This window comes from Ammospiza caudacuta, chromosome 1 (assembly GCF_027887145.1).
Source record: "Ammospiza caudacuta isolate bAmmCau1 chromosome 1, bAmmCau1.pri, whole genome shotgun sequence".
Taxonomy (NCBI): Eukaryota; Metazoa; Chordata; class Aves; order Passeriformes; family Passerellidae; genus Ammospiza; species Ammospiza caudacuta.
In genome coordinates, this window is record NC_080593.1 from 69,181,945 (window position 1) to 69,253,881 (window position 71,937).

The 71,937-nt window shown below is 42.3% G+C and overlaps 1 protein-coding gene across 1 annotated transcript; it reads right to left on the reverse strand.

Annotated features, from left to right (window-relative positions):
• Positions 1-8,477: 8,477 nt before the first annotated feature.
• On the reverse strand, positions 8,478-34,460 carry LY86 (lymphocyte antigen 86). The gene is made up of 5 exons (XM_058811368.1): positions 34,180-34,460; positions 20,417-20,503; positions 18,887-19,015; positions 12,004-12,056; positions 8,478-9,220 (listed from the first exon to the last, which is right to left on the reverse strand). Exons 1-5 carry the CDS (start codon positions 34,298-34,300, stop codon positions 9,125-9,127), a joined length of 486 nt encoding a protein of 161 aa, XP_058667351.1. The 5' UTR covers positions 34,301-34,460; the 3' UTR covers positions 8,478-9,124.
• Positions 34,461-71,937: the final 37,477 nt, after the last annotated feature.

Sequence of the window (71,937 nt, forward strand, 5' to 3'; positions counted from 1 at the left end):
ACCTCTTCCTCTCAGCCGGGCAGCCCTTTATGCCAGAGGGGAACAATCGTGAAATCACAAAGCCATCGTCTGCTTAACGAGCTTTTTTCTTTTTTAGCCGAGTCTTTGCTATGGTGTATCGCCATCCTCAAGGCAGGAAAACAGATTACTGGGGGGAGGTAGGAGTGGAGGAAAAAACCCGACAAAAATCCAGTGTAGTGGGAAGGCTCAGCAGTTTAAGAGTGCCACCTCCTGGCTGGCCCGGGCAGGGAGGGGTGTCCCACTTCCCACTGACGTGTCCCACACCTACTCGCTACCGGCGGCAGCCCTGGAGACCCACGCACGGATTTCTCGCCAAGCGATGGACGCTGAGGGCTGCAAAGGGGAAAATCATCTGCAGCTTTCGGCCTGGTCAGTGCAGTAGCCCAGAACGGACTTTGGTGTGCATAGGCTGGCCCAAACAGGATTTTTCCACTTCATGCAAGCACCTACACCTTTTGTTTGTTTGCTTGTTTGTTTGGAGGTTTTTTGTTGCATTGGATGAAAAGAAGCTCTGATCTCACCTCCTTCCCCAGGGATGGGGGACCTCAGAACATAAAATGTTTTGACTCACAGTGGGATGGGGATGACAGGAGAGATTCTCTTTGGTAAGGTCAGATCTATTGTCCAAATGCTGATATTTAAATTTCATGCTAATTAAAAAAAAAAAGAAGGTACTTTGAAATGAAATCACCTTTTCTATGGCACTCTGGTAAAGATTTCTCCTTAGAACAGAACCAGATTTTCCTGGTATAAGGGGGTAGCCATTGTCCCATCCTCTTGGCCTCTGATTAGCACAGGACCTGGGCCTGCTGCACAAGGCAGCAGGGATGTAGGCAGGCAGCCCTGCTGGGCCTGCACTGGGTTCTGCTGCAAATATCTCCTGAGCTAAGATGACATGAGGGTGACATCTTGGCTCCTCCTCGAGATGGGGAAGGGATCAGCTGGAGAGCTAGGACTTGCCTGGGACCGAGAAGCTGTAGCTTGGGATATTGTGGAAAAAGCTGCCCTTACGGATGCCAGTAGAACAGGGTCTCAGCTATGGAGGGCACCTTGGTTTCCCTAGAGGACTGGATTCACAAAATTATTTTTGCTGTTGTACTTGAGTTTCCACGAAGCTGAGTAGGATTCAGGACTGCCCCACATGTGAGCAGCAGTCCCACAGCAGTTTAACCATTTCTTAACCTCCCACCTTTTTTCCCCACTCGTGGCTACAGAACTTATGTGACCCTTGCAGAGCCAGTCCAAGAAGAAAGCCAAGGCAGAGGTGAGCAGCTTTCTGCTGGTGTAGTTTGTGAGCAGGTGTGCAGCAGAGCAGAATGAACCTCGTGTGGGGGGCAAGGGAAGGAAAGGGAGTGCACAGCTGAGGAGGCACGGGCATGAGCACAGCCCCAGGGACCTCACTGCTCTGCTCGCTGTGGATGCTGTTTGTGATGGCTCCCAGTGCAGCTGGGGCAGGCCTTCATCAGCAGTGTGCGCTTCCTGAGGCCCATCAGCTGCTTCAACGTGGTCTCAAGAGCACTTAGAGATGCACAGGACATTATAGGTACAGGCAGCTTTTCCCTCTCTAAGGAAACAATTTAGCTTTGCAGACATTCCACTAACAGCATGGGTGTTGGGTTTTTTTTTCTCTAGATGGTACAAAATGTAATCACTTATGCAATACGGCAGACTGGCTTTCTAATCTTCCCTCTGATGTACCACTTTGGAAAGTTCTTTGGATTTATATCTGATTTCACAGTGTTCCCCATCCTCTTCTCTTTCATCTCATTCTGTGGTGTTTCCTGTTGGTGTAGTAACTATTGAAGAAGGAGAGGAGGCAGGAACATCTTGAAATTGCTGTGGTAGTGTGATAGTGCCTCCTGAGCAGCACTGCAGTGGGGCAATGCAGAAGCCTGAGCAGTGGTTTGGATGTGAACAATGCTGTACCTTGGCACCTCAATCCTTTGGCCCAGCTGAAGGTTTTGTGGTATGATCCAGGCCAGAGAATTTTTTGAACCTAAAATAAGTAAATAAGACTACAGTGCAAGTCTAGTGTCTTGACACAAACAGGAATTCCTTCAGCCAATTTTGCTGCTGAAGTGCCCATATTGTAAAGGTACAACTTTATAGTTTTGGACTTTCTTTCAAATAGCTTGTGGTGAGTTTTTTTTGTACCAGTCCTCTCTGCTGTGTGGTCCCAGTCTGTGTCTGGAAGGTTCCTCCATTTAATCCATTCTTTAGCCACTGGTCTTTCCAGACAAAAGTACTTTGCTTGATCTGGCTGCGTCCCCTGACTTCAAGCAGAAAATCTTCAAAATTTAATACTTGTCTGTTAGCTCAGTCTCAGTCTCACCTGTGTTTGAGGTTTCATCTCAAGGGGAAAGTAAACCCCAGAAAATTAGCAGAGAAACTACCTCTCAATACTGAGGCTAATATCAGTTATATGAAGGTCTGCACAGACAGTTTATTTCAGTCAAGTCAACATAGAAAAATTTCCCTGAATTGTTATCACAGTTGGACTAAGACTGATCTTTAAAAATTTGTTTTCCCCCTATAGAATACTCTGATGTGGTTAAATCCAGAGATACCCAAGAGTCTACTTGAGTATTTTTCTTAGCTTGGCTGTACTTGAGGTTTTTGCTTATATTGTTCTTTGTTGTTGTTGTTGTTGGCCAGTGGGAGCAGTTTGCTATTGTAGACAGCACTATAGAAGAATTGCTGTAGACAGCCCTCACTTGTGTGAGCAAGCAGCAGTGACTTGGAGGTGAAAGAATCCTGCAGTATTATTTGCTTCCCACCTTCTGCAATTGCAGTACCAAAGCTCATTGCAGTAGTGGCTTTAGGCCTGTTTGTTTGTATTCATCATCCACAAGGTACCAATGTTCTTCTGAACTCTAATGCTTCTTGTTATCTGTTTACCCTTGGAGATGCTGACAAAAGACTTAGGAATGGAAAAATATTGTGTGTTCCTGATCTGGATTGGTCTGTAGTTCCCTAGGAATCCAGGGAGGCCTTGAATTTGATGTTGCTTTCCTGTTTTTAGGGAGCAGACCAAGCTATGAATAATAAATACAAGCTCTGGGGCAAAACCATTTTCCATTCATAAAATTCAACATTAAAGGCTGAACAGTAATTTCTTAGTCTGCTACAAAGCAATAGGAATTCCATGTTGGGACTAGAGAGCTGCTGACAGCTTCTTCAGCTTTTGTTGTGCCACAGTTTAATAAATTGGTTCATCTTTGATTTTTATATAGATAGAACAAAGGTATCTCCAGCTAAACTATGTGGATTAGTACAGTTTTCAATCTGAGCAGTTTGAATTTGGAAAAATAAAGGCAAAGCAGGTCCCTTTTTTCTGCTGGCTTCTCTGTTGGCTTTCAGAATGAGAAATAGCTGGGGCATAACTTGAATAAATCAAGAATGAGGAGATGAAAGTTACGGTATTCTGTTTGGGGCAAAACTTACTGCATAGACACTGAAGTTTCTGCTTCAGTGATGACGGTGTGAGAAATCAAATCATAGGATGCCAATAAGTTTCTGTGGTCTGGATCCTACATTTATTTGTACTTCAACATCTGAGGGGTCCTGTTGGAGCCCAGGCAGAACATTGCGGGGAGGGAGGGGAAAATCACTGTCAGTGGTGCAGTGATTGAGGAGGATCTCTGATTTGAGTGCTCTTATAAAGAGCATTCAGTAGGGAAATCTGATTGTGACTTGCTCTCCTCCCACCCTGGAGCAGGCTGTTGTTCTCCAAACTGATGGCTGTCAGGTAGTAGAAGGAGGTGAAGGTTTGCAAGGGGCAAGAGAGCATCCTGGATCAAAGTGTTTGTTTTTTCAAGGTAAAGCTGCATTAAATTGGGGAGAAGCAGACCAGCAACAGTGAAGAATATAATCTGTGCATTTTATCACTCTGCTAACCCCAGCTGTAAAATTTACCATAGGAAGGCTAATAAAGTGGGAGCCACACAAGCAAACAGGGCATGGGATTATCAGCAAACATTTATTTTGGCTCTGGAGCCACTCCCCTGATCAAAGTGGTTGGAGTTTGAACCTCCTTTTAAGTTGTTCCCTGCTTGGACTGGGAGTGCCCTGATCTTGCATTGAGGCGTCAGTATCGTCTGTGCAGCTGTATAGAAGAAAGTATCAGCAGGGAGAGAGAAATTCTGTGAGGCTGCTTTACTGCAGTGTGGGACAACAGTAGCTTATATTTTAGCTTTGCCAGCAACTGCCTGGTTTAGGAAAACAACCTGAGGCTTATTGTATAACTAGATGGTATAGGTACTATCACAGGGCCAACAGGGAATGCTTTACCATTTGCAGGCTCATGTCTGGCAGACTGAGTAGCTGTGTAATCCTTATCAACAAAATAGCCCGCTGGCAGAAATCACCTTGAGCCCCAGGCTCTTCCCTTCCAGAGCCTCTTCTCTGACTGATCTCTTTGGTCGGGGTTCCCCCTCTCTCCTCCAACAAGAGCTGCTTGAATCCCTCCTGGCAATGAGTCTCTTGGCTGAAACAAACATCTCCTCTCTGATCCTTTCAGGCTCCATGGCTGATGTCGGGTGGGGGGGGCTCACTTGCTGAATGTGGTGTTCTTGTTCAGTCTCACTGGCTGGGGAAATACTTGAAGAGTTTCTGGGAGGAGGTACATGGGTGAGAAACAGAGTATTCTCATGAGAGAAACAGAGGGAGGAGTAGGTTTTTAAGTCCTCAATGCTGGGATCTTTCTATGCAAACACCTTGCATCTCACTTTGTGCTAAGGGCAGAACAAAAGCAGCTTTACTTCTGACTTTCTTTCCAATTTTTTTTCTTTTTCTCCTTACCTGTTTTGTCCATTCTGTATTTCTTTTATTTATTTTGTACTCTGTTGGGGAGATTGCTGTAGGCATCTGTGTGCTTGAGTTCAGATTCATTTTAAGGCCAACTCATAATATGTTTGCACTAGAGAGGCAAGAGTGAAGATGGGCTTGCATGTAGCTCTCGTGGTATGAACAGCAATTCCTTCCTGGGTCAGGGCAGTGCTGAAGCACCAGAGAGAGTCTGCCTCCAAGGGGAGACTGGGCTGAGCAGCAAGGGAAGAGAGCAGGCAGCAGGAAGTTAATGCTGTGGGTGTTAGACTGCAGAGGATTGCTTCATAATATATATTTTTTACAATTTTATTTTTAAATGGCTCCACATTATCCAGCCAATGCTAGGCCAGAGTACTTGTTTTTGAGGCCTCCTGGCAGTGTGGGTGTTGAGGGGAAACGGAAGCAATCTGTAAGGCTGACAGAGCAATTCAAGCAAGACTTCCTCCTTGCCCTTCCAGGGTAAAATGTGTGACTTTCTGCCCTCATATCTGCCACAGTCTGCATTCTTGCACTGCATGAGGAAGGTCCTGCATCCGTATGTGAGGTCTGGGAGGGCTTTCCTGTTCTCAGCTGCTTGATCCCTGTAGCATATGCTCCATGCTACTGCTGCACAGAAATGAGGGTCTCAGCAGTTAGAGCCGCGTAAGGAGGCTGGGTGAGAGCTGGCTTTGTGGGTGGACCTTCACACTGAGCTGGGGATGTGCTGGGATGAAGGAGTGGGGGGAGATCTGTTAATGTCTGGCAGTTTGGGACTTTGCCTGCTGGGACACAGAAGTCCCTGTGACTGGAGTGTGCATTACTTGGTGGAAACATTGTAGTAACTGTTTTATTTCAGCTTTAGCTGATCAGTGAGTGTATTTGTAGCACACTGATCATTGTTTTTGCCTGAGCCCTGTAGGGGCTCCTGGGGAGCAGACTCCCATCCCATCTGTCTCACTGAAGCATTTGTCAGTCCTGGGAAGGGTACTTCAGAATGATCCATGAAAGAGATTGGAGTTTGTGCTCTAGGTGGATTTTTCGTCATGGTCCATTACATAAGAGCTGAGGCTAAAGATAAGATACTTTACCTTCCCTTGTGTCTTTTGGGACAAAAACTTTATTTCAGTTGCAATAGCATCATTTAGATGTTCCTGCTTCCCCTACTCTCTTTTCTCATGCTGCAGAACACCATCAAAATAACAAAATGCAGCCACACTGGGATTATTTTAGAGCTGCACTGGAGAGCATAGGAGATGGTATATGAGAAATTTAAGCAATGGATTTTTATGGAAAGAGTAACATGTTTCAACATAACAGAAGTAACAGCATAAAGACACTTCCAATTCAGGCAATCTTGCCAGCAAGAGCTGAGATTCTGGCCCTGAATTTGACTTCACTTGTGCCTCATACCCCTCACTTCAAGGAGATCTGTGTGGAAATGTGCAGATCTTTGTTTTAGCAAAACCCCACCACCTTCTTGCTCAGGCTGCACATCTGGAGAATATTGCTCTTACCTGTGCACAGCTGAGCTGTGTTCAGAGCCTGGTTCTTGCTACAGAGCCCTTATTAAGCTTTTTAAGGCTCCTTCAGAAAGATGACTGCAGTAGCTGCCAGATGTACTAGAATTCAGGTGTGCTAGCGTGAATATACCATAGATCTTCTGGGACAGCAAGGGATTCTTTTGCTGTGCTGGGATCAGTGAAGATGAACTCTGGTTTTGTTGCTTGGCTATGCCAAAATGGGGTCTGATTAGAAACAGGAATTCAAGGAAGAAACCAAGGCAATTCTTAGGCTGAAGGAGTAAAGGCCTTTTTTCATTCAGAGAACAGCAGAGATCTTGAGCTTCCAACCCCTGAAAGATCTTTAGACAACACATCTCCCCATCTCTGTGGTATGACAAACACACCTTTCTCCTGCTATGGAGAAACATTCCACCACTTAAACTGGAGTTGAGTTTAAGATGTAGTGTTGGTTTTTCAGTTTAATTCCCATAGAAATGGGCAGGCAGGTTTCTGATAGGAAGCCAAATGCTGTTCAGCTGGTGCTGGGAGCGAGGTTCTGCAATGTTCATGTATGAGGTGGGCAGTGAAGGGTCAGAAGATCTCAAGGGCCAGAAGTTTGTTGCTTTAGAGATTGAATTCCTATTTTTCAGTCAGCTGAGACCTCTTGCTGCAGATTCTGGTACAGATGCTCTGGGGGAGCCTCTGTACTGTGTGGAGGCAAAAGCTCACTTGTTTGCTGTTGTGGGCCTGCAGGCTCCTTCAGATGTGCCCAAGGCTATAAGGGCACATCTGAAGAATTTGTTGAATTTGGCTAAGAGGATCTTGGCTATTATGGGATCAGTTTCAAATGCAAGTGTTTGAACTAGCACTGTGTCTGTTTTTAATCTGCCGAATCTTTCGTCAGATAACAGACCAAGAAGCTTGGTGGCAGGAATTTGGGTTTTAGTCATGGTTTTGTTGTGTGATTGCAATGAAACTGAGCTGAGCAAGTGGACTCTTTCATGAATGCTGCTGCTGGATGGAATTTTGTTAGCTTCTCTTCAAGGTATGGCTCTTCTGATGTCTCATGGGAATCATGGGGGTTGGATGAACTTGAAGAGCTGCTGGCATGAGGAGAAAAAGAAGTTCCTGTGTCTGTATAGTAATACTATTTTATTGTTTATGTCACCTAAAAGGCAGCAATGATGATGTCTTAGATGAATTGTTTCCAAAACAGTATAATTTGAAACCTGCTTTGGGGAGTGGCAGTCAAAGCTGTGATGAACACCTTGGCCTTCTCTCTTTCCTTTTTTCTTTTTTCCCCTCTCCAAACCAGGGTGTAGTAGAAATGGGCTGAAAGAGCAGTGTATTTAATGTGCTCTTATCTCCTCTTGTGTGCTTGCTGGTTCACGTTCAGCTGGGGTAAACCTCCCTGTGTGAGCAGGTCTTCTCAGACTTGCTCTCTGTTGCTGGGATAGCAGGTGAGAGTTTTGCTGCACAAGAAGAAAACAAGAGACTCTCCCTTGCTGCTAGCTCTTGGCCTCTCTGAGGTGTTGGTCATCTGTGCACCAGGGATCCTTTGGCTGCTCAGGAATTTGTTTGAGCTGCAGAATGTGGGTGTGTAGGATGGAGGCCATATGTCAGAGCTTCTGGGTGGCCAGATGTGAGCCACAGCTGCCCCAGCTGTACATGCTGAACCTCTCCAACATGAGTAATGCAGTCCAATGCTTGTGACCAGCCTTTGTAAAGTTGTGCTCAGCTCCAGGAGCCTCTTGCGTCCCTTATTCCTGCCTATACCTTTTCAAATCATAACTCAACCCTGCTCCATGGCAGGATCCCAAACAGGTCTCTACACTCTCCAAGCCAAGATCCTAATCCCATGTGCTGCCCTGTGCTTGGTTATCTATCTACCCATCAGTTATGTCAGCCACAAAGGCTCCTGGAATGAGATGGTTTGGGGATGTGCTGCACTTGGAATATAATTTGTGTTACTTCTCATGGGGCTTCAAAGCAAGGAACGGTTTTTCCTCCGTGAATATAAAATATGTGTAAATATGACTGATACTTCATATTTAAAATGTGCTCTTTGAACTTGTTTCCCTCATCATCCTTTTCCCCCCTTAAAGTTTGGAGAGATCTGAGAATCATGATAAAAAATGAGAAAAAACAGCCTTTCATTATGAATTTATTGAGAAGCAAGAAGAGCACATAGCCTAAGTACAGAATGATTCACGCATCTCTTAAAAGACATTACAGAACAAAAAATTCCAGGTAGACTCCGTAAGACTAGAATGATATGAATCCAGTGACATGACATTGATCACTGGAAAAAAGGCATGCTCATCCTATTTCCTTTTGTTTTGTAGTTATAACAAAAGCTGTGCTAGTGGAATCTCCAGACAGGCTCCAGAGAAGATTTAAGATGTTGAGTTCTGTAACTGCATAATATGTGATATATGTGAAAGTCATCTTCTAGCCTGTGTTAGAAATGGATACCTCCATAACTTACTGCAAAAAGTGTTTAGGCTCTCGCCTGTTCTGCCTCATGCTATTTTCATCCTAAAATGAAAGTGTTGGTATTGGATACTTTCTTTTTACAGCTGTATATATTAGAAGAAAAAAGTAGGCTACAGTGTGCATTTAGAGATAAAATTACCACTAGAGGATCTAGTAACTTCTTGAAAATAGCAAATTTATAAAGGGGAACAGCATGAGAATCACCATGTGAGGATTATTTTCTTCAGAATCATTATAGCATGCAAGCAGCCTACTTGACTTGAATAGTAGTCTGTAGCTTTCATGAAATCGGTTTGTTGCTAATAATAGTCTAAATAATTTTTCACAGTAAAATCGGCACAAGCGACAATGACGTGGTCTTGATTAGTCAGCTTTGCTGAAATAGTGTAATCTCCCTGTATGAGAAAAATGCAAAGCAAGAGATTAGCCCATCAGTACTGTATAACTGCTTAAGTTTCTGACTTCTCTTTTTAGAAACAGAACAATTCTTTTCCCATCAAGTTTCTCCAAAACCTTCCTGCTCCAAATGTTTCAGAGGTGGTAAAGGATGTGCCCATATTTTCTGCCAAAATACTCTCCTCAGGGATATCAATGCTGACAGCACAAACTGAAAATTAAACAGTGCAAGGGGAATGAAATGTTTTGCTGCATTAAAAAATCTCTTCAAATCTATAAATTACGTAAATCTGTAAATTCTCATGATTCTTATAAGCAAGCACAATATGGCCTGTGCTGTTTAGTGACTGGAAAAAGAGGTAGTTGAAAGTACAAATTCAGGCTTTGGGGAGAACTTATATCATTACAAAAAAAAAAAAATATCTGAACCTTAAAGAAGCCATGGCTATCTGGTATAGGTCAAGATTGCTCTCTCCCGACACTTGGAGAAGCCCTGTACGGGGAGGTGACCAAGGTGTCTTTAACAGATTTGGAAGAAGATGTGAACTAGATTTATTCACTGGCATATTGGTATATTGCTGGCTCTGCAGTAATTATTTCTGGATTTTTTTCCTGGAGCACAGGGGGGAGCAAAATGTGGGGTAGGAGAGGTTGGCAGCAGTGACCTCCTCGCTTTGAACCACAGACTGCTCCTGTCCTGTTTAGAGCCTTTCTGGCTGTGGAGTAGGAGACATGGCTGAAATGAGTCAGGCTTCTTGGCATTTGCCTTTTATAATGGGATTTTTAAAGCAATACCTGGTCTGTGTCCTCATAGAGAGGTTCAAGAGTAAAACCTAAATTTAGAGAGAGGCCCAATGGCAACATGCTCCTGAGAATAGAACCTGGTTGTAATTCCTGTGTGGAGTGTGCAAACACCCCTCAGGCTTCTCGAATGAGGCTGTTCTTTGCAATGAGCAGAAGATGATTGCTGTATGGAATAATTCCTTTTTGTGGTGTTATTTGCCTGATTAATTAATTAACAAAAGAGGCTTCCTATTCCTTTTCTCACAAGTATATTAACTCTCTAAAAGCTTATAGTTTAATTCACGGAAGAGACTTCATAATAACTAATTTCCATTGCTTATTAGTGGTTAGAATTCTTTTTTCTCCTTCAGAATAATTTTTTGCTTGTGGTGAAAAATGTTATTAAAAGAGGCTTGTGATCAGTCTTGGAGTTTCTGGCTCCAGAAACTAGCTGAAAATTCAGCTAATTTGCCCAGAACTGGAGTTTTACTGGAATGTGTGCATGTTTCTATGGCTTCTGCTTGGTTTAAAGACCTATTCTTCAGTTTGTTTTGAGGCTTTACTACGAAAGTATGTTAGTAAAGCTGCTCCTGGAGCAGGATGATGATTGATGTGAGCTCAGACACTCCTGTGTGAGACATCAAAAGGCAATGCTCAACACAGCCTCTGTGGCTATAGCCTTTAGGGAAGCAGGCTGGTTAGGGTGGGATAACAGCCTGCATAATGGGGGTCCAGCTCCCTGTGTGAAAGCTTTGGGAAAATGAAGGCCCTGGTTGCTGCTATCACCAAAGGAAGATTGAGACATATGAGATGGTAGCACTTAAGGAGGCTCGATCTTCCTAGAAGCCAGCTATCCTTGTTATCACCTCTGCAGGTCTTGGCAAGCTCAGTTCTTTGGGACTCATGTCTTTGTTCTGTATCCCTGTTCTGATCCTGTTTTCTTTTCCTGCCTGGAGCAATCCAATACTGAGCAGATCCCAGACCTCATCTTTGAGCCTCTGACATATATTTTATGTCTGCTGCTGAAGAATTGAGAGCTCATGCTGTGCTTCTCCAAGTAAATCTAAGGGGTATTTGACTGACCACCTGAACTCTATGCTTTTTCAGTGGTGACTGTGATCCTTTCTTTGCTACATTCTCAACAAGATGCCTTGATAATCAAAGACTTTGCTTTCTTCCCTTCAATCCAGTCTCTTCGTTGTATGTCTCTAAAAATCCTGTGTTATGTACTGATCAAATATATCTTCATGCTGCGCCCAGTTAAGAGACTGTTGCATTCAGCATTTGAATCTATCTTTTTTTGCAGTGTGATTTGGTTGAGCTTCTAGAAGACTTAACTGTGTGTGGAGTAAAAACCATCTGTAATGGATGACCAGGAAATTCAGAGAAGTGTCTAGAGTACTGCCTGTTTTCTCACCTTCCTAAGAAATTATTTTCTTATTTTAAAGCTCCATAAATTCAGAGAAAGTATTCTTGGCCTAATAACTTGTACCTTCAGTTGCCACCTAGGAGACCTTGGTCTCTTTGCCTGACACCATGTACGTACAGTGGAACACTTTAAATTGCAGTAGTTATCTAAAATGCCTTTATAGCCAGACAGGATGAATGAGCTTCTCCAAATTGTTCAGTTCACTAAGGGCTGAGCAAAACTGCAGCCTTGGTCTCTTGGGAGTCCCCTGGAACTGCTTCTTTTCTTGCTATTTTAAGAGTAAGAGAGGGGGAGCCTACTAAAGAACTCTATGGCTGTCTGACTTAAAGCTGGTACAGACATCTGCTATCCTGAAAAAAAAATTGTTGCTGGATAGTAGTGCCTCTGTAACTCTTTATAAGCAAAGCCACTTAATTTCATGTTGAAGAGGATTATTCATATAAAACACTATCAGATCCAGTGTGCCAGCTGGGGAAGCCTGGAATGTGCTGGGGTGATTGCTGGTAGTCCTCTGACCATACCTCATCTGGGAAGCCCTTCTGCTTGGGAACACAGCTGCAACCAACTTACCTGAGGGATTTCTTTGATTCCCAGTGTGACTGGCCCCTCATAAGAGAGATGTTCTGGAAAGCAACAAAGGTGACGGATGGTTAGACATGCAGCATGGGAAGGAAAAAGTTAGCTGATCATAGATGCTTTTTTGGTAACAGCATTTCAAAGCCTCCAGTGACAAGTATTATGGAACTGCAAAATGCTCCATACACAGTCCTGCAACAGCCCCCTTGGGGGAAATATCAGGATGTCTACTGCCTTATAGGGAAAGCAAGGCAGAGCTTGGGCTCAAGCAGCATCTGCAGCCCATGTGAATGGAAAAGGGGCACATCTTTGCACAGCCAGGTGGGAATACCTATGTCATCACACATCCTGAAAATGAAAGGGGAGGGGGGGACTGCCAGGCTCAAGTCCTTCAGCATGAACTATCAAACACCTGAAGCTGCAGCAGACAAACATTACTGTTTTGGTAACTTTTAGAAAAAAACAATCTGACAATCTGAGCTGAGTATTTCTGTAGGTGTGGACTCCTGACTGCTTGCTGAACATGATTTTAAAGTAATAAAAGCATGTCTGTCTCTCTGCTGAGGGAGCATTCAGCAAGAAGTTACATGAGGTATTAAAGCCATCACAACCATGTTGGTGACTGGAATAGAGCCTGGGAGTTCTACCTTCCAATCCTCATCTCCCTAATCGTACGAGGCATGCTTGCTCTTGGCTGTTGAAGAAAGGGCAACTTTGGCATTAATGGAGAGAATTAGCAAGCTGTTCTGCAGTTCCTCCTACTTCTTCGTAGCTTACTGGGCCAAACTGTGCAGACTTGACTGAAAATAAAACTTGTAGATGTTTCAGTATTTCAGAATTTCTTGCACAACTTGCCCCACACAAGTCATGGAAAAGTCTAAGAACTGTTTAAGGATTCTTTTTTGTAGGTGTCATGAAATATTCCTTACTTTGACAGTGACAGAAGAGTGTTTCATCGTGTTTATATGAGTATGTGCTGGCATTTTGATGCTTGTCACTTCTAGAGAGTTTTAGTCTAGTCTCACTGTTGGTTTAAACTGTTTCTTGTGAAAGGTTGGATAAAAGATCTGTAACATCTTTAGATTGTATGGTCTATCCATCTCACCATGCATGGACTTGGAAAACTGTCCACAAAAGTTTTTCCCACAAATTACGTGAAATGTTAGTCTTGTAACAAAATTATATTAAACAATCATGACAATAAGCTAAACTAGGAAAAGGAGAAACCTGAGATATCACCAGTGTTCTACACCTTTGCATTAGTGAGAAGTTTGTTTCATGTAATGCCCTGATGATCCTGGGAGGTGGAGAAGATGCAAAACAACTTAGTGTTGCCCTGAAAAACCTAATCCCAAAACAGAGAACAGAATAAGTATGTCATGGTTTGTCAATCTCAAACTGATCAGCTATGCTACAGCAATTGTACTGTACTCATTCCCCTCTGCATCCCTGGCTAATTCGTGTGGACAGCAAGAAGTCTTGCTGTTTTCAGAGAGCTGTCGCCATCACCACTCGCTTCTGTGCATGAAGCCAGAGCCCAGGAGTCTGACACATCTCCACTGCAGTGAGCAGTGACTCAAAAATTTTAAAAATACAGTACAGCCCACCTCTTGGTTCACAGCTTTAATAGACTCTAAATGAGAATTAAAGGCACTGAAGACTGCATAATGATGAGTGACTCCCCTGGGAGCTGTGTGTGTCAATGTGATCTAAGGCATATTGGGAGCTGCCCCCTCAGGGTGGTGTGGGCCATGCAGTGCTGGGGCTCGTGCTCTGCGTGTCCTTTTGTTCAGTAGAGAGCCTTGCAGGACTACCTTTTCTTCAGCCAACTCACAGCCTAGCAAATCTTGGGTGACAGCAGAGAAGGGTGGAGAGGAAACTGGGCTGTGAACAATCACCCAAAGCCCTTCTGCATGGGGACATGGAAGCTTCTCTTGGATCACGTGGCTTGTTAGGATCTCATCTAGGCTCTCAGAAAGCCATCCAGAATCTAAAAACATAGATGCAGCATTCAGGCTCTGCAAAGCCTGTATTTCAAAATGAAGTAGGTGTCATCAGGCCATAAATTTGCTTCTGAAATTATGGCAATGCTAATCTCTCATCTAGTGTAGGTAGAAGCTATTTTTCCCCACACACTTCACTGTGATAAAGTAACTAGATGAATGTGGTCTCAGGGCTCTGCCTCAGCCCACTCTGAGAAGTTTTCCTTGATTGCTCTGATATGTTGTAGCTATGCCTTTGCTCTGTTATCAAAGAAATCATTGTCATGGGCTGTATTATCTTTTAGGAAGCCTTCAAATGCGGAGCAGCAGGTGCTGCTTGTCCAGTTTGAGGTCTGCATTTACTGCTTTATGCTTCAGCTTTACCCTTATTTAGCTCTTTTTAAACAGGGGTTTTGCAGTGGTTCAGCTGAATTGTATGGAGGTGCTGGAGAAAGTCCAGTGAAAGGCCACTGATATAATTAAGGGACTAGAACATCTCTCCAATGAGGAGACTAAAACACAGGAGGCTTCTCCTGAACATCAAGAAAGACTTTATTTTTACTGTGAGGGTGAGTGAGCACTGGCAGAGGTTGCCCAGAGAGGTTGTAGAGCATCCATCCTTAGGTATATCTAAAAACCTTACCCTGCACATGGTCCTGGGCAACTGGCTGTCAGATGGCCCTGTTTGAAGTATGTGGAACCGGATTAGGTGACTTTCCAACCTCAACAATTCTGTGTTCTGTAACCAGTTCTTTAGAAAACTTCTGTAACCTTCCTGGTTTCAATGGGGAGGAAGAAACTATGCTGCTTTGGAAGTATGTCCTAATAGGAAAGCAAGGGCAGCTTTCATTTTCAGCTAGTTGAGACCTGTCAGGAAATACTATGGATTCATAAATCTGCTGAATTTTATCATTGATATTCACTTTGGACCATGAAAACTTCAGTGGATCAGGCTTTTCAAAGACCATTCAGTATTCCAGTTGCATGGGGATTTCTACTATAATTCCAGAAGTGTAAACATCCTCCAAGGCTTGAAGGAATGCAGTTTATCACAACATCCTGATTATGCATTTTTTCTCCACATATTCATACATTTTTACATTCCTCCATTAAAAGAGGATGAAAACATCTGCTGCAGTAAGTATAACTGTCACAAACACTGAGCCTATCTTATTGAAAGAATTCTATGGTCTTCCTAGAGAAAAGCCCAAATACGGTTGCAAAAAATGCTCACACATTTGGAAGAGCATAAACTATGAGTGCGTTTTTCCAATTAAATATTCCCCTTTTTCTTTGTCTGCTGGTAATTTATGGTACCTGTCAAGGATGCTGTCATCAGTGATTTGCTTTCAGCCTTTTTTCTTATAGATTTATCTGAAAGTGATTTCAGTAGACCTGCCTAGAAAATATTTCCATTGTACCACTGAATCAAGGTGATACTACTGTATTTTTGTATCAACTTTTCACTGTTGTTTCTACCAAAAGGGACTTAGCCCTTTTCATTGCTAGTGAGCATGCTTTTAGTAGTTTCCAGTCTGAGGCAGAGCTTTCAAATGTGTAAGTAAGAGCTTCCTGAGGATTACTTCAAATTACTAGTTATCATTTGTCATGAAGATGCCTCTCCTTCCTGACTAAACACCTATAATGAAATTCTCACTCCTCTTTCTCAAATCTTCCCTTCACTGAAAATCTTTATGCGCTCTCACACTCCTATACTATATAAAGGCCCTGTACATCTGCACCCACCTCTTCCTTTTTCTATATTTTAAATATTTTTAGAACTTCAATGCTCCATGTTGGAGTTCTTCTAGGACACAATCTTGCACCGATGCAACTGACACAAGCTTCTGTGGGTGCTATGGATATAGGAATGATGTAGGATGTAGGAATAACTGCCAGCTATAGATGTCTAGTTGAGTGGAGAAAAAACATATGTAAATACATGGCCAGGTGAGAAAGATTCACTCTCTTACTGGTGAGGAAAAGGTGAGGTGAAGGGGCTAAGCAAGATGGCATTGTGTGTCAGCCCAAAGACCTAGCTTTGTGGTATAGCTGCTTTCTCAGAAGCAGCAACCAACATTCTTAATGTGATAGCCAGTCTTTTAATTCATGTTATGTTCCCTACTTTTATTCACAAGTGCTGTTTTAGAAACTTGCTCACTGTAACACCTGCTGAAAGGGACAATAATGTAAAAGACTGGAGGTCTGAAGCAAGGTGGGCCTTTCTCTGTGGTCTGGGGTGTGTGCTTAAGGAATTGTGCAAGTGCTCTGATGGTGCCTATGTCAGTCGAGCCCAAAAGAAAATTTGCAGAGGAGGCAGCTATCTTTTTGTCAGGTGGCTTTGCTTAAGCCTGCAAGCTGTTGTTGGCACATTGCTTAATATTACCCTGTAGATCTTCCACTCTGATTTTAGTGATTGCATTGGGAAATGTGTTAAATCTTACGTAACTGTTTTCTTTGGAGGAAATGGGGAATAACCAGCACATTCTACTAAAAAAGAGGAAGGCTTGAGTTCACATTATGCCACAAAGAGTTTAGCAATTGTGTTGCTATTGTTCCTAAATAGGTAATGGCAAATTTCCTTGCAAACTTTGAGCTAACAACTTCCCAACAGACACATAGCTCAAAGAAAAAGATCTTGGAATCCTATTTATGAACCTGAGTGAGCAGTGCTAGACATGACCTTTGGTTAACAAAAATAGTAAATACTATATGATTATGATGAACATGAAATCTCCAGCTATTTTAAGTCTTTCCAGCACAGAGAGTATTTCTAGTCATGAAAAAACTGTAGCATTATAGGAGAGCAAATATAAATAAAGAAAAAAGTAAACTTCCCTCAAATAACGAAGACTTTGCCACATCTGGCTCTTAAAACTCTCTTTTTCTTGTAACTTCTGCTCTGCTTTTCCCCACAAGTAAGTGGATCAACAAAACCTGTAGAAGGATGATGTTCTGTCTAATTTTGGGAGAGGGAGAGGCAGGCAATTTTTGGCCTCCTTATGAAAGGCAAGCAAATTCTGTGTGAAACTACATTTAAACTCAGGTCAGGTCTGGCCAGATGTTGGAAATGTTGCCCATACAAATGTTGCCCCAGGGAAAAAGGGGCTCTCCATGAAAAGCTTCAGTTGAAAGGGCTCTCTGCTCTCCTGTGCCTTAGTCTGCCTACTTGGCCATTCACAAGTTGTACTTCCTGCACAGGCATTAGGTCAGATTTACAGCTGTGCTAATATGGTAAATTATGCCTGAACTGCCTTAAATTTGTCTTCAGCTCAATGGGGTAGATTCAACTGTCAACTAATTAAGAAATACCCCATTTTCAGTTTGAACCTGAGAAAGTTCACTTCTTTCCCACTGTGACTTAATTACTAAATAAAAACAGCTACTGGATGAGAGGGTGTATATTAAAAAGTGCATGGCAGACGTCTTTGCATTGAAGTAAGGGTACTTCTAAATGAAGATATATAGTATTATTCAAACAACCAACTATGTGTTTATGTCATAATGTACTTCAATTAACAGAAACAATCGCCTGTCAGTTTAAGATTAAGAGACTTGGAAACCCCAGGAGGTTTTGGCTTTCTAGCTTAATGAGTGAATAGCAGTTTGTGCTCAGCTCAGGACTGACTCTACTTCTCCTTAATGTATTCACTGAAGGATGTTATTAAGTACTTCATCAGAATAAGATAGTTTTTCAGTAGGTCTGTGGGTGGGTTTTCTCCTCTTGTGATTCAATACACAATTGAAGAAACTTCTGAATTTAATTTTTTTGTCTATCTGGCTTACATGATTTACATAATTGGTTGCTCATGCAGCATTTCTCTATTATTCTTTGTGATAGTTTTGTGCAGTGTGAAATGTCTTATTAATTTTCCAGGAACTGTCTTCGCAGTAGTGCTGTGCATGGTCTTTAAACTCATGGCCCTTGCACATGAGTTATTGCAGTGTTATCAGCTTGAAGACGTCAGTGACTCAAGGAAAGCAGAGCTTCTGTAACTAGCCGGTGCTCTGACAATTCAAACTGCTCTGTGGCTCTACTTGGTTTTTTATAAAATCAGCCTAAATAGATGATTATGATATGAGGGTGATTTAGAAATTAATGGATACATGCCTACTGCAGTCCAGAAGCATGACCATAGCTCTTCTGGACATGGCACAGCTAACTTGGCACTACCTAGCCTGGGTTGTGTCAGAAGGGGCCTTGAGGTGCCCAGGCTGGCCTGGGCCCAAAGATGCCTGGGGGTTTTCTGGGGGCAAGCAATAGCACTCTAAACCAACTAGAGCAAGTCTTTGCCAGCTGGCAGTGTGACTGGCATGAGCTGAATTCATCTGATTGCTGCATAGGCACATGTTGAACTGAAAGATGCAAACCATAGATGGTAGCAAATAGTATCTTGTTCCAAATACCCTTATTCAAGCATATTTCCTCATAAAGTGATTTAAGAATTGCCTTTAAGGACAGGAGGTGTGACTTCCTTAATAGTGAGGAACATATTCAGAATAGTTGTTTATTTGCTCAGCCATTTCTTTTACAGAAGTAGCCTTTATTTTTGTCATACTTCTTGCTCACATGACAAGCACATGCCTCTAAATAGGGCTTATGAACCTCCCTGCTGGTGCATGGGGGTCACATAACCACAGTTACTTTTAATGGACTTGAAATCCCAGGGGTGTGCAATATTCTGTGATTAAAAGTAAAGCAAGCAAACAGGTTGGGGGGGAAAAGCAGGCCCTTCAATTAAAATATCTCTGTCCTACTGCGTTCCTGTCACCACTAACATGCTGGTGAAGCAAACAGAACATTACAATGTATTGGTGCAGTCAACAGCACAGCAGGCACATCCTGCTTGGAGTATTCAGTAGCCATCAAACACTGAGAGTGCCACCTAAATTACCTCCTTTCTTCTTTCCACAGAAAATAAGCTTGGAATGACCCGGCCCGCAAAGCGTCTCGGAGTATTTTAGGACAGTCCTTCCATTTACGATCATGTTCAGCTTGACATAGAGCTCCTTGATGCTGTGCCCTATACACAAAGAGAAAGAGAGCTCAGAGAAAGTGTAAGGATTAACTTCATTTTAAAAAAGATTCTATTTTTTTCTTCCCTGCTGTTTGAGCCATTGGACTATTTCTCTTCACGGGGGACTCCTGATACATAGAAAGCTGTGCTTCAGGAAGAGGTCTCTAGGCCTTCAAGGTATATGACAGGGGACATAATAGCAGTTCTCTTGAGTGTTAAATAAACTAGGCTCATGACCCTTTTCTGACTCTGAGGTCAAGTGGTGCAGCAAATCTCCTGTCCTTATATCTAAACTTTTCTTGTGTTCTTAGCAGAGGGATCATATTCAATGGGCCCCTGGGAGCAACGTATGACCTCAAACTGCTGCCTGGGAAAACAGTAACTGGCCTGAGCCAAACCTGTGCCAGGGACCAGCACAGCAGCTTGGCAGTTCTAGGAGGTTGCCTCCTTGTGCTTGGCTTGCTGACACAGGCAGAGCCAGTGAGACTACTGGATTTAGATGGAGGTCCTGTACTCTGACTTATTTGCAAATGTCTGTAGTGTGATTTTTTTCAGGCTTGTTTACCTTTTCAGCCACCTGAAAACTGATGCTCCCTGGACAAATAGCCCACATGTCTGACAGGAAAGGAGACCTTTTGCATGCAAGGAAGCATTCCCAGGTGCTAAAAGACACTTGGCGCACAAATTTATTTTCAACACCAAGAGCATGCAGCAGCCCTTTCATATTTATGCTCTGGTAGTACAGGATCTAGATGAGCTTGGGCTCAGGTCTGCAAGATGTGACTTCCCATGAAAAAATCACAAAGCAAGCAATGGCTAATATTAAAGCGTGCACCCAGTTTTTACCTTTTATTGCTGATCAGTCAGGTGCTGAAGGGTGTAATTTCAGCTAGTGCAGGTGACAAACTGATGGTGTGACTGCTGTCTCAGGCCAGCACTTTCCCAGAACACTTCCCTGTACACCCAGGAGGGACAGAGGGGTATCCCCATGTTGCTCTGTGGGAGTCCATTCAGACCCCTACCTGCAAGGGTCACAGCCTTGGAAGTTTGGTGAGGTACTGACGTAAGAGTGTGTGTGAGAGTCAGCAAGACTCTCCTCAGAAGACTTAGCTATGGAGATAATGAGCTCTAGAGCAGCCCCTCCTTGGCTCTCCATGTGTACAAATGAAGAGCAGGAGCAGAATAGGGGCTGAAAGCTGATATGACCTCTTTAGGGTGACAGATGTAGTCTGAGGCCAAGCTGATAACAGAACTGACATTTTTGTAACCCTGCATGGGTTTTGAAATTTCTAAGAAATGAAGCCCATTCATATTTTATAGGAGATTGTAAGCCTTGCTTACTTCTTAATACCATCACTCACACATGAATTACCTGTGTACAGCATAAGAAAATAGCGATTCACTTACTTAGGACCGCTGCAGCTCTGATGTTAAAGGTGTGGGTTGCAATATCAGGACAATGGTCAATGCTGAGAGCAAAATCTTGCTGGGGATCTGTTTGAAGACACAAAGTAGTGGGTTACAAGTTGTATCTTTAATGAGATACTTTATTGAGACTGTATGTATAATATATAAAATAATAGAAATGTTATAAAAAATAAATTACATATTTCTTAAAAGTTCTCTAAGAAGTGCTTAGCGCTCCCATACCCTGCATTCAATAGCTACTTGTGTCCTTCCTGCCCCTTCAGTCTGAAGTGCACTCAGGTGCTCACCTGTGTGAGGTTAGAATCTACTGTGTGGGAAAATTAACTAAGCTCAAAGAAGGAAAGTTCCCCACAATAGTGGGTAGCCAATACTTATTCAATGGTGAAATTTCAGCACAGCTGCTTTTCCCAGACTCTGCACATTGCCATTCCTTCCTCAGCACTGAGAAGCAATGGGTTATGAAGATGTTTATTAATTAGTTTGCTTCACAAGATGGCTTGGTGAAGCTGATTAGGAAAGTGAATTCTGGAGTGGGATGAAAAGTCCAAAACTGAAAATGAAATTGTGTTAACTGAGATACTGCAGCACTTTTTTTTCTGGGTCAGTCATCCTGTGATATTTCTAAGCCAGAAAATATTCTACATTTCTCGTTTTCTGGGAGACTTGAGCAGAGCTGTGGGGCCAAAGGAAGCCCTTTTACTGATAATTATCATGAACGTGATTCTTCCCAATTCCTGCAGTATCCCTTTCTCTGCAAAAAGCTCTAAAACTCTTGTAAAACCGTAATTGTTTTCCTACCACTTCCACCTTCTTCCTTGCTAGCCTCCATGAGATCTGATGCTGTGCCTGAAGGCTTGCTGACATGTCACTCTCTGGTGACAGGCAGCAGCAACCACTGACAGCTCAGCTGCCACAATCAATAGAATGTGCAATTGTTTTCCAAAGCTGTGGCAGGAGGGGAAAGATTTGGCCAATTTGGAAAAATACCTTGAGCCTCAAACTTGTTTTAGGCATAGTTTTGTCCCTCATTATGGCTTTCCAGCCAGCCTGTTCATCCAACGTAGTTCTCTGTGGAAAAAAGAGAAGCAGCTGTAGCATGTGCAGAAGCAGCCATAGGCTCCTTGGTTTACTCAGATCTGGTAGTGATAAATATAGACTTGGGAACTGATTTCTCTTTCTAAGTTATTGTTGCTTGAACTAATCTTCTTATTGAGTTGAAAATAACAGGTTGGGAGAATTTTCCTTTGATGCTGTGGTGAAACTTGAGTCACAAGTGTCCTCTGTGAGGCTGAGCCAGCATCCCCACAGTCTAACCCTGTTTTAGCAGCAGTGCCCCACAGCTATAGCAGCTGGCAATCAGCAAGCCTGTGTGACCAAAACGTGATTGCTTAGAGGAGATCACAGAATGAATGAAAGTGTTGAGAGGACCTGGAGGGCTTTAACTAAGCCAGGCTTTGTGAGCCCACAGACTATCAGTGTGGGCTAACAGCCGAGCCCTTAATTTGGGCAAGTTAAAATGACTCTTCAAAGGAGGGAGATAAAAAGAACTGATATTTCTAAAGCTCTGTGTCCTTGTGCTGGATTTTGTCCTCCACACCACTAAAGCAGTCTCTGCAGTTGCATAATCTGCTTAGGACAAAAAGTTAGTGCCTGTAGTTGTTTATCAAATGTGGCCACAGTCAGAGGGTTGTCTTTCCTCTTTTTTTCTTATTCCTGTCAGTTGCAGCTTTGTTTTTGCAGCTTCAGAAGCTGTTGGAATCTGTTAGGAGAGCAGTTTCCTGCTCCAGCTGAAAAGCATGTCAAACTTCTCTTTTCTCCAGGGCCGTTACTCCTGCTTCCCCTCTGGTTTCTACCATCTTTCAGGGCTTGGCTTCCGCATTCCTCTGGACTTCTGCTAGAGCCCCTCTTGTTTCTGTTTTGTGTGTGGTGTGATGATAAGGTTCAGGAAGCAGCTGCTCAGATTCAGAGCAATTTGGGCATTGATGCCTACAAATAGTGCTGGTTGTCGAGTTACTAAAATTGTTGGGTCTGCAGTTTCAAGAGGGAGTACGGTCAAACATGGCAGTAGAACATACATAATGTCCTTTTCTTTTCAAAGGCTGTACTTTAATTTAGTTTGTACACAAACTAAATTGTGGTGTTAGGGCTAGAATTTGAACTTTTAGTTTAAAATTTCTCAGCACTGAGTGGAAAGGGTATGTTCATGAAACCAAGATTTTTTTGAAAGGTTCTTACAATGACCCTGATCTCAGGGTAATTTTAGTTTGGATGTCTGTTTATTTCTATGGGTTGAGCTCCTTTGACAGATGATTCATTTCATAGTGCATTGTGGCCATGGATGTCTTTTACCGCACTGCTTGTGATGCAGCATAGATCCTGACATATCCAGGAGGTGCTGTTTGGTCCTCAAAGAGAGTGTGGAAGCACTCACATGAGGAATTCCAGAAAAATTTGTGAATTGGAGCACTTGAATTTTCTGTTGTTACTCTGTTGCTGACAAATGTAAAATTTTCCACTGCTAAAAGAACCCAAATTAATTTTCTGACCATCTCTGTGGAAATTCCTGCTCAGAATTAGCAATCCAACTTTGCAATCTTAGATACTGTGGCATATATGGGGACCTCCTGCTGAAATCAATTGAAAGAATGGCTGTGTTGCTAAAGCTATGGGGCCAGGGAGTCTGGATTCCCAAACAAGTAGGGAGAAACATTGCTACTATAATAAAACTAATAAAACTTCTGGGTTTTAGCTGCATGACAAGTGAAGGAATCTGTAAATTCAGCTGGGCTTTATGCACTAAGGGATTTTGCCATCCCCCTTTCCTTAAATCGTGAGGAGTGCCTCCTGTGGCCAAGGCAACTCAAAGCAATTGCCGTTTTTGTTTTTCATCTCAGATGTACGACTGTGAGTCACTGTGTGTCTCCTATGGAGGTTTAATACTTATTCTTCCGTGTTTGCTTCAATCTGAAGTGAGCTGGTTAGACTGAAAAAAAATACATGTTATGTCTTTCACATGTGCAGAGCAATAACATTTACTGTTAGATCTCTAAAATACGTGGGGCTGCCCTTCAGCCTTCCACTTCCCTGCAACATTTCATGGTGCACAGTACTGTATGTTCCCAGACTTCCCTCCACCTACTCCCTTCAATCTGCTCCCTCTCCCATAATTAAAGCTAGACACTCTTTAACTGGTTGCAGAATTTTGCTTTTCCAGTTCAGCTTTGATAAATCACCAACACTCAAAATGTTGTTGGAAATTTTGCAAACACATTGAGGTTTATCAGTAAAAATCTGCTTACTGAGGGGGAAAAGGGCATTTTTTGTGTATCTAGTGAGAAGGACTTAGGCTGCAACATATTTACAGCTAGCATGAAAAGTGTCTGGAAGCAGAATTTTGACTCAAGTTTCTCTCTAGGCAATACTTAATTTTGGGCAACTGCTCTGGGAAACGAGAAAGCCTTTGGCTTTGTGAACTGTCCATGCACTCCAAGATTTTCCAGACCTGTTATTTGAACCTGATGCTGTGCCTGAGGCTGAGCTCCCAACTGTATCTAGCGCTGAATGTACAGCTTTTGCTGAAGACTGACTTCTGTAGTACAATCCTGCTTTGTGAGAGGTGAATTTGGGATGTACCTGGCATCTTGCTACCAATCACCCCTGACATGGCTTAGTGCCAGCTGAGCCCATGCATCCCACCACCTATTTCACCCTTACCCAAGTACCCTGGTGAAGATTTGTCCCTGTATTGATTTGGGATGAGGTTTTCCACATGCACTGGCACCACAGTGCAAGATTTCAGCCTGACTTGCTATTCGAGGTGCTCACAGTGATGGGTTTGGCTGGGTTTCTCTTAGGAGACTGAGCAGGTGTGTGTAGTACAGCCTAGAAGCTCAGATGAGTTCCTGAACTCTTCTTTCTAGAGCTTTTTCCCCCTGCTTTTGTTCTTAGTAGAAGGTTCATAGGTAGATTGGCTCAGACATATTTACAGCAGTGTAACCTCAGTGACAAGGACAACAGGTGGGAAGTCCCTTTTGTGCCCTGGTTACTGCAGTTGTGGGGCCAGTGGCTCCTGCCCCTGCTGAACATGGGTGTGCACACAGGCACAGGGCTGTGAGCTGGGGGTGCCTTTACAGCCTCCTGGGAGGGGCTCTCCAGAGCACAGGATGAAGTGGACAGCTGGGAATGATAATGTGCTAACCCACTGTGGCAATGTCCCTTAGAGCCTGAGCTGCTGCATGATTAACTGGGCATTACAGAAACTGCACGGCCAGATGGGAAGCACCTGTTCTAGGAATTTTGCTGTGCTGGTGTTCAACAGCCTCTGTCTTTTATTCTTCTCTCTCCCTTCCCCCCTCTTCCCCCCACTCCCCCATCTTTTTTACTATCCTGTACTGATTTTCCTCTCTTCTGAATCTGCTCTAAAATCACATTGTTTCCATATGAGCATGAAAATCAGTGGTACGAGTGAATAGTAGCAGCAAGCAGATGAGCTTTGCTTGTAAAACTCCACAACTTGGAGTAAGCCTTGGAGGGGTAATAAGACCCTCCAAACTGGTTAGCTTTGGGTGTTTCAAAATAATACTTTTAGGAGCAGATAAGGCACAGAATGGAATGAAATAGCACAACTGCACTTGGCTAGGGTCAGGTAAGGACAAGCTGGTGCTAGAGGAGATGGAAATTAGCACAAGGAAGAAACATTTAGCAATTACCCAATACTCCTTACCTTCAAAGCTCTTAATAAAATTAAATCATTAGTCTTTACAACATTCAAGGTGATGAAAGGAGAGGGAAAGAATGAGGAACTGTTTGGGATTTCAGACTTTATGTATTTGTTCAACAATTTCCCTTTAATGCCTATTTAAATAAATTAACCTGAATGCTCAGGGTTATATTTGACACTGGAATCTACTTATAGGCTACTGAGGAAGAAGCATCAGGTGAATTAGCAGCTCTCTGGTTATGCATCTGCATTTCCCTGAGCACCTTCAGTTTAATGAACTTCCATTTAGGCCTGCCTTCACTGCATGCCACTGCCACCTCCAGATGTGACTGGGAAGGGCAGAGTGACCCTCTGTTCAGAGAAGAGCAGAATAAATTGTGAGACTCACACTGGCCGTATCTACTTTATCATCAGAATACTTCATCCTAAGACATTTGACTTAGCCATGACCAGCTCCAGGCTCCTACCTAATTCTGATTGGAACTCTGGCCTAGTTCAGTTCAGTCACTCTGGCCTCATTTGCAGAAGTCACTGTATGTTTTATCACCTGAACTCTTCTGGCTTGTTTAGGCAACATAGAGGAGAAGGAATAGAGAAGATTAGAGTTTGTGTATCCTTAATGTCCTGGGGTTACAGACTGTGGGAGTTCCCCTTTGCAAACAGTACTATCAACTTGTGGTTTCTGAGGTTGCTTAAACCCAAACGTCCGAAGCTTTTGGAGATGTCCAATGGAGTGAATAACTCTGCTTCCTTTCTGATAAAACCTACATGGCTGTAGAGGGAAGCCTGAAAATTTGGTTTCAGTATAATCTATAAACTAAAAAAACCCAGGACACTAGCAAAAGAAACTTAAAATGTAACTTTAAAAAAAAAAAGGTTTATACAAGTTAAATAATTTCCAGTCCTCTCCCAAAAAGACTGAACACTGGTAATGCATAGAGCATTTATATGTTTCTTGGTTAGATTGAGGCACAGGCATTACTGGCTGATGCCTATGATCTTAGTTTTGCAGCAAGGTGATTTCAGTGTCTTACAAAGATAGTTTAAATAAAAGACAAAGATTTTGTCTTTTCATATTTCAAATAAAACTCATTGGGAAGCATAAATGATGTCCAAATGTGCAAATATTAAGAGACAGTAACTTAGAAGGCTTCTCCAAATGTCAGGTGGAGAGGAGAGGAAGAGACTTTCTGGCAGCAGGCTGATGTGATGAGGTGGAGGGAAGACAGAAGGTGTGAGGGGCTCTCTGCCTGTGCAGGGCCGTGTTTGGGGATGGGGGTGTCACTGGCATGCGTCAAGCAGCCTTGTCAAAGACATGCCCTGAGTCTCCCTGCCTTTTCCTGCCTGAACCACCTTATCTAAGAGCAAGCTTGTTAGATCTGTTGGCTGAGGATTGAGGGGAGGCTTAGTATCTGAAGGCTCTTTCCTGGCTTTTGCCAGAGGTAGTATTTGGGAAAGGGGAGTTTCTCTGCTTTGTGTGGTATGACAAAGCTTTATCCAAGTCTGTTTAAGAGTACAAAACTGAAAGATGCAGGCTTTGAGAGATAGCACATATAGATCTGTACTTGATAATCCTGGTCTGTCCTAGTTAGCTTGAGAGAGAAAGGCAGGCAGGGCAGGCTTCAACTACAGCAGTGTAACAAGAAAATACTGCATTAATCTGGGCCCAGCAGGGACTGTATTAGAGAGAGAAAGTCTTTGTTCTTCTGTTGGTAAGAAAACACCATGCACTGGATGAATAAAATGCTTACAGTAACTGCCTGTATTCCTAATCAGAGCTGTCTCTTTCCTCTTCAATGTGTTGGCTTTTTTTAAAATAATTTTTTCATAGTGCCCTACTTGAGACTGAGATCTCTGGACATCAGCGTTTGCCAGAATGACTGGGGATTCACAACAGACTTTCAGAGTTGCGTCAGAAATAGAAACAAACATTGCTGGAAACTGCCCTGCTGTCAGACACATGCCATGCTCTGGGAGAGCAGCTATACCGCTGATTATACAGAACAGTAATCAGCAGCATATAAATGGGCTAAATGTTCCCATTTTCCCGTGATGGGTTTAAATCCACTACAGGAGCATGGCAGGAAGCTACAGTTGGAATGGCATGCTCCCTCTGCTGAGGAAACTAGCTGGGTTCCCACCTGCCTGATCACTGCTGGATCATTTGACAGGAGCCATCCATCTTCAGGTGAAGCGGAAACTGAAGCACTGAAATAATTTGTGGTAGTTTTCAAAATGCTAGCTTTTGGCAACTAGAAGCTCTCCTGAGTCTAAAAGCAGCATCTGGAACAGACCAAAGGGTTTTGATTTGGTATGTGGTGAATCTGTAAAGGGCATTTGGCATCTTGTCCCTGATGGCTACTGTTTTTCCCTAATTTTAGGTTGCCTCCTTAAAGTTGGTTCAGTGACACCAACACACAATAATGCTGGTGTAGTTTTTTCATTTTGAGGTGTTAATTTTTCTTAGAATACTTTGGATGTTTTTCCCAATGGATATTAAATTGCTGTGAGTGTCTGATTTCCTGCCTCTATTTTCTTTGCTAAACTGTAAGAATAATAGGGTCCAGATATATTTTGAGGCCTTGATGACAGCTTTAGATGAGATGATGTGCAATGTCAAGAAAGTGTGGCAATGTCATGAAAGCGTAGCAATGCTTTATTGCTTAGAGGCTTACAGAGAAAACTTTGCATAGGAGCACTCATCATCAACTGTGGTTTGTTTTTGCTCCTGACTTTATGCAGCCTTTTGATAATTTCTGCTTTATATAATACAGGAGCTAATCTCAAATTTTACCGAATTTTTAAAATGGCTGTGACTCACCTGCTTAGTGTATTAGAGTGCTCCCTCCGTAGGCTCAGATTCAGTATCCAATAGCAAATGACAATATTTCCTTGCCCACAGTATTTCTTGATTGCAATGTAATATACCATTTTTAGGTATGTCTCTCCTGTATTTTTCCAAAGGATAGAACATAGTTTTCTATGGCTTGCTTTCTGAACTGTTACCACCCATCCTTACATTTACCTGAGTGACTCGGTGGCTACAGCAACCAAAGACGTGGCAAAAGTGAGTAGGTGGAAAACATGCCAACCAGTTTAGATTTATCAACTGCAGATAAGCGGGAGAGGCTGTCTGTTCTTAACATAAACAACCCTCTTGCAGTCCATGGTGCAGGACCTTAATTGATTTGGTGAAGAATTTGGCTCAGTGAGGAAACCACTGAGAACTAAATTAGATGGGAGAATTTAAAGCCTGGTGGGAGAAGTTCAGCTGAAGTTAATTCTCTCCACTACTAGTCTCACTGAAAGCATTAATATTGATTTTACTGAAAGATTTAAAGTCTAGCTACTGAATCTAATGTTTTTGCCAGAGTGCCTTGGAGGTATGAAATTGTCTCCTGCTCCTCAATGTCATTTACATTTTAAAACTTACTAAGTACTCTCCTCACCTGAACGAAGGGCAAAATGATTTTCAGAATCACCTCAAGAGTTCACATACAAAAAAGAAAGTTTAAATCCTTTAATGAGATGTGGAGGATGAAATAGTTGGGATAGTTTTAATTCATGGATGGACAAAAATTAAAAAAAAAGATTTGCATGCACACTCATAACTATGCTACCTTGATTCTGATGATAGTTTCAGTTTGTTAGGATCTGGTGCCAGAAATATATATGTACACATCTGGTCTTCCCCTTGGAATATGTAAGTTATACCAGATGAATTCAACAGCAAAGCTATGACAGTAAGATGGCTTGGACAGAGTAAACACACAAAAAATTGTTTTAAAGTGGAATTCTTAAGTTCTTTGATTGTTTGCCCATTAGCAATCTATGCAACAAAATATCAGAGGGGAGTTGGTGTCGTGTGGCTTTAAATAATTTAGAAGCAGAAGCAATTGCTGGAGACTGTTTGAGGGAAATAAATAAATAAGTCCAAGAGAAGCATCTGGTCAATCTGTCTGCCAAAAATCCAAAGAATAATGGAAAAAGAACCTCTTTTTACCAAGTGTGTGGAAGAATTTTTGCCCTGAAGCGGCATGAGTGAGAACTTTTTGCAGACCTTTCTTTCCCAGCTGAAGCTATCAGATTACTTACATCCTTTAAGTAAAGAATATTAGTGTGTGGTCAGGGAGGGAAAAGGAATAGTTAGACTGGTTGACATAGAGAACAGAAGGTGGTGTGCTGTAAAATTAACACCAATTTCACAGTACTGTTTACAAGTTGGTATTGCTGAATGAGCAGGTGTATTTTTAAAAATACATCTGATGTTACAGTTGTATTTTTAAAAAAGGAACAAGTGAAATTTAAGAAAAATAGTATCTTTGATCTCTCAGTATGAAGGAGAAAGTATAATGAGTGTGTGAGGGGGACTCTAGTAAGCCTGAAACTCTTCAGAAAGGACTGACAAATCATCAGGAAATTGTGAGCTAATTGGTCTCTGTCTCCACTTGTTTTATTTTAAGCACTGAAAAGTTCCCTCAGTACAGAGTTTAATAGGAGCATGTCTGTAATGCTCTGTCTGACCAGAGTGGGTTCTACACCCTGTTGAGTTCAAGGGGCCATTTTGACAGAGGTCCAAATCTGAGCTCACACATTTAAAGAAAAGCCAAAAAAATGAGAGTTCCTCTATCTACAAATGCAATTTAATGCAAGTGTGTACTGAAGTGGGCAGTGCTACTCTCTCCTGTTGTGCCACTGGAGGCCAGGAAAAAGGTTTATAGAAATGACACTGCTTCAAGTGTGACATAGAACTGTGCAAGCAAACATGGAGCTCATTGGACATAAGTTCAGCATGACCTTCCTCTGTTTTGGAAGAGGCATTGTCATGTAAAAATAATTTCCTAGATGATCAGCTTGCCCTGGCTCTTTGTCTAGCAGAAGACATGAATTATAGCAAACGTTTACCCATATTCCTATATATGCTTTATTATTTTAAAATTTGTAGATATACAGATATAAAACTTATGAAGAGTGCAGCCAATTTCATATTTAATTCAGGAGGTTGAAATGAGTACTGATTGTTTGCTCCTTCTCCTGAAACTTTAATGGCTATTAACCTTCCTTCAGATGAAAAACAGAAGAAAAAGAAAATAAAATCAGATATAAACTGGGAAAAAATGTTTGTCTATATTTAAAAATCTCATGTGGTCTAAGCAGTCTTTTATAGAGTCTAGGGAATATTTCTGAAGATGTCATCTTTGAATACTACTGCTTTGGCTCTTCTGAAGAGCTCCCTGAAATTCCCTGTTATTTATTCCTGTGCACAGAAAACAGAGTCCTTAATGGTTGATGGTGTCCATACTATTTTTTAGAACCTTCTGTCTTATCAGTGTTTGTTTCTGCACTGTAAAGAAACCTACAGTTTTAGGCAGTGAGCAGCTCTAAGATCTCCCAGGTCCTAATCTGAATAATTTAATTAAATAATTAACAAGCTTGCTGGTCAAAACAAAAGCAGGCATTCTGAAGCACTAAGTGTTAATACAGGCCCACCTAACATTTCAAGAAAGAGCTGTAAAAATAGTTGGAAAATATTTTTCGTGTGTCTGCAGGAGCAATCACCTGCTTTCCCTTATGAAGGGGGTCCCATTTGAACATTACATACTAAGAATGTTTTCATGGCTAATTAAGACAATTAGGCTTTACATGAATGATCTAGAAGCAGGTGCTGGTAGATGAGTTAGGGAGTTATGTTCTGTTGTCTCTGACTGCATTGCACTTTGCACTTCCAAGTGGATGCCTATTACTCAAATAACACTGGAATCTGCCCAGGGCACTTTGTTACCATTGCCTACCTGCCCTTCCCTTCCCAGACAATTGCCTTTTATAATGTAGCTAGAAAGATCAAAAGCATTATTACAGTGAAATTAAAAGGGGTAGAATTTGGCCATTTGTGTAGCAGGTTCTTTTCATGTCTGTGCATAGACTTGCCAATTACTGTTCTCTTTTCTCAGAGATGTTAACCTGTGCTGCTTTTATCTCAGGATCTCTGCCCAGGTTTCTAAAGTGATTTGAGGTCATTTGAGATCTTCCTTCATTTTTGTCACTTGTTCCTGAGAGGAAGAGTGGCCCTAATAGGAAATGTCTTGCTATTTATAGGCTGTCTTGGTGTTATGTCTCCTGTGGTTACATAGAGGAGGCAGCACACTGTCTATTTACTCTACTTTTAGACCACCTGCCTCTCAGCTTGATTTTCTTACCATGGATTTGCTGCTGAGATTTTTTGTCTGATTTCTTTTTTACAGTTGCATTATACCGATCGCTAGGATCTTGTCCAGCCCCTTCTTTTCATGCGTGACTTGGAGTCCTGGTTACAGAACATTTTGTCTGATGTGGCTGAGTGGGAATGGGGATGCTTTCTATAGGATCCAGAGCATGGGCTGAGGCTGGGGGCCTGATGCATGCCTGTATCTTACATGCTATAGGAGCAAGATGCAGCTAGAACAATTGCTTGTGACCAGCAATTGCAACTTACTCCTGGGTACAGGAGATGGCTTCACTTTCTCAATTATCCATCTAAATTTCTCTGTTGCATTAATCACAGTTATATTAGCCCATATTTTTTAATTTAGTCAGATTTTTCCTGCATTATAGGAGAGGATCTGATAAACAGCAAAGCAAAAATGGGTACTTGGCTCCTCTTTAAATGCTCAAACTGAATTCCAATAATTTGTTGAGAGAGGACATTAAGCTCAAGAAAGAAGTTGTGAAGTACTTGATAAAAAAATCTTTTAACATCTTTGTATTTTACTTGATTCAATCCTAATTCCCCGATAGCATCCTACAGTCTATAGTAACAACATTAGAGGTGAAATCCTCACCCTCTTGAAGCCAACAGGCAATCCTTTACCTAAGATTTTGTACTTGTTACTTCACTGTGGCTCCTGTTATCCTCCAAATGGGACATCCTCTGATACCTTCAGTGGAGCAGGAAATACCAAAGGGATTTCTCAGACTGGAGGCACATATGGGGCAGTATTCCTCTGAAATAGCTAAGGAGTGTGGGAAGTTGCCTAATATCAACTCTGTGGTTGATGCCATTACAAATTTGTAATGGGAAGATTTGATGGGAAAGGGTCTTGTCAAACACTGACAAGTCTGTGTCCTCCTGGGTGAGAACAATTGGCAGGACACATGGAAAATGGAGTTATGTTCTGCCCATCTAGTTATGGCTTACAGTGAAATGAGGTAGGGAGAAAGCTTCTCTTCTCCTGAAAGGGTGATCAGCGCCTTGTGCACCACTTTCAGCTTGCCAGTGAGCTCAGTGAGGACAGGGTCTTCTCTGAAGCAGATGTGGACTACTGTACTTGGATTGATCCTCCTGACCTGTGGATTGTGGGGCTTGACCCCAAGCACCTTAAATTCTTCTCCTTTATGCAAACTGCTGGATTATGAACTGCATCAGCAGCAATGCAGATGGTATATCCTGGGCTGATGCTACACATGTGATAGCCTCTGGAAAAAGGCAAGGCAGGACATTGTGATGGCACTTGTAAGTTGCCTCAACTTTAATGTGACAGAGCAGTAAGGGAGAATAGAACCTGACTTCAAACAAGGAATCTTATTTAATTCTTGCATTGTTACCACATCTATGTAATCTTTTCATCTCCCATATCTGTGCCCAGGAGAACAGAAGACCACTCTAAGTGGTGGGACCTGACCTTATAATCTCTGGCTCGTGCTTCTCTAGCTGTGAATTCTCCCTGAATGAATGTACCTCTTATCTTTCTGTTCATGGCAAACCAAAGGAAGTGACAGAAACAAATGACTCTAAACAAATGCATATTGTTAGCCAGGCCAGTGATGAGCACAGTAAGAAGCAACATTTAACTGGCACATGCCAGCAGACAAATTCATCATACTTTGAATTCACTCAGAGTGTAGCCTGTGCCTCTGTGTCAAGGCATCTTATGCTGACTGAGACCTGTTGAGGGAACAGAACTCTCTTATGCAATAAATTTTTACTTAAATGAAGGCAACACCAAAGTCTGTATTCAATATCTAATTAAATATTTTCTTAATGCTTTACACCCATTTATAGAACGTGAAGCCTGACTTTAGTCCCCTGGGAGCAGACCAGTAAAGAATAGCATTACAAATATTTATTTACTTCTCTTGTCCCTCACTGGCTTTATTTTAATGGGTGTGCAAAAACGCATGAAAGCTACAGGAGAGGAAAAGCCCCCGGGAAAACCCTTTGTAACTGGATGAATTGGAAAAACAAACTCTAGGGTGCTCATTTGCCATGAATCGCTTTTCAAATCACGTGTGGAAAATGAATGAGGCGTCTGTGAATCTAATTCCCTTTGTCCCAGTTGTAAAGCAGATCAGCACAATAGGCGAGGCACACGGCCAGCAAAGCAAGAGGTGGAAAGCAGGCACCATTCAGTGAATTCATTTTCAGTCAATTCCAGTGTCGCTTGCTCCTTTTCTTCTCTACATATTTAAAGAACAAACAAAACCCTGTGATCCCGGGGAAATGCCTCTGGTAGGGGCCGCTGCTGAAGTCTCACTAAGCACAGTGGCAATGGCAGAGAACATTAATCCTTCCCACTGTCACACTGGGTCCCTTGTCATTCCTAGTGGGAGGACAGAAAGCACATCACCACATTTCCATCGCACATTAGAAAAGCAGCAGATCAGTGCATTGAAGAGCCTGTTTCATCCCAAGGGTAAAAAAGTTAAAGACCTAGGGTCTTCCTATATTTTTTTTAACCTAACTTCAAGATAAAGATCTTAGTCATCTCTTTCATGCTAAACTGGGTTTTTCATAGCAGTTTATTATTCTGAATTAAGTTACATTATTTCCTCTTTATTGTCTTCTAAATACAGTTAGGTTTGTGTGTGTGTGAACCAAAACCAGCTGTACTTGAAACATGAAAAATATTTTAGATGTGAAACCCAGTGGAAGTTTGGGAGTGTAACCCTTCCATTCACTGCCTGGCTTTATTAGCATCTCTCACTGCATAGAAGAACAACTCTGCTGAGCAGCTGAAAGGAAAATGGAAATGTAAAAAAATCTCACCGCAGCTTTTGTAATATATTTCCAGGTTGTCCTCTTTGCAGACTGTGTGCGTAGGCCATTGTGTGCTGGCATTGATGTAAAGCAGGACTAAGATGAAAAGAAGAGCATTTGATGTCTTCATGGTGGTGGTGGTAGTTTGCAGGATCACTTCTGCCTCTTGCTAACACTCTGGAGGGAGGTGTTCCTTCCTTTCTCCAAGGGACACGGGACTTACAACATTCGTGCCTGCAAAAGGGTTAAGTGAGCCAGTGCAGCCTCAGCTTCCCACAGTGCGGTATAAACAAGAGGCTAATCAGAACTGGAGGGTGTTATTTCCGTGTACTTCAACTTCTGCTTTCTGCTTGGTGTTCAACTAATGACAAATGAGCTAATCACACCTACTCACTGCCCAGCATAGTCCTGCCTTGGTGCCTGCTGGAACAATGCAGCAATGTGTTTATTTCTGCTCTTGCTGCCAGTTTCTTCTCTTGAAGTCAAAGCATTTGGGACAAAACTTCAAACAGACTTATTTTGCAGCCTTCTGGCTGAAAAAAAGTTGCAATCCAAATTGCCCCATCTTAATCACACAAAGTCAGCCCAAATTTTGGAAAATGAACAGTTTGGTCTCTATGTTTTTCCTAGTAACAAATCTGTCGTCTGGAGAGAAGGGAGGTGTGTCTGATAAAGCTGACACCACATAAGCAAGACTTGAAACTTTTGGGAATGAATTCTTTCTGCTTGACTATGCTAAATTCTTCATTTACATTGATTTTGTTCAGTGTTTTTTTGGGAATATACAATTTAGCAGTGTACCCAGTTGGATAAACCTAGACTTAATTTTTTTCCTCCTGTCTGCCTGGTTACTTAATGGCTCTCTAGTGAAAATGTACATTTGTCATTTGCACTATCTCTTTTAAAGCTGTGCTTTATGCAGAATTAGTGGCTAGTGCAGATGGCGGGGAAGGAGTGAGGGAAGGAGGGAGAGTTCCTTCATCTCCAGTAAAATTCCCTGATTCAGTTTTAAGATCCAGGGCTGGAACAGAATTTCAAACTGCAGTTGCCAGAAAGGTCTTTTTCTGGACAGAGCACCAACTGGAAAAATGCTACAAGCTGAATTCAACCCTAAAGCAAATGTCTGCAATAGTCTTCTCTGAGCTCAAGACAAGGAGAAATTGGCTCCGCAGTATAACAGAGTTGGATAAAAGATCACTTTGGCCATTTCAGTCTTTCTTGCTTTGAAGGCTGTGTCATTTGCTCTGCCTCTAAGTAAAACTGAACAGGGGAAAACTTATGTTGTTTAGTAAACAGGAAAGCACCTAACAAGATAATTATGAAATAATGCTAAATGGTAGGGCTATTTTTCAGGCAAAATCCTGGCCTCAATGAAGGTAATAAAAGAAATCTCACAGATTAAAGAGACAGCCAAGATTTCAACCATGATGTATTAAATTTAAAAGCCAATTCAGTGCAATACTAGAGACCTTGCTTTAAATAATGAGGCTCAAGCTTGGTTCATATTTTTGGATGCTGTCATAATGGTAAATTTTATGTCCAGGGCCAGAGTGAGAATCTAGGCAACTGTCCTTAGGCATGGAACATATATGAGTCACATAATGGGATCTGAATTACAGATCTGATTTGACTGGACTTAGGATGTACCCTGCAGATAGTTGACAAAAGCAAGAACAATTGAAAAGGGAATAGTAGGGAGAGACAATGTCTAGGATTACTGTAATACATTTAACTAAAATCACATAAAATAAAAGTCTCTTGGCACAAAAGTCTATAAAGATAATGAAAATTGTATATAGCGATATATTACAAACCACAAAGTACTTCAGATCAGGACCTTGAGAATGTAACTTCCAAAATTTTTTTTTTTTAGGAAACACCATCATGATCTTTCACTTAAAATATTAGGCTAATGCTCAATAGCAATGAACAAAGCAAATGAAAAGATAGGATAAATGCTTCAAAGAGAGACCTCCTGGGGGTCATTCAATAAACAAGCCAAATCAGGACCAGGACCTCCACTGAGATAAGAATCACTGAAAGTTGCAAAAATACGTGGGAGAAAGCAAATGGGCTTGGCCTACTTTTATTCTTCTTTCCATGCTTACTTGCCCACACTACTGGGAACAAGTTAATGGGTTAAATGGAACTTTTATCTGGACTAGAATGATTTCCTGGACAATGGGCTTTTCTTTACCACCCTTCCCTCTGCCTGCCCATCCTGTTGGAGCAGTGTTGCCATTGGTTGTGGCTTTTGAAGCCTGACTCTGAGCAGTCCTCTTGGCAGAAGGCTGCATCTAAGTGTCTTTGCTTTGCTTTGTAGAGATTTTGGTCTAAGCCTGGGAACATGAAACAACACTGGACTTGTGGGATACAAGTCTTCTGGCTTCACTGGAACTAGGGTGCCTGGAGTAGATCTAGCAGAAACCAAATACAACTTTGTAGCTGAGCTTGGGAACTCTGATATACACAGGCACTGTTTCCCCTTCTGGTGCATAGACTCTCTCTTGCTCTTTCAAGACAGCTTTTTCATCCTTGTTTTTTGGCAGTGCTCCTGACACTGACTCAAAATGACAAGTCACAAGATCTTTTTTTTGTGAGTGTGAGGTTGGAATGTGTGTCTCAAGCAGGTTTTGGGTAGCCAATGTTCTGAGGGGAAACAGCCATGATATAGCTAATGTTTTGGAAAGCCACGCTGTCACTTCCACTTTGTCCCACCATGTTGTTCTTGCTCAGTGGGAAGGGAATTTTACTTGGAGTGGAATTTTACTTCAGGTTTTACAGCATGTACTGCAGACACTGTTTTGCCATTTAATTCCTTGTATCTCCTAGAAAGAGCTTTATTACCAACTCCATATGTTCTGAGAACTACTTTCCCTTCAGACAGCCGAAGCCTGTGGGATGAGAAACTACATCTAGAAGAAATGGTATCAGTTCTGGCAGAGGGAATTCTGTTTTGGCACATTGCTTATCTGGCCAACAAGTGTGTTTCTTTATCTGCCTGACTGAAGGTTTTGACCATGGAGATAAACAGCTCAAAAATGTCAGCAAAGGATGTTGAGGAGCAGTGGCTTCATATACCTAGAGGACTCTTGACCTTGATCAGATATTTTGGACATATTAAAGAGTGAAAAAAATCTCTTGTTCCCTATCAAGAAGATTATTTTATTTGTAATGTAGTTGGGAAGAGTAAAGAGATACAGAGCCCACTGGTAAGCAGATAATGTTACATTAATGTCTGTAACTTCTTAGGCTGTCTAAAAAAAAAGATTGCTGACATAGCAAATCACCCCCCCTACCCCCCATCCCCAAATGGATTGTGCTCATACAGCATCCTTGCCCTTGAATTGTTTAATTGCTCTCTGGGTTCCCTGCAGAGGCTTAACCAGTCACAGGGCTTGGTGGTCAAGGGGCCTGTTGCTTGCACTCATACAGCTGCACCTACACTGTGACTTTTGCCAAGTTAGTTATAGGCATGTTGTTTTTCCAATCCTCCCAGTCAAGTACTTGTGTTTGCAAAACTTTTTCAAGTGTAGACCTGGCTAGAGCTTCACCTCAGCAGTGGGGTTTCCTCTTAAGAGCCTGTTTTATTTAAGGATTTTTTTTCTCTATTGAGCAAGTCCAGTATCAGGTGAGTCCTAACCAAAGTTTAAGTTCTTTCTTTCAAGCCAAAATCTTTCTTTATCTCCTTTGGCATCTTTGCACACCTGTATCATACAATGGAATGTTGCCAGAGGGGAAACTACATATTAAAAGCTTTGCTGATTTATCTTCCTTTCTTTTGCAATTCACTCTGAACAAAAGCTTTCTGCATTATATTTCTCAGCATGGATCTCCTCCTAGTCAAAGACAATGAGTGAAAATTTCTCAGCAAAGCGACAAGACTTTCCAAAGGTGATACCTTTTCTCTCAATAAAAGTAAAATTTTCCTACTGTGCCTGTAATAGTGTGTTTAGTATTTTAGTTCAAAAAGGACAGCACCCAGAAATGTAATACAAGGTGATGTGCCACCCTCTCTCTCCCTTTCCAGCTGTGCCTGAGTTTTGTTTTCTGTGATTTCTACTGCTGGGGGTGTTTGAGGTGCTATACCCTCCGCAGTGTGCTTGATGGGACTCATGCACCTTGTAAGCCCTGCCAGGAGCAGAGAGCAGTGGAGCCTGAGGCCCTCAGGGCTTCTTCCTTCTGAAGGGCATGAAAGTTTCTGGGATCCACCAGCCCTTAGCTGCCAACCCAGCACCTGGGGTGGAAACCCAGCTACTCCAGTCACCCCTTGTCTTTTCAAGTGCTCCAAGACCAAACCAAGGGGCTGAGAGTGTTGCAAAGCAACAAAATTTGATGCTAGCAGGACTTGCAAATGGGGCTGATGTTCTCTGATTTTTGTAACCGCTGTAAAGCTGAGCTTTGCTGAGTCCTGGTATGCTTTCAGTACAAGCCCTTAGTGGCTGCCTGGGACCAAACTGCTTTTCAGAACTGTCTGCTCTTCATGGAACACTGGTGCTATTTGGAATATATAGGATAAGTCTATATGGTTTTATACACATTGGGTTTTAATTTCACTTTATACTACTTTATACTACTTTATATCATTAGTACTATGTAGTAGCAGACTACTCTGGCAGCTACTTTTTAAATTTTACCAGCTCATTTTAGAACTAAAGCTTTAATGAAAAGGGAGTAGTCAGTAGAATGGAGAAAAAGAAAGAGCTTTCTTGTCTTTATAATTTATATTAAATGTTCAGTTTCATGTTGTTATAACTTTTCAGGACTCCATCTGGATTCTACAGCCTGTGTGACAGGCTAAAGTTTCCTGGCTCATCTGCTGCCAAATGGAGAGGGAGTGTGCTTGAACCAACATACACACCTTAGGCTGTGCAGCTGTAATAGAGGTGTGCAGTGTAAAGCTTTTCCCTCTCGTTAAAAACAAGTCTTTCCTGGAGTGGACTGGTGGGCAGTCATGGAAAAATGGTGAAATTAGGCTGCTGTCATGAAGCAGCTATGTTCCTCATTTGCAGAGGTGGGACACAGAAATTATTAGAGGGATAGAATACCTCTCCTGAGAGAAAAGGCTGACAGAGTTGGGATTGTTCAGCCTGGAGAAGAAAAAGTTCCAGGGACATCTTATTGCAGCCTTTCAATAGTTAAAGAGAGCTTACAAGAAATATGGGGGCAGGGTTTTTATTAATGTCCGTAGGAATGAGAGTTATTGCTTTGAAACTGTAAGAGTAAATTTAGATTAAGTATAAGGAAGAAATTTTTTATGATGAGATCGGTTAAACACTGGAGCAGGTTGCCCAAAGAGCCTGGAAACATTCAAGGCCAGGTTAGATCTGGCTCTGAGCAACCTGATTCTGTTGAAAATCTACCTGCCTATTGCAAGGGGTTGGACTGGATAACTTTAAACTTTCCCCAAACCATTCTGTGATCCTAGAGCAGAAAGGCGAGTGTTATATACTATCCCTCTGTCATTTGTTTGCATGCAAGGAGAAAATGTAGGATAAGTTTGTTCTGGTGCTGTCTGGAGAGGACAGCCATGCTTGTGATGTGCCTAAGGTCCCATATGTCCATGAAAAGTGAGATTGACTGAGAGTTCGGGATGTTATTCTTGGACTACCATTGTCGTTTTTGTCAACTTCTCCTCGGTGTGCACCTTTGCATAAGGGAATGGGAAGGAGGAAAGCAGACTTAGTAACACAGAGCAGAGACAATGACACATACATTTATTTGAGGTTTACATTGCATGTTCATGATGCAAATGTATGTGGTCTAAAGCTGAAAAGAAATTCTGGCCTTGGAGTCATGTGGGCTCCAAAATCATAGCCAGGATAAAAGTGGCAAAAACTGCTGTCGTGCAAAGGAAAAAATATTTATTTACTTCTGTCTCTCCTCTCCTCAGTTCTACCAACCAGTCTCTGTAGCTGTGCAGAATTATGGCTGCAGAGTTAGGTTTTGAGGTGGGTGGGAATTTTCTACTGGATACTGTTCTCCTTAGAAAATACCACTTCACTGATTTCCAAGCTTCTTATGAAAGAGCTGTTACAACATTGTGGAAATATGCCTTATCTGAAGAGGAATTTTCTCAGCACCAGGACCAAGCACTGCAATTAGAAGAACACTCCACTTCCAGAGTAGCCTGTATAGGTTAACAGACTTTTTTACTTCTTGAGAGCTGGAGCTCAAAATGTGGGGACGTCTCCTGGGCTAAGAGCTCTGATCTGCCTTAGAGGTGACATCCCGTTCAGATAAAGTTCAGAATGGGAGAAGCTTTGAAACCTCAACTTCAAAGGAGTGAGAAAAGGTGTTTCACACTGCTGTGCTCTCCTTTCTGTGAACTGCCTCTCAGTCCGTGGCTTTGGTGAGGCACCTTCAATTAGACATGGAAACAGCCTTTGGTTCAGCATGAACTTGGCAGGTGTCATTATGTCAGAAGTCAGTCTCTTATGTGTTACCTCATGCCAGTGCTCGTGAGTGGGTCTTCAGCCAGGCAATATGTTTAAATTGGTGTTGAATCAGGATCACAGTGGATCAATGGCCTCTGTCAAAAAACCCAGTGGCCCTCCTGGATAGACTGAATTTGTTTGCCAACACTGAGGTGCTGGAGCGTAATTTTGGATCAATGCAGATCAGTGCATGTTAGGCAGTAAGGAACAGCACACCAGAACAGTTGCATTGAGTCATGTGCTATCCGTCCATTTTTGCAACTCTGGTGGAAATGTTTCGCCATTCCTGGTAGAAGTGTTTCTCCATCTTGGCCAATACAGGTTCCTCTGTGTTCATGGGGGAGTGACTCTGTAGAATAAGCTCAGCTTCCTGCCTAGGAAATGCTTAGCGGTGTCCAGACACTCCTTTCATAATACGCGCTGGGACCTTGAGACAGAGCAGACTCAGCCAAGGACTAGTTAATGTTTGATCTAAGGAGCAGAGTTCCTGGCTCTACAGACAAATTCTGTTTGCAGGTGACCCAACAGGGCAGGAAGTGATATCTATGGGTATCAGGTATCTACAGCCAATGCACACAGTGCAGTGGTGGAATTTCGTAGTCACACAAGTATTATGTTGGGGAACTTGGCAGCTCAGCAGGGTTTTGGATTGAACAGCCATCTGCAAGCAGGGATAAATGTCTAAAATATCTGCCCTTGTGCTTCTGGATCACCTGGCACTGATAGTCTTCCTTCCCTAACATGATCTAATTGATTTCCACAGAGGCCTGATGTGCAATCTTTAAAAATGATCTCATAATCATGTGCTGGGAGATACCTAAAGAAGTGCCAATTCAGAGAGAGAACTGTAAAAAGGAGACCAATTGAAAGTGGAATTCTCTTACCAGCAGCAGACATTGTGAACAAGCAGCTCAGCCCTTCCAGGAAAGAAAGCAAGGCTTAAGTTAGACAATAATTTGGGATTTCATTGACGTACTATGCCATTTGTTCCCTTGTGGTACCTGAGTGTTCCCTAACCTGTGTTTCTCTTCTCCTTTTTGACTGATGGGTGGAGATGTTGGATTTGTTTGGACACTAAAAAAGGAGGCAGAGGAACTACATCTGAAGAAAGACTAAACTGGATTCTCATGGATTTAAGGAATGAATTTCAGACTGGTCAGCCTACTGCCAGAAAGTTGTGAGTCTGTTGCAAATGAATTTCAAAGCTTCTGCTGACACTCTCCCAGCTACATTCTTCCAGAAATGTGTTAAGGAAGTTTGCAGTTGCTCTCAGCAAAGCTATTCCTGAGTTTGTCCTGCTGTTCTCTGACTGTAGAAACACAGTTTTTCTGAGTGTCCCCTAGCCATCAGCACAATGCCAACAGGGAGGTTGCTTTCTCAGTGACTTGTGCTTTTTCAAATGCTGCTTCTTTGGAAGATATCACTCCCTCCATGTTGTGCATGGAGACCTTGGCTGCTGCGACTGCATCTAAGGTGGATAGAAAGGAGTGAGGGAGTGGGAGAGTGGAGGAGAAGGACACACTACATCCATCCCTTCCTTGGGCCCTCAGGAAGCAGAGGTGATACAGGCGTGGCTTCAGCTGAGGTGCAGGGTTCAGACTTGCCAAAGTCTGTGTTCTCTGTCTCCCAAGAGTGCCAGACCAGTGAGCTATTCTCCATCTTGCTCCCTCAGATGGGCACTCCAGCAGGCGCAGGTTGGTGTGGATTGCATCTGATGTGAGGGTGGGATAGAACTGAGTGCAGTCTGTGACAGGAATTTGCCAACAAGGCAGCAATTATAGATATGGGATTATATGTGTTGTGGACCATTGCCATTTCTGTAATGTTTCTAGAGAGAATGACAGGAGCCATTTTAGGATGATGCTGCGACTCCCTGCTCTGTGTCAGGGATCCTTCTGTAGCTGTACAAGAAGATTAAGAAGTCTAGAAGCAGACAGCTGTAACCTGTGCATTGCTCCTGGTTCCTGCTGAGACAAAACAGTGAGAAAAGCAGCGTCAGGGGTGCCAAGGACAGAGGCAATGGGCAGAAACTTATATACAGGAAGTTTCACCTGAACATGAGTAAGAACTTCTTTACTTTTTTTACTAGAACGGATTGCCCAGAAAAGCTGAGGAATCTCTCTGCAGACACTCAAAACCATCTGGACAGAATCCTGCGTAATGTGCTGTAGGGAGTCATGCTTGACCAGGAAGGTTGGACTAGATGACCTCCAGTGGTGCCTTCCAGCCTTAACCGTTCTGTGACCATGATATTTGGTCCAGGTCCTGGTCTGATATCCCATTACAATTGTAACACTGCTATTGTTCCTCTTCAGGGAGCCAAAATTATTTTTTTTAATGAGAGTTTCTTAGGGATGGGGTAAGTAATATATTAAGGTAGGCTGCTTTTTCTCAATGGATATTCAGAGATCATCATCTGGGAGAGTTTCCAGCTCATTCTAGCTTTTGTTTCCTTAATAGAAGTCAGTATGGATGGGAGCCATACGGTATTTCTAGTATGCAGATTGCCAGATATCTAAAATTAATATATGGACCTTCTTGTCCCACGAGATCAGTGAACCTATGGATAGCTTTCTTCAGAAAAGCCTATCTGCCTTTGCCTGATAGCTTTCCCTTCCAAATAGGCAAATATAGGATTTCTGATTTAGCAAGGACACGACAGTTTGGACTAGCTAAGCCAGATTTGGATGCTGCTGAGATGAAAAAGTGGGATTTTTTTTTAGAGTTTCCTCTGGCAGAGAAAAGTTTCACTAGCATTCTTGGTCAAAGCCTGTCTGAATCTGTTTCCTAGCAGAAAACGTGCTCATCTTTCCTCCCACTTCTGTCACAGTCTCTTCCAGAGGATTATGGTGGTGTGAGGAGCAATTGCATTGGTTTTGAGGACTCGGTTTGCTGTGAGCACCCCAGCCTGCACTCCATGCTGTCTGGAAAGAATGACGCGAGGAAATAGGATCTCAGAGCCTGGGGAGAAGCTTTGCAGACCACCTGGCTTTCAAATTCCTGGCACTGCTCAAACTTGTCTCTGTAGGAAATCCATGTTCTAAGTCAAGCTCAGGTCACATGAGAAAATGAATTTGGCAGGAATATTATGATTCCCTACTGATCTGCCAACAAATCCACCCCAAGCATCTTGCTCCATGGCTCTGCAAGAATAGAGCAGCACAACTGACAGCCCAGTGTAGAAAAGAGGTACTTATAGAAGTGCCTGGAGGTGGCTTGTGCAGGCGCTCCCATGATCCAATGCTGCTGCAAGCTGACTTCCCCTAGCACTGCATTCTCCTTTTGCAGAAAAATAGAAGGCAAGGGCTGAGGGAGAGCCTGAAAGCAAAGAGAATTAAGGTGGCAGGGAAAAAGACATTCCTTTGTCTTAGTTCTGTGTTCTGGCTGTCCTAGGAAGACCTCAGTTCTCCTGGGTGCTTTTAGCCACTCGAAGAGTGTACAAATGTAGGGACAATTCATACTTCTGTGCCCACCTGACCTCCTCTGACATCATTAGTAGCAACTGGTGAGATGTTGCCATTGCATTTAAGTACTGTCTTGTGCATTGTTTTTCCCAAAATATCTCAGCTTCAGAGCAAGGTGCATGAAGAAAATGAAATTCAAAATGACTTTGGCATAATTATAGTAGAAATAAGCAGCTATTGAGCTTAATGCAGATGCCATGATGGGAAATATAATCTCATTTCGTCTTCTTTTTTTGTCTTTTGTGATAGGTGCTCTATTATCAACTTTATATGGGATGTTCAAAAATTTTATTGCATTGAGCATATTTGGGAATTGGGAGGTCTCTTTATTACAGAAGGCAGAGGTTTTTGAGATGGGCTGTCAACAACTTGCAATGCTTTGACATCCCTTCAAGGTGACTGGATGATGTGTTTTGTACAGAAGTGCCCCTGGAGGCAGTATAACTGGAAACACTGGATTGTCTCTTCAGGCCGCAAGGTTTTGAAAATTAGAGGCCTGAAATTAGGTATGTAAATCAGTCCTTCTGTATGCATAAGCACAAACATAACAATGGAAGGTCCTGATTTTCAGGGCTGTTGCTGTAAGCTCAGACTGTGGGCACTCAAGGCTGAAACTGTGAACCAAAGTGTTTCCTAGAGGAGCTGAGTAACCACACTTTTGAATAATTTTCCTTTAGGTTTGTGAATGTGATTGTGTGTGTGTTTAAGTGCCTATTGATTTCTGTGTCTTATATAAATGTAAGGCATACATATAGTTACTTATAGAAACATGTATGCATAAGCAAATAAGTATACAAACAACTAAACATATTCTTTATATGCATTATTCTTTATATGCATTAATATTTAAATTACCTTAGTTCTGCAGGAGACCATTAGAAATATCTAATTACTCACTGAAGCGGAGAACAACCTGAAGAAAACTCTTTTAAAATCCCGGTATGAGAAAAGCAACTGAGACTGATGGCATAGGTCCCTCCTCTGGTAATCATGGAAATAGAATAGGTATAGCTGCAGTCACTGCAACACTGTGGGTGCAAGAGCATTTTGCTTTCCTTCAGATTGTCTTATCCTCTGCTCTTCTCTATTTAGAGGGATAGGTAAAGGTGACAAGCAGGAGCCTGAGAGCAGAGTTTGTGAAATGGCTGAGGTCTGGATTCTAGAAGCTGAATCTGTTGTCTTTATGTGTGTTGGGGTGCTATCTGCTCTGTGACTCTCAGGGGACCAAAGCTGCTCTGGTTAGTTAGTGGGAAGGCTTTGCTCCCATTTTGCACTGACCAAATATGTGAGCCACAGGAGAAGGCAGCAAACAGGCTGAAGGAGCCAAGTGTTTCAAAGGCAGTCTCTGATCAAAGGACACTTGCCTGAGGCTGAAGGAGGCATCCTCCTCCTTCCCTGTGCAGGTGGGGGGAGATGGATGCCAGTAGTGCCCCAATGGGGGTTGTAGACCAGGAACCATTTTCAAGGTGAAAACATCGATTTGCCAGTGCCCTCAAAAATTGAAGAGGCTAAGGGAGGGAATTGAACTTTGTACCAGGCTCAGATGGGTGCTCTGGATGCATGGTGGCCTGTAAAGGAGTCATTTAAACCATGTAGTTAGAGCTGGCATACACACAGCCTACAGAAATGGAAAGGACACTACGTAAAAGATTTCCATGCCAGGGGAAAGGAAGCAGATCAAAAATTTTCCCTTACCACTTATTCTGGATGTGTCTTGCTGCCATTGAAGCTTTCTCTAACAATTTTGGACTTGGATTTTGCCAGGAGGGGCTGTGGGCCCTCCCTCCTGGGAGGGTTGGAAGAGGAGAGCAGAGGGATGGCCAGGTCCGCCTGGAGATATCCTGGGTGCTTCCACACATCATTTCCCGGAGAGCCACCTGATGGTGCTGTTTGTTCAAGTTCCCGGCCGCCGAGGCCCCAGCGAGCCTGCAGAGCTGTGTGTGGACCTGCATGTAGATCTGCCTTATCACAGTGCATTTAATTAATAAATAAATGATAAAAAAGGGCTCCATCCCCCACCTGGCTCTGGCGGTGGGAGCTCACCTCTCTGTGAGGCCCTGGGGCAGCACCAGATGGGTTTTTAAGATCAGTTTCAAGAAAGTACCTTGGAAAAGGTCTGGGGGAGGCCAGGCCTGGGTTTTTCTGTGTTTTGTAAAGGCTGACGATGGCTTGCTAGGCTTTCCTAATTTATTTTGCATTCTCCTCACAGTTTCCATTGTGGAGCTTTCCTGTACAAGGATTAACCATCACAAGCGGTGCAGTGCAGCTCTGGCAACCTCCCTGGAAAACACGCATCCTGAATAATGATGACTGCTGAAAGCAGGACAGAAAATCCAGCCTTCTGCTGCTTAAATCAGCACTGGCTACCAGCACCCCAGACAAGGAGCAGTGCTGGGTGGCACCTCCATGCCCACAGCCTGCCCCCCTTGCAAACCTGGCTCGCTCTCTGCAGGGGCTCCCATCAAAGCATGCAAGCAGGGCAAGAAATGCTAAGTGTGGGGATGCTCCTGCCCAGCATCACGTATCTGTTTGGGGAGGGGCAGGCTTCCCAGTTCCTCTGGAGGGTATGTGCTTGTGTTTTCCACTTTAGGGACCAAGACCTGCAGTTAAAGACTAGCAGTGCTTGAGGTGATGAACAATCAGGGCCAGCATGTGGGGAGAACAAGCAGCTTAACCTCCTGCCTTGCCTGGTTCAGTTTCTACTTGTGACAGAGGGCGGGAAGAAATGTTTAGCCCAGGTTGCCCTACTCACTCCTGCCACAGGCAGCACCACCAGTGGGTCTTGCTGAAGCGAACAGCCTGGCTTCTCATTTGTTTCTCACTGTCAGGATGATGAGTCCAACTAGATTTCTTTCTGTTTGTGTTTGCTGCTTGTTTGTGCTGACAAAACACATGCATAGTTTGTAGTTCCCTCATTTCAGCTGGTTGCTGTTCCATTTTAATGCGAGGCACTTCGTTGGAGGTCATTTACTCAGTATGTTGCTGGGCCATTTACAAATATGAACCGATGAATATTTCATCATTGTTCACCAGGAATTCTGTTGAAGGGTAGAGCTTCATGGCAGTGAGTCAGTACGTGATGCACTCAACCTGAAATCGTTTCTTTGCAGCATCTCTCATCAGGTGTGCTAACTGCTGACGTTTGGAAGAGGGAGGAATACATATATGTATTAACACAATAGTCTATCTCACCTTGATTCTACTTAAATATCCATGTTAATCAGTGTTGCTTGGAGAGGGGGCGCTTTCGATAAAATAGCAAGAGCAGCCATCTAATCCCATTCACTGTAAGTGCAATCCCCAGTCTTCCTTTCCTTCCCGCAGTGCCACACCTCCGGGAGGGAGGCTCTGCTGGAATCAGACTCCCTCTTTAGAATAGGCACTTGCAGCAGAGGAGCTGGTGACACCAGTTTATCTTGCTGCAAAAAATGGAATTTTTTAGAACACATTCTAATGGAAGCAGGGCACAGCATGCAGGGGACACATGCCTGTGTTAACGCCTGCTTGAGACTGCAAAGAGCCTGGAGCAATCGTTCTGCAGAGGGATATCCAAGCTATTTGTCTCAGAGACCAATGATGATTCAGGCACCAGCATCATTAGGTGTTTTATTGCTGAACTAACTGAAAAAATCAGAGTCTGGGATAGAGTACCAAGGTTGGCAGTGGGGTGTGTAAGGTAGTTTACCCTGCAGCTGAGAGGGAGAATGTTGCTCTGATGATGGTGGAGTGGCAGCAGAATGTCCCAGCTGCATGATGCAGATGTGCTGACGGCAACGCCTCCCTCCTCACTTGCTGACTGATGAAAAGCCAGTGGGAAGGCATTCTCTGTAATGGCGGTGTTTACACCAGTGTAAAACAGTATTGCACTCCTGGATTTTCTGGAATGTGTGGCTTTCATGATGGTTGAAGTCTCACACTAATAACCAGGGCTGTAGAGTGCTGTGTTTCACTAATGAAAAAACAATCCAGCCAACAGGGCCTTGTAACCATCCATGCTTCTTCAGCCTTCTCCTTTAGTGCTGTTGATGGTGAGTCTGAAGGAGCCTGAAGGAATAAAGATTATTGTGACCATGTCAGATACAGAAGGCCGGGTGTACCTGAAAGCTGTCTCCATCTCTGTACATTCGGAAACCTCTCTCTGGTGCCTAGACCCGAGGGATGGGCTGCAAAATCTGCCTGCTCTTTATTTAACGCAGGATCGTTTTCTGCTGTTTCTGAGCTAGAGTGAAGGAGGGAAGTTGTGAATACACAAAATTTGGTAGCTGTGTGGGAAGTAGGGGGTCATCTTGACATATGCAGAGGAGAAAAGCTGGTAGTTTGGAACAAAGCTCCACAATTCCTCTGAGTGAAAAATGAGATAGACTCCTCATCTTTTCACTCTTTCATCTCAGCTTGTCAATCTTAATATATCAATATTGATGTTAATATGTCAATATTGCAGTTTTCCTGGCACAGTGTGTGCCTATGTAACAGGCCACCTGATGCTGCACTGCAGCAGCCAGGTCCTACAAACCTGAATGCTCTGCTTTGTGTGAAGCTGTTGCCATACACTGTGCAGAACAGAGGTAGGAAATTTTGAGACTGAGTGAGTTTTGTGCTAGTGACACTGTCTAGACTCTGCTATTCAAAGAGGTCTACTGTGTACTCTTGTTATATAAACTAGCCCACAGCACCAAACTACCTGGAACTAACTTTAATTTTAATGATCTGAAGGCTTTTTGCTTTAGGGCTTTTGTTGTTTTTGTTCTTTTGTTTTTAAGATTTTGTGAAGTCTGTAGAGACTGGAAGTCTGTAGAGCATGGACAGCCCACCACTGTGGTATTCATATCTGCTTGTGTATGTAGAAGTACAGTATGCCTTCTATTATTGCATGTTTTGGAAGAATCCCCAGAGAGGTCTGGCTCTCCTAGGTACAATGTCATAGCTGTCCTTTGGTTCCTTCCCCTCAAAAGGACCCAAACACAGTAAAGGCATTTGCTGAAAAAATAGAGTTAGGTGAGATGTACTTTTTGTGACTGCAAACTTTAATCACCATTCTGCCAGACGCTTCACTAATATGGCTGGGAAAATAAATCTTTAAACCCTTTAAACCCCTCTGTGCTTCATCTCTACTTTTTATGAGTATGTTTTGGAAGGCTTTTGTTTGTGTTTTATTCTCTTTAAACTTGACTTATCTCTTCATGTTTTTTCAGACTCATACCCTAAAATACAAAGTACTCAGTGAAAGCCAGCTTGTAAAAGGAGGATAATGTCTGGAAGTTAGATGTATGGAAACTTGATGCCAATATTCATGATATGCAATGAAAGCAGGCAGTGTGGAAAAGAATGTGAGGGTGTCCTAGACTCCATCATAGTCTTTATTGGGCTTCCACATAGATTAAAAAAAAATATACTTGGATTTTTAATTTGACAAAATGTAATGACAGAATGAAACTGAGTCTGTAGTCAGTTTCCCCAAAACAGCTCAATTAACCTGTCGATCTTTAAAATACAATTAATAACTTTCTGTAGAGTGAGACTTCTTTTCTGTGGGGGTGCAGGCATGTGTGGGTGGTTACTGAGCATACATGGTACTCTAATCTCTTCTCTCTGTCTCTCTTCCATTCTCTATTTTTGAGGCACACAGATATTATGGGCCAGAATTTGCCACTTCTGTCAACCCAGAAATAAACAGGACTAGTCATAGGGCAAAACATGACTTGCTACAAATGCAAGTGACAGAAATTGTACCTGAATGGTCATTTTTAGTAATACTTGGTTAATTTCCAAAGTGAAGAGCAAATTAATGAACTTGTATTAGGATCTAGGAGAACAAAGAGGAATGTTTGCCATCCTTGAGCAACTTGGTGAAGGGAGGACAATTACAATGGAAATTGCTATTTAAGGTAGTGTCTAAATTTTGGTTCAGGGTAGGTTTTCTCACAGCATAGCTGACATTTCCCAGTATTTCACACTGATTTTACAGTACTTCAGCCATGAGTTAAGTAAGTTCAGACTTTGCATGAAAGAATATAAATATAGCAGATTTCACTTTTTTACTTAAAAAGTAGATGCTGCACCTCTCTGTGTCACCCATTAGTCACTTTTGTCACCAGATATGGTTACTATATGTTCTGCCAGCTGATGTCTTTGCTTGATGTCCAACTCTTAAAGAAGCTTGGACTGTGAGAACCATCAAATATAGTTTAGATTTTGGTGTAGCAGAGGAAGGACAAGAGGCAACAGACACGAGTCACAGCATGGGAAATTACAGCTGAATGTAAGGAAGAAATGTTCACAGATAAGATGGCCAAACACTGGAAGAAGTTGTTCAGAAACACTGTGATATCTCATCTTTGGAAGTGGGACTAGAACACCTCCAGAAGTTCTTTTGTACTTGTTATTCTGTGGTTCCATGATTTTGTGCAAGAGTTGAGCAAGTGTCTTACACAATCCTTGTTCTTTTGTAAGGCATCAGAAACTCTCCCAAGAAAGTGTCTTTTTATCCCTTTCAGAAACAAAACTCCCTCAATATTCTCCATACCATGATCCATTTGCCACAGCTGTGCAAACTTCCACCGCTCACCCCATGCACAATTAACTTTGGTTTTGCCTTTATCTTCCTGTATGTGAAAATGACTTTAAGACCCATCTCCAGCTGAAAACATCTGCTTTAATGAAGAAACTGAAATGTACATAAAAACACACAAAAAAGTTAGGCATACCTCAGCCAAAGACCTTTACAGGTATCTCCCTGTGCTCCTCAAGAGATTCCCATGGAAAGCTTCTCCCTCTGGCAAATGTTGATAAGGGGAATTTGTTAGAGAGGGTTCTTCTCTTTTCATCATGTAATTGATGAGCTAGCTTCTCTTTTCCCCCCGCTAAAGTTTCAGGCCACCAGGCCTAAACAGACTGCCAATGAGCACTATATCAACCTTCAAAATGAAACAGAGAAATTGGCTTAGGTTTCAAGAGGGTGAAATGAGGATCAATGCTTTGGATTAGCCAAATGTTGTTTAGTCCATAACAACTCTGAGTAAGACACAAGGCAAACAGGAATTTTTTCTATGAGTTAAGCTTTGAAAAAATTATCATCTCTTACTCTATGTGAGAAAAAAAAATTGCAGAATACTATTAATCCACAAGTTTTCTATGTTTTTTTCCAGAATTATAGGACAATTCAGGTTGGAATTGAATTTGGGAAATCTGTAGTCCCATCTCTAGCTGAAAGTAGGATAGGGAGTGAGGTTAGACCAGGTTACTAAGGGTTTTACTTAGTCAGGTCCTTAAATCCTCAAGGACAAAAGCTTCACAATCCCCTTGGGCTACTCTTCCAAAGAGGTCAGTTGTTCCAAATTTTCTGGAAAAACACCAGTAAGCTGAAGCCTTATCTCAAAGGAGTGTGTTGCACTGTCAGCAGAGAACAACCTGACTATGGCCTGAATAACTCATTAAGATGTCCTCCAGCCTTCCCTCCGAAAAGTCGATCTGGTAGCACTGGAGGTGCCAGCAAGACTGTATCCTAGTTCGAGTTGCAGCTGAGCTTCAATGCCATCACTAGTGCTGGCACCCTCCTTGTCTTCCGCCCTGGAGCTCTTCCAGTTCTGGACAAAGTCACACTGGCCTTAAAATCCAGTGCTGAACTCTGCAAGAAACATGGGAGTTTTTGTTAATTTGGTGTGAATGAAACAAACTCCTGAATGGTACTCCTTTATTAGCTATTAGTGAAGACAGTTCAGGATTTCTGACTGAGATCTGATGCAAATATTTTACTTTTGAGTCTTTGCAGAAGCAGCTGCAACTTGGGTAAATGGCGGTGTATGCCAGCTGTGGAAAGATGGCACAGGTTACTGGGTATGACCGAGGAATTCCTGGTTGAGAGATTATGGCCAGAACTCTGTGGGAAGACAGACAACTGCAAGGAGTAGGATCAGCAAAATTCCTGAGCACTTGCAAAGTCCCTTCTGCCAGATGTTGTGATCTCAATATTCAGGCCACTTTCATAGGTTCTCATGAGTGATCTATGAGGGTAAGATAGAAAAGTTTCTTGCATCATTGCCCCTGTTTCCTTTTCCATGGACTTGAATTGGAGGAAGCACTTTTTCTGGGTCAGTTTCAACAGGACAGATGAATTTCTGGCATTTATCTTGATACTCACTGCCAGGGAAAAAAACATAAATCAATATTTAATAATTCTTTCTTAACAGACTTCCTGTGTCCCTGCTCAGAATATCCAAAGTCACCAAGAGTTTCACAAAGGCATGGGAGCAGTAAAAGCTGTGCTCTGAATGCTATCACATGCTGTCTGTTGTTGTTGCTTTCAAGGACTTCCCATACTTGCAGTGTGTACAGTAATCTTAACCTGACATGCTCAAATGGCTTCTTTGTTAACTAAGCAAGGACAAGAAACAGCTTGTTTGAAGCGATGCATGTTTCCTTTTGATAATGATGCCCTCCATCAGCCTATTCATGATAGAAGCAGTGCTTAATTAACAGCTTTCCTATGGTCACTTGTCCCCCTCTGGTCTGGCTCAGAGCTCAGTCATGGTGGCTTTCTCACATTTATACACTACCACAGAGGCTGCTCTCTTTGTCCTGCTGGGCAAGGATGGCAAGATATGGCTTGTATTTTGGGATCAGTACAGAAAGAAACATGTAAGACAGGGCCTGACATGCTGAGCTTACTTCACTCTAAGGGAGTGAAGGAGTAAAGATCATCTGAAGTGTGCAAGTAACACAAGCTTCGAATTTAAGGAGATCAGGGTAAGCAGAAGCCCAAATTTTACTCATAGTTAATGGAATATACACTTCCAGATTTTTTTCAGGCTGTTGTACCCAAATAGACACATTTCCTTCACACCTTAGTTACAAGACAATTCAGATAAGTTGAGACTTGTTTCCACAAAGCAGAAAGTGCTTTTCAGCACTCTTTTAATTTTGTAGTGCATGCTAGACATTCTGTGGTGGTTTTTTTTCTGGTTTTCCCCTTTCAAACTGTGCTGCTATATATCCTTTACAGCTCAACATGTTCTTTGGTACAGGGACTGAATCCTTATGAGAGGAACCAATTTGCAGTCTTTGGGTAGCTCCCTGTAAGATTCATGCAAATTAGTACATAGATTGTCATATTTTACTTCCTGTTCTAATCAACTTTCCTGCTTTTTCCTTTCTGTGTTGTGCTTCAGGTTTCAGGGATGTTTGCTATTTGTATCTGTCCTGGCCCTACTTTTAACCAAAAAAAGCAATAGGAAATTAGTTTGTCTTTTGCAACTGATCTGCTAGCAAAGCTGTGCTTGATAATGAACATGTAAACCCTCTAATTCTACCCGGTGGCCATAGGCTTCTGTTAATGCTTTCATGTGCAGACAGCTGTGTTTTAGAACCAGCAGTTTCCAAGACAAGCAACTTTTTCTGTGTTGACACTGCAAGTAACAACCACAAAAGTTTGGAGATCTCGTCTTTGCCTATAAATACTCCAAATGAATCTTTCTTGGCCCTTCATAAGGTCTTGTAACCTAAACTACATAGTAAAATCCAACCACTGAGGATTTATGAAGCTTGGATAATGACAATTTATTGACCTCTGTGTTCTTGCTCATTTACAAAGAGAGCCAGCTCAAGGAAAGACATTCATACTTTATTACTCTTCCTTGAACAATGACATTTTTATTCCCCAAGAATTGTTTTTCTTTTTAATTTGGAGGCAAAACACAATTTCCCTTAATTTGACACATAACCGAAGATTGGCCTGACATGCTTTGAGCTTCTTTTCTAATAAATACAAATTTCACTGTCCAATCTTACTTTCTAGTAACTACTAGATTAAATTTGAATAATGGGCTGTTCAAGAGGAATAAAAGTAATTTCTGAGGTGTTGTAATTGCATTTTTTCCTACAATAAAATAGATATTTTTGACTGCTCCCTCACAAATCAATCTAATTTCAGTTGATGCTCTGCTATTAGAAATGCCTCAACAAAATGATAGAAACTATTATGACAATATCAGATATAATTAAACATGGACACTGAAGAGTTTGTGTCCTAAACCATACACTACTGTAAAACTACCAGTTCTGGCAAGAGCAAATGCCAGCAATGCTACTCTGCCATCAAACGTGTATGGGTTTGTTGGCTGTCTCAGACTTGCTAGAATATAGAGTGGCTGAATTTTGCCTGCTTTCCCTTGATAGAAAGCACTAATTTTGGTCTTAACTCTCTCTCCAGCTGTCAGATCCCTGAAACTTATAAAAATATAATTATCAGTGATAGTCCAGCCCTTCTTTCAAATCTGGTTAAAATTAGCTAAGGAGAAAATTCACTAAAGGGTGCTGGCAGACAGACATCAGGCCAAAAATACATCAGGCATCGTGTGAGCTGCCTGTTTCATGGGTAGCTGCTAATTTAGTACTGCATTTCTCCCAGAGCAGCCCTTGGGATAGCTACTCTGGTGTCCAGGAGCTGAGATTCCTTGGTGCCTGTTTCAGTGAAGAGCTACTTGGAATTGTTTTTGTCTGTCCCTTCCAAGCACCGCTGAGTGTTGCTGCATGCTGTCAGAGGGGGCTTGGCACCCTGAGGATTTTTTGTTTCCTGTGGACTTGGGGTCACACCAGACATCTTTACACAAGGCAGAGGAGCTGCCCCTATGGGCTTGTGTGTGGCCAAGGGCTGTAGGTAAAAGCAGCAACAAGTCTGTGACAGCATGGGACTCCTCTCTGGAAAAAAACCTTGGCCCTCAGTGAGTACCAACCTCTGCACAACTTGATGTTGTTATGGACAGAAAGAGCTTTAACTCTAGAGCAGAGTTAAAGCCATAGGTCTCCCTGTTCTAGGGGCCTTTTTGACTGGACAAGACACAGTCCAGCTCTTCTGTTTTGAGCCTGTTTAGAGTAAGGTGCATTTAAGTGTGTGGCAGGTGCTCTATCCAAGGTAAAACACCCATTTGTGTGTGGCAATGTCACCTCAATAGCACAACATCCTCTACAGGCTCTGCTGAAGGGCTGATTTACATTGAAATGGGGGGGTTACTGGTCTTGGGACCTACTGCTACAGAAGACCCATATTCCTGGATTTAACCTTGTGCCTGAGAGCATCTCTGTTGAAATTTGTAGGCAGGTTCATCTAGGCACATTTAAGCTATGTGAGTTGTCTTGGCTGTGGTCTTTCTGCAAGGTATGTTTAATATGCTAAGCCTGCAAGGGTAGCACAAGCACTCTTCTACTTGTGTAAAGGACACAATAGTGTGACACCTGGCTTTCCAAGGTGCCCTGCAGTGGTGAAGGCTAAAAAAAGTATTTCTCCATTGCACAGTGCAATTTGATGAACAGATTTCAAAGAGAGCCCTAAACTATTTAGCTGTAAGTACAGTAAGCAATATAGCTGCATTAGCACAGAGCTCAGCTAGGTAAATTAGCATTGTGCAGCATAGACATATCCTAAATTTCTGCTGTGGTTTCCTCAGTGACGCTTTTTCAAAACATGGCTTGAAAATAAATTACGATTTTTTTTCACCCCTCCAAAACACTGAGATAGGAAAGCTTGCATACATTTTCCTTTTTTAAAAAAAATCTCACTCTTACCTTTCAAAACAAATTCTAGTCTGAATACCTAATTTTATTTAATTTTTTTTTGCTTTTATTGGTGGCTTCCTCTCAGTCATCTGAGCCTGGATCCCCTGTAACCAAAAGCTGTTTCAGCTGTGGTACAGAAGATACTGCCTCTGTATTTTAAAACCTATAATTTCAGTTCCCTCATGACCTCATGAGAGAAGGCTAGACATGATCAGAGAAGGAATAGAGATCTAGCATTATTATGTCCCTACATAAATCTATGCAGTTCTGATCACACCATCTCAAATAGGATGCAGTAGGACTGGCAAATGCTCAGGAAAGGGCAAGGATGATAGATGTGGATTATATAGCATGAGAGGTAAGTCACATTCTCCAGTCTGTGGGGAGATGGTGGAGGGCTGCCATGGAGAAGGTGAGTAAGGAACTGCTAATGGCTGCTACAGTGTTAGAATACGTGGTGCAATTCCCTGAAGGAATAGGTTTGGAAGTCTTCAAGGAAGAAGCCTCCTCTCAGAAGCCTCCTGATAAGCTGTGGAACTCACTGCCACAGTGTGTGGGCAAGTCCAAAAATTTAAAGAGTTAAAAGAAGGACATGGGTTACTTTGATGCTTGTTTATCAATGATTAAGGGAAATCAAGAAAGTAAGACTGGGTTATTCAAAGCAGGAATAACAGACTATTATCCTTTGTGCTTCTAGGAGTGGTTGTGGCATCGCTGGACGACCCACAAGGACATTGTAGGTACTAAGGTGTTTCTATATGTGGCTGCAAGTTCTACACAGTGTAGACCCAAAACACTACTGGTTGAGGTGTATTTTATCACAGAGGAAGAGTATCATCATAACTCTACCTGCTTGAAGAGACTGAGAAAATGAAAGCTGCCATGGTGTGTCAGAGGTTGATGTCCTGACGCACTTCCCCTGCATTCTTTAAGTGAGGTGCTTTGGGAATTCCTGAGATTAAAGTTACACAAGTGTTGCTCTACTTAGTCAAGTACAGTGGCTATTTTAGAGCCCTGTAAATTGGAAATAAGGGCTGGGAAAAAGTTAGATACAGCCAAGATGGTAAGAGTATATATGAGGCCTCAGTCCTGCAACTATTTAAATATCCTGTATACTGTTCACTTTTGAGCAACATACTAAGGAGAAGGTGGTTTTGCAAGGAGACTCTTCATCAGTAGAGAATAAACTACATTTAATATTTGCTGAAGTCTTATATAGCTAACTTTTCTCAACAGGTTGTAGCTTTCCGTCATATTTGTTTAATGCCTGCAAGGTGGTTTTCTTCCTCCTGGCTCCACCACCCCAATAATTTGATCAATGAATAGAATGAAGTCATGGACCATTGGCATTTTTCCCTTCTCCAAAGTGGTATGATAAAAAAATTTAAGTTTATATGGACTTTTAAATTGGTTTGATGTTTGGGACAGTAAATACAAAGTTTCTGCATTCAGATTACCTCTGCCCATCTGGAGATTTATTCTAGGTCAGCAGGATTACCTGCTGTAAACTGAAGTGCAGGCAGAATAACACAGATCTAAATATGCTGGGTCTAGAGTTGGCTTAAGATATCATGATTGATCTCTAATCTTGGTTATGTGAGATAAGCCAAAAACAGTGATATTTTTGCTAGAAGAGTTTGTTCTGTCTCTGCCTTCATACCTGGCAGAGAGGCAGTAACTCCAAGGCACAAATCAAAAGCTCCCACATACAGCCCTTGATTGCTTCTCTTTCAACTCACCATGCAATTGCCATATGTGAATCTACCAAGTGACACTTCCTAATCTAAAGGACTATCACTTTCTTAAAAGTACAAGCTTAAATAAACTGCATGATCAGGCAAATTAAATCAACACCAAGTCTAGAAAGTGAAGAAGGATGGACTTCTAAATAGGATAAGTGCTCCCTGTTGATACTGGTGGCAAAATGTCCAGCAGTTTGATGTCTCAAAAACCTGTGTTCCTGTGTGTCCATGACATAAAACCTAGTGAATGCAGGGTGTACTGAAACTCTGCTACAGTGGTCAAATTGTCCCCATCCTTTTTTGTTTTTCTCCTCTGCCTGTTCTTCTACTGAAATCATCAAGAAATACATCAGGGAAACACAAGAGATAATCACACCTCACTTTTCACTTAGTTTATATTTTCCAATATTTTAAGATCTATCTTTTGCAAATATTCTGAGCATCCCAGAAATATACATAAAACCCATAGAGGTTGTTTGCAGAGAGTAGAGGAAAAAAAGTGAGGCAATCTGGGAAATGTCTGTCTTAGTCTCCTCCACATTGAAACAAAAGTGCTTCCTTAGAAAAGATCCAGAGCCAGCACATGCAGGCACTGCAGGAGTAAGATGGATTTGAGGCTGGATCTCCAAAGCACTGACAGGTAAATTACAAAGGGCAGAATCTTCATTACTGGTGATTTAGGAGGCACAAAGAGATGCAACTTGATTTGTGGATCCCAAGTGAAGTTTTCAAGGCTGGCAATTAATAATAGGAAATAGACTTGTAAACTGAATGAACCTGACGCAGGGTCATGAGAGCAAATTACTTTTGGAAGCTATAGTGCCATTTTTTCTAGTTACTTGTAAGAACAGTGAATAGTGTGGAATTTTGTTTGCAGATACTTTTTGATTTTTCTCCTTCTGTGCTTTTATTCTGCCATCCCCATCCCAAAAAAATCAAGTCTTTCTTTGGAGATTTAAGTATATAACTACTTAGTCTTGTAATTTGAAGTAACAAGACAGTTTGGTGACATTTTACAAGACAAAAGCCATTCATTCCACCTCTAATAACTACACGACTCTTAAAATCCTCATATGACTAATCTCTAATTCCCAGCACTCTACTGCAAATAAAATCATACTTTGAACTGTGCTACTTTAGTATACCAAATAAAGCTCCCACACGACTTCCAGATCAGCTCAGAGTTTGGTTAGCCTAAAACCATGGTGATGTTTATACAGATCACAGACTGTATTAAATAAAACTCTCCCTATAAATGTTTGTGGGAGATTATATTAAGCTCAACAGTCTATGAAATCTCCTTAAAAATGCAGGGTGCTTGGCCTCCTGTGAAATGATATTCAGGAAAATTAAGTCACAAAAGAGTATCTTTAGTCCTCCACAACTGAAGGACTATTCTGACAAAAAGATTCCTTTGCCTATGCTGATTTTCAGCCCCATCCTTTCAAACTTGCATGCAAAGGGCCCTTTGGGAAACAGCTTGCTTGGACATAGATTCTCAGGCCCAAAACATCTCTTTTCCTCATATTCCTTTCCAACTGGCTGCTCACACGGGATGTTAGGGGTTGTACGATATTTGCACTCTTCCACTGTTTCTCCATTAGCTTTCAAAGTAATGGGATAATTTTTGAGTTGAAAGCAAATGAAAAGATGGCAAGATTCAAACCTGTGCATTTATAAAAACAAAACAAAACAAAAACCAGTCTGTGCCTATTGTTAATGCTGTCCAATCCCCAGGTGGGCAAGAAGCTACTTCTGGGCTTCCAGGGAATTCAAATCATTGACATGTAGCTCTTCTGCCCAGGACAGGAGCTTTCCTTTGTGAGAGAGAGCCAAGTGTGGCTGCTGTCTGCTTTCAGAGGGGCCAGCAGCGCCTGGGGTGACACCTGTGGCAGGGCTGGGGTCCTCCAGGCCCTTGGGTGCAGAGAGGTTTGGGGATTGATCCAGGGTTTCATACATGGAGATGTTTGAGGTCCTGGCTGTGGGAGGCAGATCAAGCAATAGGAAATTGGTACATGATAAATGAAGACTTCACTATGTGGCTACATCTGGAAGTCTGACCCTTTCCTTTACCCACCTTTCAAAGCAGGGCACGGGTAGAGTGGTGGTATATTCTAGATGTGTAATATACCCTGAGTTTTCAAAAATAGCTTGTACATTCGCTAGCAGATGTGTTTAATTTCAGCTGCAGTTTCAATAATTTGTGAAAGAACTCGAGTGTTACCAATTACCGTGCTGAGGAAGCTTCCAACATGCAGTCAGATGACACAACCATAGGCCTTGCCTGTTTTTCTTCACTTAGCAAATACTGTGACTTAGAGGATGACCTGGGCCACTGTGGATTTTCATAGTATTTTTATTGTGAAACACACAAAAGGAGATTTCAGAAGTGCTGTGTGATGTACAGTCCGTGTGATTGCCGTCAGCAATTTGTTCCCGATGTGGGAAAGGGAAATGCAAATGAAACATTTGTCTCCTTGGAAAAAAGGCTCTGAACTACTTGAATTGGAGGGACAGGCAGAGGCTGCTTTGCAGATCAGAGCTGTCCTCTACTCATGCAGTGGAGAGCAGAATCTGCCTTTGCACTTCTTGACTGCTGGTACAAATTTGCTGTGCCTGCTCACCAGCTGGTGACATGAGATGGTGACTCCTGCCCCTCCCCGGTGAGAGACCCTGAATGAAATTAATTGGTGACTGTAAGTTTGGCATCCTTCAGCAAAGAAGCTAAAGCACTGGCTCTAAGTCTGACTCCCCCCTGCTGTGGTCCCTTTGCATCAGGCTGGCACAGAGGGGACACACAGCACTGCCCACTGTGCCACAGCTGCTCCAACCTGCAGGAGCATGCTGCTTCAGGGTTGTTAGTCCAGCAGCTGTCACAATCCCTGCATGGATGCAGACTTTCAAAAGGAGCTGCAAAATGTCAGGGATTTTATTTGTGTGACCTGCCCCCACTGTGCAGACCAGAGTTGATGCACAAGACAGCAATGTGGTTAAGATTATGGAAATAAGCACAGAGAAACACACGAGAACTTCTGCTTTGTTTCATTATGACAGGGGATTCATTTTTATGACATGTGTTCATTTCTGATGGCTATGCACATGGCTGCGTGCAGTGGGCTTCCACCTCCTTCTGACACAAAAGGCCCCCTGATCTACCCTAGGTAAGAGCACAGTTTCCATTCCCTCCTCTACTCTGGACTGCTGTTTTGTTGTAGCATCCTGCCTAGTTACAGTGCCCAGCTGTAATCACACTGGTTTTTTTGGAGCTGTCTTACCACCACTGTTCTGTAGATGGACAAGGCAGGCAGCAGGACTACAGCCCATTACACCTGGAGAATAGCACCTCTTGTCCCATCATATGTAAAATTCTTAGGAATAATTTTTGCCATGACACCATTCTCCCACAAACAAATCCCACCTTCATGGCAATTGCAGTGAAATGCTGAGAAAATTGAGATGCACCTGCAGAAAGAAAGCAAAAAGCTTTGAAGGCTGAAGCAACATCAGCATTTTGATTCTAGTCCTCTGTGTCTTTTCAGGTTTTTAATTTGTTTTTTCATTAACATATTTTTCCGAGATCATTTATGCTGCCAGTGAAAATCTAACTTGATCTTTTTCTTGGAACTGAATACAGCCTATTTTGAGTGACACTGGTCAAATGTTTCTAGTTAGAAGTGGAAAGGAAAAGGAAAACTTCTCTTTGTTTTCTAAAACAAGTTCTGCTCTCCCCTGCCCTTTGGCTTTCTAGCAGCCAAAATAGTTTACAGCAGGAATAAATGACTTGTCATAAATTTAGTCTTGGAAGAATACTAGCCTGAGGTTTCCCCAGGTCTGAAGTTAGTTTTTTGTAGCAGAGTTTTACTATGTGTGCATCTGCTGTGTTTTGTGAGACATCAAGACCTAGGTCTGTGTGTACGTCTCCACTTAGACTCAAAGAAGACAATCAAAATTTTGTCCCTCTTAGTGGCTTCTGGCTCTTGCTTTTAGTTTCATTGCAGTTGAAATTTGGGGACCATGTGTATTGTTTATTTACCTCATGCCCCTGCTGCAAAAGGTGCAGCTCATCCCCTGCACCTCCATGGGCTGCTCGAGTGAAGTCACAGTTCTGCTCTTGCCTGCTGCTTTCCCTACTCCTGAGGCCAGCAGTCTCTCATCCCACTACTACCTCCTGTCCATCCAATAAAGGAGGACTGCCTTTGCTTAGTCCAGACTATTTGCTCTAGATTATGTACAAATTTTGTGAAGCTAACAAATAAAAAAATATATCATGGACTTCTAGAATTATATTATTTCACATGACCTTCAAGTGTCTGTTTTTAAAAGGTAAGGTAATGGTGCTGGTGATCACATAGAAACGTTTGAGAAGGAAAAATCATCAACATCAAAAATCTGAAGAATTCATAATTGTTTAAAAAACCTGCTTTATTTCTTCAGCAGTCTGATGAGAAACCAAGTCATTAATTTTGAGTGCTAAGAGCTTGGGAGTACTGGCTAGAAGGCTGGGTATGTGCTTCAATGAAGCAGACATGGCTGAGTTTAATACTGATAAGAGGATCTTGAAATGTTGAGGAAAGCTGCTGCACATTTGGGTTTTAGTGCAGAAACCCCTGCCATTGCACTTTTGAGAAGCTTTTCAGGTAATGAAGTGCATCTCCATGGTATCTAGCCAAACATGTAAAATACTGTATGAAAGAGGCAGGTAAAGCTAGACCAGCTAAAAGGTAGGTCGGAGATTTTGGTCCTTTTGTTCTGGACTGTGACTAGGCATATGCCTAAACATGTCTCAGTTTCTGGTATTTTTGAGCATTGCTTTTTAAAATTATTTTTACAATTTGTATCTGCTTTTACCTGATTCTTTGTGAACACATGTGGCCTCAAAGGGATGTAAACTAAATGTAAACTAATGTAAACTAAAGCACCTTCAAGTTTTCATCATTTTTCCTTTGAAACAACAACATAAAATACCATAAGAAAATTCCATCCTGCAAGGTCTACTTTAACTCATGCGCTGTGTTTTAACTCATCTGGTGAAGAACTACTGTGAAGGATCTGATCACACCAAAGTGTGTTTTCCAGCAATGTTCATGCAAAGGATCCCAAGTAGAGCTGTGTGTGCCTGATTTTCTGTGCCAAGATTAACAGTGTGGAATAACAGCCACTGCACAGTAAAAGATTATTTTTGCTTTTTTCCCACATTATCCCACATGACTGAAATATAGAAAGTCATACTTTTGAACATGTTGAGAGCCAATAGAGGTTGTAATTGAGATGTTTGAGGTAATTGGTATTAGAAGCACTAATCTACCTGGGTATGAATGCAGGGCTTGAGGTACACAGGTGTGCACAAAGTAATTTATCCTAAATTTTAGGATACATTTTGTGGTATTGATGTTATATGGAGAACACATTCTTCAGATTGATACACTTAATACTGTCTTTGTCTTGCTCTCTGGACTAAGGTTTCTATTGAGAGCCTCCAAAATCATCCAGCATGCAAGGACTAGGTTAAGCACAGAGCAAAGAGACATGGAAACCCCGGAGGGAGATTCATTGTAGTCTAGCAGAAAAAAAGCAGGAAAAAATAAGTTTTTTTTGAGATTGGGTGCTCCTAAGGAGTGCTGAGCATTATATAGATGTTATCTCCTACCTAAGTTCCCAGGCAGAAGGCTGAGCATGTGGTACTTCTTGCAATCTGTTCCTCTGCTCGAGAATGGTCTTGGCAGAGATGCCATATGCACAGCATTGTATTAAAAGTAAGTTTGATTATTTCCCATGGTAATAGTAGTGCAGTAGATGTGGCAGTAGGAAGATAAACATTAAAATGAGTGCAAATGGAAGTTCATTTCAGTGGTTGTTCACGTTCCACTGCTTCTGCTGCTGCAAGAAAGATGGCTGGGAGATAACACTGAGAGTGCAGCAGCCTGACAGCTACCTTTCTTCATTAACTTAGAGTGCAATAAAGCACAGCCTTTTTGAAACAAAGTTCAAGTAGCCAGAGCCTCTCTGTGGAAATTAATTTCCTCTGGAAGCTACTTCCACGTAACTCATCACCTACTTCACTGAACATTAGTCAGCCCTGTCGCTGGTGACAGAAGTGCTTGACAGAGCTGCTGGAAAGTGGATCATGCAGTGGATAAAACATAGCTTGCTTCCCCAGGCTGCTTTTAGTGTGGACCTCCTGAGGCTGCAGTAAATAATAAATACCTGCAGGCCACCATGGGCACTTTGAGTGCTGCTGCATAGCTTGTCTTTGGTCCACGAGAGGAGGAAATCATACAATGATGTAGTAGGTACGCAGAAAGAAACTTTTGGCTACCCATCTCTGATTCTGACTTGCATTGTGATGATTTTTTTCCCTGAGTATGGGGAGCTATATACTGTTGGATGATGCAATTTCTGCCCTCATAGGCCTGTTTCCCAGATGGGAGGGCTGCGGACTTCACTGCTGTGGTGGTAGCAGCTGTTTGTTTTTGATGCCTCACCAATGGCACTGGTAAAAGGAGGCCTGGGGCACTGCTCCTGGGCAAACACCCAGCTGTGCCTGGTTACAGGGGGAGATTTTGGTTGTGAGAGCCCTGTTCACTAACACAACAGCCATTTCATGTCTTCCCCATAGGAAAAGGCTGTGGGCCACATGGAATTTAATGTCTTTTAGAAGTCTTTATAAAAAGTGCAAAGCTGTGCTGCTTCAGGCCTTTAAAACTCAAGTCTTTTATTTGAAAGGGAACCTGCAAAGAACTAAAAAGGAATGAGGTTTGTGATCTATTTTCATACTGTATAATGATCTATTTATTTATCTTCTTTTCCCCCCTCTCTTTCCTTCCTCTTTTTTATTCCTCCCTTGAAAGGTTAGGAGTTTTCCCAGCTACTGTTCGACAGCTTGTTATCCAGACTGTAAACACTGAATTTCAGTACTTCCTATCACTGGAAGAATCAAGGCACTGAATCATTAACAAGGCAACTCTTTGTGCCAAATGTTTGTTTGTGATTAATGGTAAACAGATATTTTTAAAAAAAAGACCAAAAAATGAGAAAAGGATTAAAATATCCTCTTTACTAAAATACTCACCCTGCAATTTTCTTCCACAAAAATGTTTGGACAACTCTGTTCGTACATATTTCTCTTTTTCTGTGAGAGTACTCCAAAGAATTTTTACCCTTCCCTCATCACCACTCTGCTTGGATGCCTTCGTAGTGATGGGAGGAAACATCTATGATGCCAAAGGCGAAGTTCCATGTCTTGTCTGAGTCTTACAAACAACTTATATCTATTGAATGGGAGAGATTCTCTTCCTCCTTGTTCTCCCTACTCGTGCTCTTACTTTCAGCTGTGCAGTCTCATGCTGAGTCTGCAGCTCCTAAAACTTTTCACTGAAGCAACTTTGTTTCTGTCTTGGAAGAAAACAAGATTGATTTTTCTGATATAATTTGCTGCTGGATTTCTGGATTGTATCGATTCCCAGGAGCTCCTAACAAGCATCACATCTGGTGGTACACAAGACTGTGTGTCTAGGAGTGATGTAGGGACTGTGGGACTCCCACGTTTCAACAGCGGCAGAGAAATATTGGATGGGCTCAGTCGTCCTGTGCTGGTTCTCCACCAAGATGGAGTCACTTGTCACTTGAACTACAATAACTCACTATTTGTGACCTCTCAGCCTGCCTCCAGAATGAAAGGTGGATGTGCTCACATAGAAATCCTCTCCTGAATGTTCAGCTGGGATGAGTGTTTCTACTGTCTCTCAAGACACATTTCACCAGAATGAGGGCAACTACTCTCTAGCAGCAGTTTATTCCCTTGCTGTGGACTGCATTCCTTCAGGAGATTCTCAGGATAAAAAGAGGTGTGGATTTTGTCCTTCCAGAAGTTTCTTTATAGTGGTTGGTCCATGGTTAGCCTTGAGGTGATGCTAATCAGAGCAAAGTTTGAATAAGAGAGCTGCCCACATTGGAAGTGGAAAGCTGAATTAGTATGTGCAAATGACAAAGGACTGAAGAGTTATGAAATGCAATGCCAGTGGATCAGATCCTGTTAGTTTTGCCAGGCTGCTAGCACTTCATCTCCATGGCCCAGCAGTCATATCTGAGTGCCTCCCAGTTCCCTAGGTACAGGCAAGCAAGGAAACTGAGGTATCTCCTAGGAAACAACACCTTTGTTAGGCTTCTCAGTTGCTGGTACACAAAAAGAAAAAAGCAAAAAGGACTTTAACAGGAAAATAGAGAGGTGCAACAGTCTGAGAAGTGTGAACATTATGTTGTTGGATGGGCACTCTTGCCTTTAATAGGTTATCTTTTTCCATTAGAGGACTGTTTAAATTTTTAAGTGGTGCACAAGCTCATAAGGACTTTTACTGCGTGGGTTCCCATTTTCATGTGGGTTTTGAATGTGTGGGAAAAGCTGATGCACTAAGATCTATTTCCAGTCTTCCCCTTGGGAACTATTGATGGTCATTTCTTCTTTCTTACATGACTTTTAAGATCCTCAACGCCCACCCCCTCCCCCCACGCCCCAAAAAACCCCCAAAAAACAAAACAAAAAAAGAACCAACCAGAAATGGTTTCTTGGTTAGTTCCCAGTGGCAAATCTTATAGAGGAATGCCAGGGCTAAAAATGAGAAGCAGAACATAAATTCCAAACAGCTTGGATTCAACTATACCCACAGTCTTCAAAATTTATTTTGACATAAGTTTCAAATAAAGTTAAAGATCTTGTAGGGTAAAGGAGAAAAAATCAGAAATAAATGATGATTTTTTGATCATTATTTGGATTAAGAATACTTAAATAGTTGTGCTGATGTACAATATTTCTAGCAATATCACTGGCTTCCAGATGAGGGGGGGAACTATAATAATGAATTATATGGACCTACCTGATGGAAGGTCATTCTTTTTCTGTGACATAGACTTCAAATCAGTCACTGTGTCTCCCTTGCTCTTTCTTCTAATTGGAATGCTGCATAATCAAAAAATGTATTTTCCCTTGTGTTTTGCTGATAAAGTAATTTCTAATTTGCTTTAAAATTATAGGTATGAAGAGAAGCCTAGTTGTATAGAGCAAATACTCCTTACTTTGAAGATCTCATTTGAAGGGCCAACGGAGAAATGCCCTGAAATTAGAGATATTTCAGAGAAAAAAGTAGGGAATCACACCGACACAAGAAAGAAAGGTAAGCATCTTGTCTATTGGAGAAATTGCCTTCAAGTAAGAGAAATTATTTCCCCAGAGATAATTTGGTCCTAGGAGTCAAATTGTCACTAAAAAAAGGCAAATCAAGAGCAGCAAATTGATTTTGCTTCCAGTGTCTTTCTTCTAATTATTCCCTAATTAAAAAGAGAAGAAGGATATGATTAATCCAGCTATTTTTTAGCTCACTGTTGTACTCATCCCTGAAGAACCTCTTCCTTATATGTATTTTATTGGTGGGGAGTGGAATGAAAGCCTCTAGGTTAAATTTTCAGAGATGAACACTTACATTCAGTTTAGTTGGAAAAGCAATGGTTACAAATAGTGAATATCTACTGCCTGTCTTTAGAGAAAGTTGTATGCCCAACATCCATGAGAAAAGGGTCACATAGATAAATATGAGGTGTAAGCACTCTGGTTTTGGACTGAGTGATACAGTTGGGCACATAGAGAAACTCATGGTGGGGAGGGGAAACGAAAAGTTATATATAAAAAAAAAATTGAGGAGTTCAAATTGTTCTATTTGACAAATGTTTGTGTGTTTGGTGATCATCTGTTTCCTCTCCCACTACATGGATGTGTAGAGACCACATGTTTCTTCCTGCTTTCTAGTCTTGCACAACTTTCTTTGACCACTCCCAGCCACTCAAAACACTTTGCAAAATACTTCCCTTTTGGCTTCTCATTTGCCCACATCTGACGCCAGCATTTCTCACCCAGTTCCTTCTCTCTGTTCAGCTGTTAAATGAACCTTTGTGCCCCAGGGTTTTTTTTTTCTTTCTCTAGAGAATGGATGACAGGTGCACAAAACACATCCAAGCAGTGCTTGCAGGTTTGGAAACAAGAAAAGAAAGGTGCCAGCACTAGGTGAAAGCTCAGGGTTTGTGTGCTGTGTAATTTAAGTTTAATGCTAGAGCAGAATCTGGTTTTTGTGCCTGGCTCTTCAAAGATACAACGTCTGTGACATGTTTTGCAGCTCCTCTTGTGCGTGAGAGTAAAGGACATTTTGACTCACTTGAGATCCCTAGAAATGTTAAAAAAAAAAGGAAGAAAATAGTACAAGAAAAGACACTTATGGAACTGCTGAGGTGATATAACCAGGTGTCTTTTCATGTGTATCCTTTATTTTTCCTTCTATCTCATCAAATTTAAACAACCTAATCCTATGAAGGATTAAAGCTATGATGTCTCCTTGCCATGTTTCTGTGTTCTGGGCTTTACTCATGAGTTAGCATTTAAGCTCTAATGAGCTTGGAGGTTTAGTGAAAGCACAGGCAGCAACTATTTACACATGAAGTGGTTGAAGGTAGTGCCTTTTCCTTGGCAAAGGGATGTTATTCTTCCTTTCAGCCATAATTAAATCCCTTCAGTCAATCATGTGGTCCCTTAAAGTACCTGGGAAATGGGATGTTTGGTCTGGGTTCACTGAGACCTCATTTGCTCTTTCTGTGTGGGGATAAGTTGAGCTGCTGCTGGAGGAAAGATGGCACAGGCACAGTCCTGTTCAGGGTGCCAATTCTGCTCTGCAGAAGGAAGTTCTGCACCTCTGTGTGGTGGCATGCAGAGCTCAAGGGTTACTTCTTTATGAATACTGAGAGGCTGGCACATCTGAGGCCTTCTGTTACTCTTGCTATCAAAGAGGGGGGGTTTTGAGTTCAGTGTGGCAAAAAACAGCCTGGAGAGAATAGGAGAGTTATACAGAAAATTAGTGAATGATTCAAGATGTAGAGAACATTATGCAGTGACCTACTTTGGGAGAGAGCAGAAAAAACTCATGCAGATGGAATAACAACCAGGAGTGCTGCCTCCCCACGATGAGAAAAGAGAGCAAGAACAGCATTGGGTGGAAAAACAATTCCATCTGTGTTTTCTGAAGATGTAAAGCAGTTTGCTGCTAGACCTGTTGGCTTGATTTTACCCAGGCGAGGAAACTGGCATCTTCCAGTGACATCAAGGCTGGGAAGCTTTATATTGTAGCCTTCCTCTTACTGCCTGATGGGCTTCAGTGTTTGCTTAGGTCTGGCATACCTGGCAAAACAAATGTGCAATCGAGGTGTGGAAGATCTGGGGCTTTTTTGGCAGCCGTGCCAGACAGTGCATGTGATCTCTGCCCCACTGGTTGCCCAGATGCTCCTTGGTTCAGCTGTGCTGGGTGCCAGTGTATGGAGCAGTCTTGATTCCCCAGGATTACAGCAGGGTGGTGACCATGGCTGTCTGCCTGCTGCCAAGGCCAATGAGTCTCACCAGTGGTTTCCATCTGAGCTGCTTCCAGGTACATCATGCTGAAAGGAGAAGTAGGGAATGTGTGTGTTTGTCTGTTGAAGGTTCATGTTTTGGACAAACATTTTGGCCTCCATCCAAATCATACTGGAACCTGTGGCATTCTTTTGAGTCTGTGAAGATGGACCTGGCCTGTTTACAGTCAATAAAAAAAACACAATGAAGAGCAAAATTCAGGCTGAATCTCCCTTGAGCTCTAATACTTACTCCCATTAAGAATTTTATTTATGTCTCTTCTTACAGCCATGATAATTTGGCCCATGGTCCCTGTGTGGAGCCTTTGCAGTTCAATATTGATTTATTAGTTTCCTACTGTGACCAGTACTTCAAACAAAACACCCAGTACCTTAACCCATCCTTGGTTCCACACTCTGTTGGGTTTATTCCCCTTGAGATTATCCTGAGTGTGAAAGGTATTTAGTGATGAGGAGTCTGAACAGCTCTCCATAATGGGAGACAGTTGATTACCTCCTGCTCCATATGTTACATGCTCACATAGGAGACTGCTGCAACTGAAATCCTGTCTACCTGCAAGTGCATAGAACAGACCCTGGTATCCCAGGCTCCTTAACATTTCCGGACGGGAAGAGAAGTTCTTTCCTTGCTCATGGCCCTTGTAGAAGCAACTTGCAAGAAGTGTCAGTGAGTTCTAACTGCAATGTACTCACGTCTGCAGTGGAAAGGACTGGCTCCTCAAACGGGCTTTCAAAGGTCTTTCTCACTCTGATCTGACCTTCCTAGTATTTGCGAACACAGTTTGACATTTGGATAATTAAGCACGTAATTTATGACTGAAAAGGGAGAGCATTTTTTTTCACTGGTATCTGACCCAAAATGTGGAGAGGTCACACTAATAGGAGTCCTTATATTTAGTTTCTGACTTCAGTAAACTCACCCTGAATGAGGTTATAAAACTTACATTGATAAGTCTTGCCTCTGAGAGATATCAGCTATGGACAGCATTTACTGGAGTGAAGTGGTACTGCTGTAGTTGGTGTGGTTCAGGATAGTCTCACAGGGGTCCCTGCTATCCTTCCTTCCACATGAAGAAAATGCTTGTATTAAATATTCATACGGGCGGAAATATTTTCTTTGTGGTTGGCACTGTGGTTACACTGTAGCAAGATAACCCATGCAGTTCCTGTGAAACCACCCGTCTATCTAAAAGGCACAATATCCGCAGGGGTGAATAATAGGGATGATCTGAACCTGAAATGGAGTGACAGGCCTTATTTTATTGGTCGTGGCATGACCACACAGCTGGGATGGAGGGGGCTGGGATCATATGAGGATATAGTGGGAATACAACAGCACAAGCAAACAATCACCTCTGTTGTCATGAGAAGTCAGGTTTCTGGAGAAAGCTTTCCGCTTACAGAATGCCACCTTTTGCTGTGCTTCTTGTTTTTACATTCTCTGTAAGTTCAACAAGTGTACACATGCAAAGACAAAATCAGACCCTGCTGTTGCATTGTGGAGATGGAGAAAGCTTCCATGAGCGATGAGCTGCCTTGCACACAACTCAGCCCAGCAGCTGAGGCTGTGTGTGCACTTACTATTGTGTGCTGGCACAGCAGTCCACAATTGCTGTCTGGTGCTTGGCTGTGAGCAACAAGGGCAGGGCTATTGTCTCTGAGCACCCTCAGTGGGTGCAAGAGGCTGGCAGCCCTTGTCCTGCTGGACCTGGATGGAGAGTGTTTAAAAAGGATATGTCTACATTTCACTTGCCCAGAAAAAGCTTTCTTGCTTATACTGGGGTTTTTTTGTGTGTGTGTTGAACTCTCTTTATGTTAGTTTAGATACAATTGTACTGCTCCCCTGTTGTACAGGTGTGTCTCTCTTGGTGAAGGAGGGGATGAGGGGCAAGAGGTTGATCCTAAGGTGGACATTTGGATAGAACCCCCAAGGAACTTTGGAAATGTCTGAGTCCCATACTGAGCTATAGAGCTCTGGGTCTTGGGTGCTCTAATGCTGGCTACAGGAGAGATCCACAAAACCAGACATGCTGTGCAACTGTAGCTAATGCCTAACACAGAGGCCTCTCAGACCATTTCTGTAACATGCTGCAATCTCCTTGTGAAAAGCAAATCAGAGAGGGTTCTTCCACTGGAAGTGCTTCATGGAGCTTGTAGTAGCAGGGCATGCTTGGGTATGACTTTGTGCTTTTTACAGCCAAGTTTTCCAAACCTCACATCTACTGAATGAAAAGTGTAGATGTGTTTGTACAGCCAGGCTGTGTGTGCCCACTCTGTGCCCACAGCTCAACACCGTGTTTCTTTCACCCTTTGAAATACAGTAACTCTGTTTAACTTGAGATCCTATAAACTTCCTACAAGGACATCTAGGAAGATTTCTTGGTTGTCTTCAGATTAATAGTCCCCAGATATCCAATGTTCTGTTCTGGGATACAGATTTAGGTCTCTGTTATTTTGCATGTTCCAATGCTGCAACCAGTTCCTCTTTCTGTTTATTACAGTGAGGAATCAGCATTGTAACATTTGCCAGCGCGGTGTCTGCTTTTTCACTAGGATCACTTCAAGTGAAGGGAAAGATGGGCTGGTTTAGGAATATGGGATGTTCTCTGCCACTCTAGTGGCAGGAGAATTCCTGCCTTTCATAAGTGACTTTTTTTGGTAACTGGTATGAAATCTCCTCTGTCTTGACTTGTCAGTGCAGAAGGGTTCACATAGAAAGAAAAGGTGTTGAGAATGAACCTTCTTGGCAGTATCCATTAAAGCTATGGCCTGGCCTTCTTGCTGCTCTATGCTTTGATCCATGGGACCTGAGCCTTTACTGACCTGCCAAACAAAGATGATCAGATCAGATGAAGATCAGGCTACAGCTCTTCAAAGGGCCATTTGTTTTACAGGGACACTGAATGTCTAGGCTATTTTGCAGCACACTGGTGTGAAGAAAGCATCACAGTTTCTCTTTCTCTTTTTTTTTTCCCTGTTTTTTTCCCATATCTTCATTTTCTCATCACCCAAAAAAATGTGCTACCAGGTGAATGGTATTGAATGGGTTTTGGCCTCTAGAACTGAAAGCAGTCTCTGTAACTGATGTTTTGTTTTAAGACCACAGGACATTTGTCACTATCCATTAATGAGCACTTG

Coding starts and splice junctions, on each gene's coding strand:
- LY86 (XM_058811368.1), bottom strand. CDS start 34,300: ATGAAGACATCAAATGCTCTTCTTTTCATCTTAGTCCTGCTTTACATC. Junction 20,504..34,179: donor AATATATTACAAAAGCTGCG/GTGAGATTTTTT, acceptor GTCTTCAAACAG/ATCCCCAGCAAGATTTTGCT. Junction 12,057..18,886: donor CTGTGGAAAGAAGAAAGGAG/GTAATTTAGGTG, acceptor GTTGCTTTCCAG/AACATCTCTCTTATGAGGGG.